This window comes from Cervus canadensis, chromosome 25 (genome assembly GCF_019320065.1).
Source record: "Cervus canadensis isolate Bull #8, Minnesota chromosome 25, ASM1932006v1, whole genome shotgun sequence".
Taxonomy (NCBI): Eukaryota; Metazoa; Chordata; class Mammalia; order Artiodactyla; family Cervidae; genus Cervus; species Cervus canadensis.
In genome coordinates, this window is record NC_057410.1 from 28,805,510 (window position 1) to 28,867,201 (window position 61,692).

The 61,692-nt window shown below is 43.2% G+C and overlaps 1 protein-coding gene and 1 non-coding gene across 3 annotated transcripts; one reads left to right on the forward strand and one right to left on the reverse strand.

Annotated features, from left to right (window-relative positions):
• The first annotated feature begins 37,275 nt into the window (after positions 1-37,275).
• On the forward strand, positions 37,276-60,689 carry EIF4B (eukaryotic translation initiation factor 4B). 2 transcript variants are annotated; one of them, XM_043446490.1, is made up of 15 exons: positions 37,276-37,430; positions 44,165-44,302; positions 45,248-45,456; positions 46,836-46,952; positions 48,150-48,204; positions 48,847-48,981; positions 51,711-51,848; positions 51,935-52,108; positions 54,305-54,533; positions 55,532-55,644; positions 56,418-56,631; positions 57,152-57,207; positions 57,775-57,880; positions 58,142-58,214; positions 58,587-60,689. In XM_043446490.1, the coding sequence occupies exons 1-15, from the start codon at positions 37,418-37,420 to the stop codon at positions 58,662-58,664; spliced, it is 1,848 nt and encodes a 615-aa protein (XP_043302425.1). In that variant the 5' UTR covers positions 37,276-37,417; the 3' UTR covers positions 58,665-60,689. The 2 variants fall into 2 exon arrangements, with proteins under 2 accessions (XP_043302425.1, XP_043302426.1); XM_043446491.1 differs by having other exon boundaries at positions 55,532-55,629.
• Positions 40,724-40,830, reverse strand: LOC122427908. Its single transcript, XR_006265599.1, has one exon. It is a non-coding gene; the product is annotated as a U6 spliceosomal RNA (small nuclear RNA).
• Positions 60,690-61,692: the final 1,003 nt, after the last annotated feature.

Here is a 61,692-nt window from a genome sequence, read left to right on the forward strand (position 1 = left end):
AAATAAGTCCATAAATAAAAAGAATTTTTAAAGAAATACTTCTTTGAAAAGATGAACAAAATCGACAAATATCTAGCAAGACTGACAAATCAAAAGAGAGAAAAGAAACAAATTGCCAACACCAACAATGAAATGGGATTTTGTGTGTGTGTGTGTGTAGAGACAAGATTATTCTAAAATTTATATCCCACTCCAAATATTCTTGCCTGCGAAATTCCAGGGGCAGAGGAGCCTGGCGGGCTACAGTCCGCAGGGTCTAAAAGACTCAGATACGACTTCACAATAACAACCCACACATTTAATACTCACAACAAAAAAATTGTTAAATAGGACTTCATCAAAATTAAAAATGTTTGCTCTATGAAAGAAGCTGTTTAGAGGATGAAAAGCAACAGACTAGGAGAAATTATCTGCAAACCATACATCTCCCAGGTACTACTGTCTAGAACATATAAAGAATTCTCAAAACTCAACAGTAAAAAATAAACAATCCAATTAGAAAATGGGTTAAAACCTGAAGAGACAGTCCCCTAAAGAGGATATACAGATGGCAAATAAGCATATGAAAAGATGTTCAATATCATTACTGGGGAAATGCAAACTAAAATCACAACAAGATATCACTACACACAAATTAGGATGACTAAAAATTTTTAAATGGACAACAGCAAATGCTGGAGTGGATGTGGAAAAACTGGAACACTCATAAATCGCTGGCAGGGATGGAAAATAGCACAACTTTGAAATCCAGTTTGGCAGTTTCTTAAAAATCTCACACACAATGCAGCCTTGCACTCCTGGACACTGATCTTAGAGAAACAAAAACTTTATCTTCACAAAAGGAATCTGTACTGGAAAAGCAACTTTATCCTTTTAAAAAAAATTTTAATTAATTTATCTGTAAATATTTATTTATTAGTTGTGGCACACAGGATCTTTTAGTTGAGGCATATTGGGTTTAGTTCCCCGACCAGAGAATGAAACCAGGCCCCCTGCACTGGGAGCGCAGAGTCTTAGTCATTGGAACCACCAGGGAAGTTCTGCAACTGTATTCTTAAAATAGCTAAAAACTAGAAACAATATAGATGTCCTTCAACAAGTTAATGGTTAAATAATAGTACCACATCCTTGTGGTGGAATACTTCTCAGATATATGCAATAGCCCAGGTGAATCTCCAAGGAATTATGCTGAGAAAAGTCAGTCCCAAATGTCACATATTGTATGATTCCATGGCTATTTCATTCTCCAAATAATACAATTATAAAAATGGGGAACAACTTAGTGATTTAGTGGTTGGGGGGAGGGGCGCAGGTGTTAAGGAGGAAATGGGGCCAGAGCAAAGTGTGTAGCCATACAAAGATAACACCAGAGATCCTCCTGGTGATGGAAATGTCTTGTATCTTTACTTCATCAAGATCAAAGCCCTGTCTATGATGTATAGTACTACAGTTTCGAAAGAGGCTACCCTTGGGGAATACTGGGTAAAGAGTGCCTGGGCTTTCTCTGTTATTTCCAACTGCATGTGTCTACAATTATCTCAAATTGAAATTTTAATTTCTTAAAAATGGGTTTGTAAAGTGTTTCTCATTTATTCTCTCCAAAAATAACCTTAAGATTACTTTTTAATACTCCATCCTTACCTTAAACATAAACGCGCTCATCACACACATACCTGAGATTTTTTCCCCCTGAGTTCTATGTGTTATGATAGGAAAGTGCTCCTCCTTCTTATCTTAGGAGACTGGGGCGTTCTAGGGGCCCCGGGACTCGCCTGGGTGCTACCAGAAGTTCCAGAACAAACTGGAAACCAGGAGACCCAAGTGACGGGTTCTGCGGATACAGCGGCCTTGCACCGAGCACGCACCCAGATTTGCAGAGGCCATGGGACAGGGCCAGGCGGGACAGCCCTGAGCCCTTTGGCTGCAGACACCCAGGCGCCCCCTGCTGACTCCACTGGGGACTGGGGATAGGAGAGGCAGACCCGAGGGTGTGGGGACGCAGGGGGAAGAGGAGGGCGCGGGCCGGAATGCAGCTTCCCCAAGCGGTTTGCTCGCGAAACGAGCCGAGACAGGCAGAGCAGATCTGAGAAGCAGCTCCGCCAGCTCCAGAGAGTTCTTTAAAGAGAAGTTTTGAGATTTAGGGTCCAGCTTCCTGCCCAACGGTCCTCACCCCCGCGCTGCCCGCGGCCCCACGCTCTGGCGCCTTCTCTGCGTCCTTCTCAGCACCCCCATCCATTCCACCTTGGCTGTGGCTTTAAGGGGAATCCCACCCGGACACAAAGCTTCTTTTTGTTCTCACATTACCTCTTTGCCCCTCAGCCCCACCCACAAGGACTGCAGCCCTGGAGGAGGGCTTGGATGTGATCTGGTTTGAGTAGGGCCCGCTGGGTGCCAGGAAAGTGAATTGGCCAGGTGCCCGCTGAGGGAGCTAGGGAGGGAAGACAGCTTCCGGACCCAAGGGTGGCAGCCCCCTCACTAGACAGCCCAGCCTCAAATCCCAGGAGAACCATTCACAGACTGGGTGACCACTGGGCAGATTCCTTACCTATCAGTGCCTTAGTTTTCTTGTTCCTAAAATAGTGCTAAGGGTAGTGCCTGCTTCTTGGGGTTGTTCAGTTCAGTTCAGTCCCTCAGTGGTGTCTGACTCTTTGCAACCCCATGAACCTCAGCACGCCAGGCCTCCCTGTCCATCACCAACTCCCGGAGTCCACCCAAACTCATGTCCATTGAGTCAGTGATGCCATCCAACCATCTCATCCTCTGTCGTCCCCTTCTCCTCCTACCCTCAATCTTTCCCAGCATCAGGGTCTTTTCCAATGAGTCAGCTCTTCGAATCAGGTGGCCAAAGTATCGGAGTTACAGCTTCAACATCAGTCCTTCCAATGTTGGGGGGGGATTAAATGAATTAACACATGTAAAGCTTGTTGGACCCGCCTAACCTATGTTGTTGTTCAGTCCCTAGGTCTTGTCCAACTCTTTGCAACCCCATGAACTGCAGCACACCCGGCTTCCCTGTCCTTCACTATCTCCCAGAGTTTGCTCAGACTCATGTCCAATCAGTTGGTGGGTGATGCCATCCAACCATCTCATCTTCTCTCGCCCCCTTCTCCTCATACCCTCAGTCTTTCCCAGCATCAGGGTCTTTTCCAACAAGTCAGCTCTTTGCAGCAGGTGGCCAAAGTATTGGAGCTTCAGCTTCAGCATCAGTCCTTCCAATGAATACTCAGAGTTGATTTCCTTCAGGATTGACTGGTTTGATCTCCTTGCTGTCCAAGGGACTCTCTAGAGTCTTCTCCAGCACAGTTCGAAAGCATCAGTTCTTCAGCACTCAGCCTTCTTTATAGTCCAACTATCACATCCATACATGACAACTGGAAAAACCATAGCTTTGGCTCCATAGACTTTTGCCAGCAAAGTGATGTCTCTGCTTTTTAATATGCTGTCTAGGTTTGTCATAGCATTTCTTCCAAAGAGCAAGCTTCTTTTAATTTCGTGGCTGTGGTCACCATCCACAGTGATTTTGGAGTCCAAGAAAATAAAATCTGCCACTGTTTCCACTTTTTCCCCATCTATTTACCATGAAGTGATGGGACCAGATGCCATGATCTTAGTTTTTTGAATGTTGAATTTTAAGCCAGGTTTTTCACTCTCCTCTGTCGCGCTCATCAAGAGGCTCTTTAGTTCCTCTTCTCTTTCTGCCATTAGAGTGGTGTCATTTTTGTATCTCAGGTTGTTGATATTTCTCCCCAGCTTGTGATTCATCCAGTCCAGTATTTCGCATGATATACTCTGCATATAAGTTAAATAAGCAGGGTGACAATATACAGCCTTGTCATACTCCTTTCCCAATTTTGAGCCAGTCCATTATTCCATGTCCAGGTCTAACTGTAGCTTCTTGATCTGCATACAGGTTTCTCAGGAGGCAGGTAAGGTTGTCCGGTATTCCCATCTCTTGAAGAATTTTCCACAGTTTGCTGTGATCCACACAGTCAAAGCCTTTAGCATAGTCAGTGAAGCAGTAGATGTTTTTTGGAATTTCCTTGTTTTTTCTATGATCCAGAAGATGTTGGCAATTTGATCCCTGATTCCTCTACCTTTTCTAAATACAGCTTTGTACATCTGCAAGTTCTTGGTTCACATACTGCTAAAGCTTAGCTTGAAGGAATTTCAGCATTACTTTGCTTGCATGTGAAATGAGCACAGTTGTACAGTAGTTTGAGCATTCTTTGGCATTCCCTTTCTTTGGGGTTGGAATGAAAACTGACCTTTTCCAGTCCTGTGGCCACTGCTGTTTTCCAGATTTGCTGGCATATTGAGTGCAGCACATTAACAGCATTATCTTTTAGGACTTGAAATAGCTATGCTGGAATTCCATCACCTCCCCTAGCTTTGTTCGTAGTGATGCTTCCTAAGAGCTCATTTGAATTCACACTCCAGGATGTTGAGTGACTACACCACCATGGTTATCTGACCCCATGGACTGTAACCTTCCAGGCTCCTCAGTCCATGGGACTCTCCGGGCAAGAATACTGCAGTGGGTAGTCATTCCCTTTTCCAAGGGATCTTCCTGACCCAAGGATTGAATCCAGGTCTCCTGCATCGCTGTCACATTCTTTACCTCTGAGCCACCAGGAAAGCCCTTGTCCGGATCATTAAGACCTTTTTGTGTATATTCTTCTGTGTATTCTTGCCACATTTCTTAATCTCTTCTACTTCTGTTAGGTCCATACCATTTCTGTGCTTTATTGGGCTCATCTTTGCATGAAATGTTTCCTTGGTATCTCCAGTTTTCTTGAAGAGATCTCTGGTCTTTCCCATTCTATTGTTTTCCTCTGTTTCTTTACATTGTTGACTTGAGAAGGCTTTCTTATCCCTCCTGGCTGTTCTCTGGAACTCTGCATTCAGATGGGTGTATTTTTTCCTTTCTCCACTTTTTCACTTCTCTTCTTTTCTCAGCTGTTTGGAAGGATTCCTCAGACAACCATTTTGCCTTCTTTCATTTCTTTTTCTTTGGGATGGTTTTGGCCACTGCCTCCTGTACAACATCTAACCTACAGTAAGTGCTGTCTAAGGCTGGATATTATTATAAGCAGGTGAGCAGTAGAATTCCCCCTTCTTCCCTTCAGTTTCCATAATCGCCCTCCCCTGCCCTTTCCCTCTCTGTCACAATCTGCTTATGCCGACTGGCCACAAGGAATCAGAAGCGGGGCGCACCGACTCCTGCCATCTAGTGAGTCTCCTCACTCTGGCCCAGGTCCCTCTCCCATCTCCCCACCCTGGGGAAAGTCTCAGCTCTCCTTGGTGAAGAGGGGTAAGGAGAAAGATTTTCCAACTCCACCTGGGCTGGGTCACCCACTGGGGTGTGAAAAGCAGAGAAGTTCTGAACTCTGAATCCTTGGGACTCCCCTGGTGGTCCAGAGGTTAAGGACTTTGCACCTACTGCAGGGGCCCAGGTTCAATCCCTGAACCTAGTCAGGAATCTGAGATCCCACATGCCATTGCAAAAAAAATCCAAATCCTTGTCCCAGCCCTGTCACTACCTCTGTGACCTTGAGTCAGCCACCCTCTGGGCCTTAGTTTTTTCATGAGTGAAATAAAGATATTGCTTTCTTGAGTACACATTTATTAGGTGTAGACACTGGCCTGCCCTGCCCTAACTACTTCATGGGTGGTTGTAAGGATTACTTGAAATAATACAGGTGGAAGTGAGTCACGATGCTCCATAGAATTCCACACATTTCACAGTCCTGGAGTTTTAGGAGGCAGACCAGGTCACTCAGTGCCTGACTTCCACTCCTCCCACCTCCCGGCCATGTTGGCTCCAGGAGATTAGCGATTTTGGTCTGCTTTGTCCTCAGAAGTAACCAAGGTTCAAATTTGGTCTCTCAGGGTAGGAATCTTCCTTGTGGCCCTCCTGACATCTGTCCTCTGTGTGAAAACTTTAAGATAGCCTGTAAAGGACTTCCCCCATAGTCGAGTGGTTAAGAATCTGCCAGCGCATGGGACACGGGTTCGATCCCTGATCCGGGAAGATCCCACATTCAGTGGGGCAACTAAGCCCGTATGCCACAACTACTGAGCCGCACTCTAGAGCCAGAGAGCTGCAACTACTGAAGCCTGTGTGCCCTACAGCCCGTGCTCTGCAACAAGAGAAGTCACTGCAATGAGGGGCCCGAGGACCGCAACGAGTCAGTAGCCCCTGCTCACCACAATTACAGAAAGCCTGCATGCATCAATGAAGACAGTGAACAGCCAAAAATAAATAAATAAATGATTTTTTTAAAGATGGCCTGTAAGTATCTGAAATCACTTTGCTGTATACCTAAAACTAACATAATATTAGAAATCAACAACTATACTTCAATAAAAAAAAGAAAATGTTTTTAAAGATAGCCTGTAAGTGACTTAAGATAGTGCCCCATTAAGGGATAGTTAGCGAGTTTGGGATGGACATGCACACATCACTATATTTAAAACAGATAGCCAATAAGGATCTACTGCATAGTACAGGGAACTCTGCTCAATGTTCTGTGGCGGCCTGGATGGGAGGGGAGTCTGGGGGAGAATGGATACATGTATATGTGTGGCGGAGTCGCTTTGCTGTCCGCCTGAAACCATCACAACTTTGCTAACTGACTATACTCTAATATTTAAAAAAAAAAAAAAAAAAACTTAAAAGATAGTGCCCCCATTGGGCACTCTAGTTCCTAGAGTATTCTTGCCACTGACACTGGGCTGAAATCTGCCTTCTTGTAACCTTCAAGACACAGCTCTGCCCACTAGAATTACAAAGAACTCCCTTCTAAGTGAGATACTATCTGTGAAAGTGAAAGTGTTAGTTGCTCAGTCATATCCGACTCTTTTCGACCCCATGGACTGTATCCCACCAAGCTCCTCTGTCTATTGAATTCTCTAGGCAAAAATACTGGAATGGGTTACTATTTCCTTCTCCAGGGAATCTTCCCAACGCAGGGATCAAACCCAGTCTCCTGCATTGCAGGCAGATTCTTTACTGTCTGAGCCATCTGTGAGTGATTATTATTCTCCTAACCTGTGTAGAGGGAGCCCCAAGCACTGTGTATATATTTAGCTCCACTGTTGGCCTTGGATGCCCCCTGCTTGGGACTAAGCTGGGAAGGCACTGCTCTAAGAACATACAAAGAATTTGAATGAATGAATGGTTTTAGTGATCCTCAGCTCTTGGGAAGCTGCTTCTCCCAAAGGCCCTGACCAGAACATGAAGTGGCTGGTGCTGCAACAGGAGGAATTTAGGGTAAACTTCTAGGGATTCAATGCCCTGGGCCTAAAGCAGGCAGAGTTCCCCCCTACCCCACCCCAGACAGTAGGGTCAGCAGGTCCCTACCAAAGTAGCTGACCTTTCTCCACCAGCCAACCCCTCAGGATCTGAAGACACTCATTTACATTGTTGACTTTCCTCCAGGCCTTTCCCACACATACCTGTTTTAGAGTCCTGTTTTGTGTCTCCTGCTAGAGCTAATGATTTACACTCAAGGCCAGATGAAAGGGCTTGGGAGCCCGTGAGGGGAGGGAAGAGAGCGGGAAGAGACTTTGAAGCCACCTAGATATGGGGAATGAATTACAGTCCCTTATGGCCCAAGTCCTCCACCCCAAGTTAGTTCACTTTGCCAGACTAATATTCCTCCTTTCCTTCTTCTTCCAAAAGCCACTACAATCTCTTCCAGGAATTCTTCTTCACTCTTCCATCACTCTTCTTTCCTCTACCCCCATCACCTCACCCTACCCTCATTAATGACTAAGGCAGCATTTTTCAAACAGAGGGGTATGAGCAGAAGAGTTGTCTAACCAACATATACATATAATTTTTTAACAAAATTAATAGGATAGGGTAAAATAAACTAAATTGGAGTGCATCCCATGTGGTAAGGGTGGATCCTGTTATACTGTTTCATGAAATTCTTAATGTGAAGAGAGATCTGTTTTATAAATACATATTACTGTAGATTTTAATAAAAAAAAATTTAAAAAGTCACAGTCTAAAGCACTTGGTTCTGTCATTTTGATGATATATATCTGGATTTGGATATATGACCCATCTGCCTTACCCATCCCTCTTCCTCCTTCCGCCTCTAATAGCATCCAAAAGAACTTTACTTTCTGCAGTAAAGGAAGTATACTATATCTGTCCAGTATGGTGGTCACTAACTCCATACAGACTACTGAGCACTGGAAGTATAGCTAATGTGACTGAGGAAATTTATTCTTATTATATTTAATTTCGATTCATTTAAATTTAAACAGCCAGAGTAGTGGCTAGTGGCTAAAGGCTACTGTATTGCACCGTGAAGTTCTTTACTGAAAGCTCCCTGTGGGCAGAGACTAGGCTGTCTTGCTCATTCTTGTACCCCTGAGACTTGGCAGAGTTCCAGCACCTGCTAAGTCACTTATAAACAGTCAGGTGTTTTTCTGTTTGAGACAGAATAAAGTGTCCCTGACCTGTAGCATTTTCCAGTTTCCATGGTATAAATAGTCCCACACTGGTCAATTTCAAGCTACTAATGGTTTAATTCTGGCAAGCAAAATTCCTAAGTTTAGCAACCAACTCTCATTAGCTGTTTTTAAATTAATTTATTTGACTGCACTGGGTCTTATTTGCAACATGCGGGGTCTAGTTCCCAGACCAGGGATGGAACCCAGCTCCCTGCAGTGGGCTCTCAGAATCTTAGCCACTGAACCACCAGGAGAGTCCCCCTCATTCGCACTTGAATGAATGAGTGAATGAACGAACAAATGAATAAGTGAATAACCTATCAAGATGGGACACTATAAGCAGAACACTCAAGGGAAGGCTTAATAAGGAGAGTGAAAGTGTTAGTACCTCAGTCGTCTCTGACTCTGTGAGACCCCATGGACTGTAGCCCGCCAGGCTCCTCTGTCCATGGAATTCTCCAGGCAAGAATACTGGAGTGAGTTGCCATTCCCTTCTACAGGGGATCTTCCTGACCCAGGGATCAAGTAAGGGAGATTTTTTAAGTTGTCCACAGTCATTTTTGGGGAATTTCTTGGCAGTCCAGTGGTTAAGACTCTGTGCTCTCACTGCCCAGGGCTGGGTTGAATCCCTAGTCAGGGAACCCAGATCCCACAAGCCTTGTGGCACGGCCCCAAAAAACCCAAAAAAATCATTTTTCTCCCTCTGTAAACCCTCTTTGTACAAAGAAATAAAACCCATTGGGAGAATGGTTGAACTTCCTCAGTCTGTGGCCCTGCTTCACAGCCACAGACTGTTAGGAAACCTCAAAGACTTTTCAATAGGCCCCAACCTAAGCCATTCTAGCCAGAAGAAAACCCTGTGTATTACAAAAGCTATTGAATGAATATCAAAGCATGTGGGGTGAATACTAAGCTCATGTAATATAGTTATCATTTTTTTAAATTTCCAAGTACAGAAATTATACAGCCTCCCCCAGTCACGTAAATAGCCTTTGTAATGGGATGTGCTAAAACTATAAATCTTGCTGTCTTTTAGGAATGCTCAGTGCAAATGTTTATTGGCCCCAGGCACCATTTTCCACCTCTCCTTTGAAGGGCTCGGCAGTTCTCCCCTGGGGTCAATCCTGCATTCCACACATGTTCAAGAAAGGAGGGGCAGGTTCCTACTTTTCAGATAGCCTGAACTCTCGGTGGAGACCTTAGACCTAACTGATTCAAAACAACAGAGTGCTCAAATAAAAATTCAATCAATAAAGTATGAGACAAGGATATGAGAAAGGTCATGAGCTGAATTCAAAGCCAAGGAATGGCAGGGCAGTAAAACGCTACAGGCATTTGGAGCAAAGATGGTGATTGTGATTCATGCGGAAGTGGGATCTGAGGGATGCCAGGGCTTGTGCATTCCAGGTGAGAGAATGATGAGAACACAGTCCGCAAGGTCAACCATGAAAGTGACATTAACACTAGCGCATAGTGTCCTCTGGCTCCGCTGTCCATGGAATTCTCCCCCAACCCAGGGATCGAGCCCAGGTCTCCTACATTGCAGGCAGATTCTTTACCATCTAAGCCATCAGGGAAGGTGTCCTCATAGTAGGTATTCAATAAACACTTGTTCCTAGTGTCCCAGAGAACCTGCATCTGCTCTTGGCTATGGCAATGGCAAGAGAGCATGGGTGGGCAAATGCCAGGTGTCAGGCAGTCAGTCCATCTCCAGGGAGATAACCTGAGGCTGGCAGGGGCATACCTCAGGGCTGAGCTGAGCAGAAAGCACAGACAAAAAGGTCTCGTCCCCACAGCTGCTCTCTAGGATGCCAGCCCCCCAGCTGCCTCAAAACCTCATGTCTAAATAACGAGGCGACATCCTGCCTGCTGAACATGGCTCTGCTCAGCCAGGATCTCAAAGCCCTGCTGTCCACCTTAGTGCTCCCTTGAGCCTGCCTGGCACCAGGCCCAGCTTCTCAGAGCTCTCAGATCCCTCCATTGGCAGGGCTAAGGGTGGCTGGACCGTGACAGCCCTGGTCAAAGCAAAGTCTTTTTGGGGTCCCCTGGAGCTATCTCTCATTTGCCACCCACTCCCAGGCCTCTATCACCTCTCCTTAGCCTTTCCTAGCAACTTCTTTGGCTCGTTCAAGCTCCCACCAAGTAACAAAAAATCATCCTTAAAAGGCAGTATCATAATGTTCAAGCCCTTAACCAACAGTTTCAAATTCCAGAAAACTCTGAAGACCAGAATTTTGTTTTGTTTTGCTTGGCTGCGTGGCATGTGGGATCTTAGTTCCTTGACCTGGGATCAAACCCACACTCCTTGCAGTGGAAGTGTGAAGTCTTAACCACTGAACTGCCAGGAAGTCCCTAGAAGTTTTTTGTAATTTACTTACCTGAAACCCTGACATGAGGCTGTGTCTAGGTTTTATATATCTCACCTTGGAGGAAGGTTCCTACATCTCCCTGCTGAAATAGTAAAGTATCTGATTTCACGATTCCAGGGGCCATCTCAACCCCCACTGCGATTTTCCTTAAACATTACATGAACTACGTTTCCTTTCTAAAATCTAAAAGATTCTGAATTCCAGGAATCATCTGGACCTCAGGGTTGGGTTCAGTGGTTGTGGACTTGTCGTATCAGCCCAGGCTTAAATTTAGAGCGAACAGATTCCAAGCCTGAACACCTACTCCTTAGAGTTGATGATGGGCAGGGACCCCAGGAAGACAAGACAGAGTGGGGGAGACAGGGACCGCTCAGGCGGTGACTATTTCCCAACTGAGACACAAGTGCAGTGTTTTCATACTTTAACAACTACGAGGCAGCCCGGGGACATACCTGCTGCCCAGCAGCCGTGGCCTCACCCTTTCCAGCAGTCTGGCCTTGAGCAACACCCTCAGCTCCTCACCTGGGTTTCTTCATCGTTTAAGTGAACCCACCTTGGAGGAGCCCCAGGTGGACACAAGGAACTAAAACTGAAGGAACTCAGAGGGTAAGGACTACTTGAAATGTTCCTTCACCCAGTGAAGTCTTCCTGGACCACCCTGTACTGTTAGGCCCCTGTGGGCAAGACAATGTGTAAGTTACAGGGTGAACACAAGGAGAGATAGGATGTGCACACACAATTAAAAGTGAAGATCAAAGTAAGATCTCTAGGGAGAGGAGAGTTTGGCGTGGAGAAAAGAAAGCTTGGGAGGTAAGAAAAGCGCCCTGGGCGGTGTCAGGAGACGTGGGCTGACTCACCAGGCAACTCTAAAGTGGCTCTTTCCCCTCTGGGTCATTTTCCTCACTGACGAAATGGAGGTTAGCCTTCAGTGTCCTCTGAGTTCCCTTCTGCTTTCTATGATCTGAGGACCTGTCATTTAGGAGAAGAGAAATTAGACCTGGTCTTTGTAACTCCCTGTGAGCGGTCTTCCTTTGTGGCTCAGCTGGTAAAGAATCCACCTGCGATACGGGAGGCCTGGGTTCGATCCCTGGGTTGGGAAGATCCCATGGAAAAGAGAAAGGCTATCCATTGCAGTATTCTGGCCTAGAAAATTCCATGGACTGTATAGTCCATGGGGTCGCAAAGAGGAGTCGGACATGACTGAGCTACTTTCACTTCACTTGTAACTTCCAGGGGAGCAAAGAATGCGTATCGCGAGGGGCAGATCTCGGCTCACATGAAGGACTGGGTGAGGTGCTCTCCTACATGAGGGCTGTCCACCTCCTTCTCACCCAAGTGAGGCAGCCTGGGGATTGGGCACTGGGCAGAGAGTCAGAGAAGGGGATCGTGACACCAAAAAAGGCAAGTGAGCCACCTTGGGGCAAGTAGAGGGAGGAATGAAAATTCAAGGATCTGGGCTCCCAGCACGATTGCTAAATGCTCTCTGCCTTCCTGTAATAGCAGCTGCAAAGGGCCCAGGCCCAGATTCCCAGAGAAACAGCAGTCCAAGAGGCCAGCCAGTGGCCCCACAAGAAGAATCCTGGAGAGACCACTGCTTCCATCCCATCTCGGGGATAGGGTCTCCCAGACCCAGTATCTGCATTCCAGTGAACAGTTCTCTTCACTGACAGTTGACCCCCAGAAGTCAACAAGGCATGGGTCTGGGGGTCACAAGAGAGAAAGGAGATATTCTGGGGAGCCTCTGTGATTAGACTGAGCCTCTGGGATGTACCCCTGAACCCAATGAGCTAGCCCCAAACCATCTACCACCTTACTCTTGAATTTCTGCCCTCCGTTTCCCCATTCCCCAACCCCCTTTCCTGCCTCCCTCCCTGTGGACTGAGATCAGAGTGTGCCATGCAGAAGTCAGGTGGTACCAAGGAACTGAACCCTTCCCTGTAAGGTGCCAGGCCCTCTGGTCCAGAATAGTTCACCCTGTCCTATGCTACCCGGGAGGCAGGGAAGCCCCACTGTGGACAGAAGCATTCGCACAGTATAGACCCAAGGTCTGAAGAATCCCTGGATTAAGAGATGGGGGTACGTATCTCTCCTGGCTTCCTCAGCCCCACGCCTCCTGGACCTTTACTCCAAACACTCCTGGGCCTGCTGGGACAATAGCAATGGCAGAGGCTGAGGAGTGGGGGAGATAAGAGTGCATGGGACCCTTACCTCTCTACTCTGGAACACAGTCCACACTTCGCTCCCAGAATTATCTGTAAATCCACACCTGTCCCCTATCACCACGCCCTCCCCTAACAGATACCCTCAATAGTCCCATTGTTGAAAGTATACAATCCAACCTCCTTATCCTTACATTCCAATCTCTCCCACCACCCTGTGTTTATCTCCCTGCTTAACTCACCTGTCTCCTTCAAACTCTTTGCCTTCTCACAATGTTTCCTCAGCTGCCTCCTGCCTGCTTCTCTGTGCCGCCTACTCTTCTGTTTCCTAGTCCACACGTCCATCAAGGCTCAGCACTAAGGACACCTCCTCCCTGAAGCCTTGCCCATAGCTCTGGTACCAGATAACTGGTGCCCTCTCATTAAGACCACTCATTGAGATTGTTCTTTTATTATTTGGGGTGCCTGGTCCGATATGTTGGCTGGAACTGATTCTTTGAATGAATGTTTTTTGGCTCTATGATGGCATCTGCTCTACTCTCCAAGGAGAGAGAGGATAGAAAAGCCCATAGCAGGGGTCAATGATCCCCAGGCCAAACCCAGGAGATGTTCATATGATGATGAAAGTGAGATGTCCCCCTCCAGGTTCAGAAGCACAGGCCCCACATAAGACAAGGAAGCCATAGAGATGCAAAGAAACCCAAAGTTGGAGGCAAGGCCTGAAGCTGAGAGCAAGGAAAGAACTTGAGAAACAAAGATTCACTCTCCCCAGGAAAGAGGATAAACTGCAGGGACTAAAGGAGGCAGAAACTAGTTCCTGGGAAAGAATGTGTTATTCATCCTAGAAGAAAGAAAATGGGAGCTTCCTGGAGGGGAGGGGGTACTGATCTTATCTGACGTTTACATTCCAGAGGGCCCTTGCTGCTGCTTCTCATCTTAATTAGAAAATACCTGAGGATCCCCGCTAAGTGCTCTGAGAAAGGAATTCAGGCACCTCTCCTGACCCCCACCCCAGGCTGGCCCCCCTCACCTCTGACCTCCAGGCTTGCTGTCTGGATAGACTGGTGGGAGCCGGGCATTATCTGCATTTCTGTGTCTTCATCCACATTGGGTGGGTCCTTTAAGCTCCTTGAGAGATAATATGAGGGGGTCTGGGAACTGTCAGGACTCCACTCCTGCAGGAAAAAAAAAAAAACAAAACAGTACCAACCCCCACGTCGCCCTTCCTTCACCACCATGGTATAGGGTGCTGACACTTCACCCATTCATCCATCTGGCTGTCCATTCAGTCATTTATTAAGTCCTGTTACATATGTGCCAGACACAGTGCTGGGGTACAGACGCTTCTGTGGCAGCCTCTGTTTTCAATAATATATGACAAAAGCTATAATCCAGCTATATACACGCTATGAGTGCATGGAGACAAAACGTTGTCTTGCAGATGTCCCAGAAGCACTGACATCTGAGCTGGTCCTTGAAGGATCCGTCCAGGATGGCAAGGCGGTGGGAAGATAGGACACTGCATGTTTAGGGAAGAGCATGAGCCAAGGTCTGGACTCCATCCCTTCTTAAACAGCATCAACTGACCTTCCTTCCTCTCCCCCATCAGATTTCTTTCTCACTCTCAAACATGTCCTAGTGGTGCCCATCTTAAGACAGGGCCCCTGGACCACTGTCCCAGCATCCCCTTTCCGAGTTCTCTGCTCCTTTCCACGGGCTCTCCCCTCCCTTGCCCCCGCCCACTCCTCGGCCCACTCCAGGCTGGCCAGGGCCCCCATGAGGGCTGCACCAGTCAAGGTTCCAAGAAATTCCACGTTGTCAGAATCAGTGGATGCTACACACTCCTTCTATTCCTTGACCTCTTAGCTTTCAGCTGCCGAACATAAACACTCTCTCCTTTTTGGAACACTCTCTCCCTCTTTTCCTTGAACCTCACTCCAGGTTCTCCTCCAGATGTAGCTCCTCAGCCTCTTTTTTCAGCTCATCCCTTTAATCTGTTCTATATGTATTGGCATGCCTCTGCATTTATTCCTGCGCATTTATTATTCCCTTGAGTAATCTCACCCATTGCCATGGCTTTAACTCCATCCTCTATGGACCAAAGGCTTCCAGTCTTAGATGTCCAGTTCAGACTTCCTTGTGAGCTCCTGACTAGTCAATGGAACTTTCTACTTGATGCCTCCTATTGAATGTCTCTTAGACATCTTGGATTTAACCTGTTCAAAACCAAATACTGAACTATTGATCTTAACTCCTCACTAGCTCCTTGTTAATTATTGCTCAGCTTAATAAGTGACACACATCCAACTGCTCACTCCCAAAACCTGTGAATCATACTTGACCTCTTCTCTCTTACCCCATCCCTCTGCACCTAATGAATTACTAAGTCTACTTCCAAAATAAATCCAAACTTATTCCCTTCTCTTCTTCTACACTTGGTATCCAGGCTGCAGCCATCTCTTCTCTGTATTACACTGTCTCCCTAAGTAAAGGCCTTCTTGGAGCCACCTATGACCCATTAGCCTTCTTTGACATGCCAGCCAGCACGGTCTTCTTTGACAATAAATCTTATGGAACTTCCCCAGCAGTACAGTGGTTAAGATTTCAGGTTTCCACTGCAGGGGGCAGGGTTCCATCTCTGGTCAAGGAACTAAGATCCCACATGCTGCTCTATGCAGTCAAAAAAACTAAAAATAAATAAATCTCATCATGTCTCTCACCTACCTGGAATCCTTCAGTGGTCTTAGAAATGTGCAAACTACGTGGTCTCTCCAGGGGCTTCCCTGGTGGCTCAGATGGTAAAGAATCCACTTGCAATGCGGGAGACCTGGGTTTGATCCCTAGGTCGGGAAGATCCCCTGGAGAAGGAAATGACAACCCACTCCAGTATCCTTGCCTGGAAAATCCCATGGACAGAGGAGCCTGGCAGGCTGCAGTCCATGGAGTTGCAAAGAGTTGGACACTACTGAGTGACTAGCACGGTTTCTCCAGCCTTCAGGGACACTGAGCTTCACCCAGTTCTTCTAACCAGGCACACTTTTCCAGCCCAAGGACCTGAGAGTGACAGTCACACTTCACACACCCACGCTACTCACATGCATTGCCCCTCACTCAGCTCTCTCCTACCTCATCCTCAAGGGATCCATCAGGCTCTGGCTTCCTCTCCAGGCTCTGGTCTAGTGCTCTGGTACCATATGGTGGGAGGGAGAACGAGAGGGGAAAGGAAGAGGCATGGTGACCCAGGGGGCTCACAGCCAGGAGTGTGTGTGGGAGAAGGGGAGGGCTGAGGGCAGTGGCGGGACAGGTCCTCTGAGCTCCCTCTGAGCATTTAGCATCAAGATCTGCACCCGTTTGAATGATTCTGTTTTGTCCCTGGCACTTCATTGTTATAACGATCCGTTTTATTGAATGGTATTGTACACCAGTGGCTCCCGCGGGCCCTCGGGAAGCAGCACCCGCTTAACCTTCGACTGCCCCCTGGTGGCTTTTCAGAAGCAGATGGCAGTTCCAGCCTAACCCGGGACTACTGCGCTGTGCTCTGATTCCCTGCCTTATAGCACCACCATCTGGTCAAAGCTGTTAATAGCCGGCTTCTCCACCCGAATTCTTTTAATTCAATTAAAAGACGCTTACTCCTTGGAAGAAAAGCTATGACAAACCTAGACAGCATGTTAAAAAGCAGAGACATCACTTTGTCAATAGAGTCCAATTGGAAAAGCCCCTGATGCTGGGGAAGATAAAGCATAGGAGGAGAAGGGGGCAACAAGAAATGAGATGCTTGGATGGCATCACCAACTCAATGGACATGAGTTTGAGCAAATTCCGGGAGATAGTGAAGGACAGGGAAGCCAGATGTGCTGCAGTCCATGGGGTAGCAAAGAGTCCGACACAACTGAGCGACTGAACAACAACCATCACCCACATTCACTTCCAATTTCTTTTTGAACTTCTCATTGGGCAGAGTTCATAGAATCACAGCCTTCTGGAATGCAAATGACCTCAGTGGACAAAGTCACATCCAGAGTTCATCTATGCTTGAAGTTCATTCCTGCAGGACCATGCAAGAAGTATGGACAGAGCGGCAAAGACCATGGTCCAGCAGTCAAGGAACTGGTAATATGCATGGCAGGTGCAGAGCCCCAATCCCTGACAGCTTCTTTGCACCCAAGCTATCCCAGCTTTCCCGGTCCTGCCCTCCATCTCCTCCCCACCCCACCTTGGCCCCTCCTCACACACAAACACCTATCACTCTCCTTCATCCTGGGTGGAAAGTCATTGGCCTTTTACTGGGTTCTCTTCCAGATTAGCTGAGTTGCTTCCCTGGTGGCTCAGACAGGAAAGAATCCGCCTGCAAGGAGGGAAACCTGGGTTTGATCCCTGGGTTGGGAAGATCTCCTGGAGGAAGAAATGGCAACCCACTCCAGTATTCCTGTCTGGAGAATTCCCATGGACAGAGGAGCCTGGGGGGCTAAGTCCATGGGGTAGCAAAGACTCAGACACGACTGAGCGACTTTCGTTTTCACTTTCATTAACCTATTAACACAATCTTTGATCCCTATCCAGTGACTCTCACCATGGTTTAAAAAATAAATGTTGTTTTTCCTTATTGTACCTAAGTAAGATGTGTTCACTGTTGAGAATTAGAAAACACAGATGAGCAGAAATAAAAATTTTAAACCTTCAGAATACTGCCACCTAGAGATAACTATTGTTAATACCTTGATGTTTAACTTTCAAGGTCTTTTATTAATAGGGCTTGTGGCTATTAGGGCTTGAGCCTTGTGGCTCAGCTGGTAAAGAATCCACCTGCAACGTGGGAGACCTGGGTTCGATCCCTCGGTTGAGAAAATCCCCTGGAGAAGGGAAAGGCTACCCACTCCAGTACTCTGGCCTGGAGAATTCCATGGACTATGTATACAGTCTATGGGGTCTCAAAAAGTCAGACACCACTGAGCAACTTTCACATACTTGTTTTAATTTCACAAAAGTGAGATTGGATTGTGCCCAATGTTTTATAATCTCCTCTTCACATATCACATATATAATGGGAATTTCTTTCCCTGTCAAACATTCTTCTTCTAATGATATTTTTGAGGATTGAAGAGTATCCCCTCATTGAATGGATATAGAGCAATTTATTTAACCATTCCCCTACTTTGGGATATTTACATTGACTTTAGTTTTCTGCTGTCATAAACTGAATTGCAACAAACATCTCTCTGATCATTTAAAAAATAACTTTGCATTGTAAATGTTCCCATAGGTGGGCTGCTTACTCTGTTCCACTGTGAGGACCCCGCAAATAGAACAACCCTGCACCTTTTTCCCTCATACAGAGCCACACTTGCAGTCCCTGTGGTCCATCCCCTTCTCTCCTTCTGTATCACAGGGGCCAGTAGGCACTTCTCATCTAAATCCCACCTGTTTCAGCTCTCCACTTCTCCAGGACTCCCTTGTTTATTTTTCTGACTTGGGACATAAGTCAGTATCCACCTATGAATTAAGAGTAAGGTGATATTTTCACTATGGTATAGTGGAAAGAGCTTTGAAGTCAGCCCAGACCTAAGTCTGAATTGTTTATTAGTTGTGGGTGTCATAGGCTGTCAGCCCACCCCATGGACAGACGGACCTGCCTCAGAAAAGGAAACTGAGGGCTTCCCTGGTGGTCCAGGGGTAAAGAATTTGCCTGCCAATTCAGGAGACACAAGTTCGATCTCTAGTCCCGGAAGATCCCACATGCTGGGAAGCAACTAAACCTGTGCACTACAACTATTGAGCCTGTGCTCTAGAGCCCAGAAACCACAAGGAAAGCCACTGCAATGAGAAGCCTGGGAACCGCAACTAGAGAAAAGCCCACCCAGCAGCGAAGACCCAGCACAGCCAAAATAAATAAATAAATAAAATTTTTTAAAAGGTGCTTCCTGCCTAGCTCACAGGATTGACATGAGTTAAAAAAAGAAAGAAGAGAAATGCAAATCAAAACCACAATGAGGTACCATTACACGCCAGTCAGGATGGCTGCTATCCAAAAGTCTACAAGCAATAAATGCTGGAGAGGGTGTGGAGAAAAGGGAACCCTCTTACACTGTTGGTGGGAATGCAAACTAGTACAGCCACTATGGAAAACAGTGTGGAGATTTCTTAAAAAACTGGAAATAGAACTGCCATATGACCCAGCAATCCCACTTCTGGGCATACACACTGAGGAAACCAGATCTGAAAGAGACACGTGCACCCCAATGTTCATTGCAGCACTGTTTATAATAGCCAGGACATGGAAGCAACCTAGATGCCCATCAGCAGATGAATGGATAAGGAAGCTGTGGTACATATACACCATGGAATATTACTCAGCGTTAAAAAGAATTCATTTGAATCAGTTCTAATGAGATGGATGAAACTGGAGCCCATTATACAGAGTGAAGTAAGCCAGAAAGATCAAGAACATTACAGCATACTAACACATATATATGGAATTTAGAAAGATGGTAACGATAACCCTATATGCAAAACAGAAAAAGAGACACAGAAGTACAGAACAGACTTTTGAACTCTGTGGCAGAAGGTGAGGGTGGGATGTTTCGAAAGAACAGCATGTATATTATCTATGGTGAAACAGATCACCAGCCCAGGTGGGATGCATGAGACAAGTGCTCGGGCCTGGTGCACTGGGAAGACCCAGAGGAATCGTGTGGAGAGGGAGGTGGGAGGGGGGATCGGGATGGGGAATACGTGTAACTCTATGGCTGATTCATATCAATGTATGACAAAACCCACTGAAATGTTGTGAAGTGATTAGCCTCCAACTAATAAAAACAAAAAAACAAAAAAAAAGAAACAAAGAAAGAAGACTGATAGTGAACACCTCTAGTCAGGGCACGCCCTCCTGGTCTTCCACGGACTGCACAGCGCTCTGTGACTTACACCCCTTTACAGACATGCCTCTCTGAACTCTGCAGCATTTGAATTTGAGACCCAAGAGGATATTATCCCATTTGGTCTTTAACAAGGACCGTGTAAGGAGAGCAGGGCTGTGGGAACTGTCCACCCTGAATTAGGCATCAAGGGGGCTTGTTGTCAGTGGAGAATTTTTAAAAAATAAAACTGACTAAAAGCCTGTATTTTCTTATTTTCATGTGTAGACAATTCTAAACAAGGTCAGTAAGGAAATTCTCAGGTGGTATGGTGGTTAGGACTCCTTGCTCTTACTGCCAGGGGCCCCCGGTTTCATCCCTGCTCGGGGAACTATTAATAAGAATCTGCAAGTCATGCCGCCTGGACCAAAAGTAAAAAATAAGGTCAATGATCAAATATTTCATAAGAAAATCTTTTGTTGGTTCAAGTGCTAAATGATTGCCATGATGACTGTTGAGTTTTGATAATAAATGTGTAAACTTCAAATGAACACTTTCATTACATATCTATCAGTAAACATAATATTCTTTACCCAGCGAATACCCTGTTCATTTTGAGAGAAGTTTGTAACAGTTCAGAATTCTCCAAGCCTTTGGATGAAGCACAAGCTGGAATCAAGATTTCCGGGAGAAATATCAATAACCTCAAATATGCAGATAACACCAAACTTATGGCAGAAAGCAAAGAGCCTCTTGATGAAAGTGAAAGAGGAGAGTGAAAAAATAGGCTTAAAACTCAACATTCAATAAACGAAGATCATGGCATCCAGTCCCATCACTTCATGGGAAATAGATGGGGAAACAATGGAAACAGTAAGAGACTTTATTTTGGGGGCTCCAAAATCACTGCAGATGGTGACTGCAGCTATGAAATTAAGACGCTTACTCCTTGGAAGAAAAGTTATGACCAACCTAGACATCATATTAAAAAGCAGACACATTACTTTGCCAACAAAGGTCCGTCTAGTCAAGGCTATGGTTTTTCCAGTAGTTATGTATGGATGTGAGAGTTGGACATAAAGAAAGCTGAGCCCCGAAGAATGGATGCTTTTGACCTGTGGTGTTGGAGAAGACTCTTGAGAGTCCCTTGGACAGGAAGGAGATCCAACCAGTCCATCCGAAAGGAGATCAGTCCTGAATATTCATTGGAAGGACTGATGCTGAAGCTGAAACTCCAATACTTTGGCCACCTGACGTGAAGAACCGACTCATTGGAAAAGACCCTGATTCTGGGAAAGATTGAAGGCAGGAGGAGAAGGGGACGACAGAGGATAAGATGGTTGGATGGCATCACCAACTCGAAGAACATGAGTTTGAGCAAGCTAGGGGAGTTGGTGATGGACAGGGAAACCTGGCATGCTGCAGTGCATGGGGTCACAAAGAGTTGGGCACGACTGAGCGACTGAACTAACTTGCCCAGCCTTTGTGATAATACATCTTCTGGGTTTATTTAGACGGTAGATGAGAAATAGACAATAACCACACACAGTAATTATTAAGAAAGATTGGGGCAGGAGGAGAAGGGGACGACAGAGGATGAGATGGTTGGATGGCATCACCTACTCGATGGACATGGGTTTGAGTGGACTCCGGGAGTTGGTGATGGACAGGAAGGCCTGGTGTGCTGCGGTTCATGGGGTCACAAAGAGTCGGACACGACTGAGTGACTGAACTGAACTGAACTGACTGAATATATATATATATAAAATTGTCTCTACCAATTTTACATGCTTCCTATAGTGGAAGCATGAGTCTTAACCACTAGACTGCCAGGGAAATCCCTTAAATAATATTTTTAAATTTCTAATTGTTCTGAAGCTAAAAAGTGAATCAAGAAAAAAAATGATTCTTTCTAAAAATAATTTTGTCCCGTAGAGGAAGGAGGGTTCAAGTATACCACTGGAGAAAGACACAGTTTTTTTGCTTTTTTTTTTTTTAGATATATTTATTTACTGGCCTGAGGCTTCCCAGGCAGGCTAGTGGTAAAGAGCCCACCTGCCAATGAAGAAGACACAAGGCATTTGGGTTCGATCCCCAGGTCAGGAAGATCCCCTGGAGGAGGTCATGACAACCCACTGCAGTATTCTTGCCTGGAGAATCCCATGGACAGAGGAGCCTGGCAGGCTACAGTTCACAGGGTCAAAAAGAGGTGGACATGACTGAAGTTACTTAGCACTCATTCACATTTATTGGCTAATTAGAATTATTATGAGCTAATAATTTACTTCTTGGTAAATTAGCATTGTTATTGAATTAATAACATTTGCCCTTCAATTACTGTATCAGTCAGAGTTCTCCAGAGAAACAGAACCAATAGGAAATATAGAGAGACACGTAAGACAAGATTTATTTATTTATATCTGGCCATTCCTCGCAGCCTGTGGGATCTTAGTTCCTTGACCAGGGATTAAACCTGGGCCCTACGCAGTGAAAGCATGGATTCTCAACCACTGGACCACCAGGGAATTCCCAAGACAAGAACAATGGAAATTAGCTCACATGGTTATGGAGGCCAAGAAGTCTCACAGGCAAGTTGGAGACCCAGGAAAGTCAGTGGTATTATTCAGTCTGAGTCCAAAGGCCTAAGAATTGCAGCCCAGTGGTCTGATGGGGCCCATCAGTCCTGGTCTGATGCAAGGACCCATTGAAGCACCAGTGTCTGAGGACAGAAGGTGGACGTCTCAGCTCAAGTAGAGAGAGCAAATTCACCCTTCCTACACCCTTTTGTTCTATTCAGGCCCTCAGCAGACTGGATGATTCTCACACAAATTGGCGAGGAGGATCGTCACTCAAACTACTGATTCAAATACTAATCCCTTCCAAAGATACCCTCACAGACATACTCAGAAATAATTTTATTGCCAATCTGGGCATGTGTTAGGCCAGTCAAGTTCACATAAACTCAATCATCACAACCACAAATTTGAATGATAGAAAAGATATACAATGAAAAGTATGTCTTAACATGGGTACATGCTAAGTTCCTTCAGCTGTATCTGACTCTTTGCAACCCTATGGACTGTAGCCTCCCAGGCTCCTCTGTCCATGGGATTCTCCACTCAAGAATACTGGGGTTGCCATCAAGAAGTGGGTTGCCATTTCCTCCTCCAGGAATGTCTTAATATATGATCCATGAATTCCACCCCTGGGTATATATCCAAAGAAAACAAAAATACTAATTAAAAGATGCATGCACCCCAATGTTCATAACAGCATTATTTGTAATAGCCAAGATGCCCATCAACAGAAAAATGGATAGGGAACTCCCTGGTGGTCCAGTGGTTTGGTCTCAGTGCTTTCACTATCGAGGGACCAGGTTCCATCCCTGGTCAGGGAACTAAGATCCCACAAGCTATGTGGCATGGCTAAAAATAAATAAATAAAACAGAAAAATGGATAAAGAAGATATGATGTGCACACACACAAAATGGAATACTCAGTTTAGTTCAGTTCAGTCGCTCAGTCGTGTCCAACTCTTTGCAACCCCATGAATCGCAGCACACCAGGCCTCCCTGTCCATCACCAACTCCCAGAGTTTACTCAAACTAATGCGCATTGAGTCAGTGATGCCATCCAGCCATCTCATCCTCTGTCGTCCCCTTCTCCTCCTGCCCCCAATCCCTCCCAGCATCAGGGTCTTTTCCAATGAGTCAACTCTTCGCATGAGGTGGCCAAAGTATTGGAGTTTGAGCTTCAGCATCAGTCCTTCCAATGAACACCCAGGACTGATCTCCTTTAGGATGGACTGGTTGGATCTCCTTGAAGTCCAAGGGACTCTCAAGAGTCTTCTTCAACACCACAGTTCAAAAGCATCAATTCTTCAGCGCTCAGCTTTCTTCACAGTCCAACTCTCACATCCACACATGACCACTGGAAAAACCATAGCCTTGACCAGATGGACCTTTGTTGGCAAAGTAATGTCTCTGCTTTTTAATATGCTATCTAGGTTGGTCATAACTTTTCTTCCAAGGAGTAAGCGTCTTTTAATTTCATGGTTGCAGTCACCATCCGCAGTGATTTTGGAGCCCAAAAAAATAAAGTCTGACACTGTTTCCACTGTTTCCCCATCTATTTCCCATGAGGTGATGGGACCAGATGCCATGATCTTAGTTTTCTGAATGTTAAGCTTTAAGCCAACTTTTTCACTCTCCTCTTTCACTTTCACCAAGAGGCTTTTCAGTTCCTCTTCACTCTGCCAGGGTGGTGTCATCTGCATATCTGAGGTTATTGATATTTCTTTCAGCAATCTTGATTCCAGCTTGTGCTTCTTCCAGCCCAGCGTTTCTCATGATGTACTCTTAGTCATAAAAAGGAATGAAATGTTGCCATTTGCAGCAACATAGATGGACTTGGAGGGCACTATGCTAAGTGAAATAAGTCAGACAGAAAAGCACAAATACTGTATGTTACCATTTATGTATGTATGTGTTAGTCACTCAGTTGTGTCTGACTCTTTGTGACCCCATGGACTCTAGCCCTCCAGGCTCCTCTGTGGAATTCTCCAGACAAGAATACTGGAGTGGGTAACTATTCCCTTCCCCAGGGGGATCTTTCCAACCCAGGGATCAAACCCAGGTCTCCCGCATTGCAGTCAGATTCTTTACTGTCTGAGCCACCACTTATATGTGGAATCTGAAAAATAAAGCAACTTCCCTGACAGTCCAACGGACTGTCACTGTAAGACTCCAAGCTGCCACTGTAGAGGGCATAGGTTCGATCCCTGGTCAGAGAATTAAGATCCCGAATGCCACAAGACATAGCCAAAAAATAAATAAATAAATTTTAAAAATAAGATAAAACAAACCAGAGAATAAAACAGCAAAAAAGAGTAAGTCTTCATCCTATCCCAGATGCCCAGTCTCATACCTTATTCCAGATGTAACCACTGTTTACAGGTTTTTTAAGTTTCTGTAATTTTATAGTATAATTTAAATCTCATTTTGCAAGTAAGGAAACTGAGACTGACATGGTTGAATGACTGCCTGGGATCACACAGCTAAAGGGGCTAATAAAACGGAATAGAGGTCTTCCTGGCACCATACTGCCACCAACGTCATCTCAGGAGTTCGCACGTGTGTCCTGGATGTTCAGCCTGGATTGAGGGCCATCAGAGAGACGGGGCTGCCCAGGGAACCGGCCCTAGGTAGTTTCCAGCACTGCGTCAGCAGACAGTACAGCAGGAGGCCTGCGATCTGGTCTGCAATTAAGCTGCTGTGGAGATTTCTCTTGATTTCCTCACCTGTTCTTCTCACTCACTGGGCTGTGTTGGGACGGAAACATGCTTAGTAGAAAGATGTTTGGAAAGTAAAAGTGTCACATGACACATTTGAGGAAGGGAGGAGGCCGATATTGACAACAGGTTTAACTTTATTCCTTAATTTGGACACACATGTCCTCGTTAGATGTAAAGTTCCTAGAAGAAAGTTGTTTGCTCACTGCCTCTCTTCTTTTGAAGAGGGTGGACTCTTGCTGCTCGAATGAGTCACCAGCCCCCCCAGTGCAGACAGTGTTCCTGTCAGAGCAGCTCTGAAAAACAGGAGGTTTGGGGCCAAACAGCATACTTAGGTAGTGATATTTCTGTCAAGGAGCAGCACAGGGGTACCAGTCAGCTGGGCGCAAGATAGTTGAGCCAGGAAATTCAAGCACAGGCAATAGCCTATATCTGCTACTTGTCCCCTGTCCCCGGCTGACATTCTATGACTGCAGAGACACCTCCCCATCAGTTTAGCCATCCCTACATAGCAAAAGATGGTGAAGGACAGGGAAGCCTGGCGTGCTGCAGTCCATGGGGTCGCAGAGAATCGAACATGACTGAGCGACTGAACAGCAACACAAATCAAAACACCCAAGACTAGAGGCTTAAAACAACAATCATCTGTTAGCTCACAATTTTAGCTGGGTTCAGCTTGGCAGTTCTGCTGACCTCACCTGAAGTTGCTCAAGTGGCTACAGTCACCAGGACCAGGATGGTCCAAGTTGGCCTCACTCACATACACGAGGGTTGGCTGGGACTCTCAGTCAAGGCTCCTTGATTCTCCTCCACGTGGCTCTCCAGAAGGAGAGCCTGGGTTTCTTACTAGGTAATAGCAGGTCCCAAGACACTGAAAGTGGAAGCTGTGGGGTCTCTGGAAGTTTAGGCTCCAGAAGCCACTCATTGTCACTTCTAATTTTTTGCTGGCCAAAGCAAGCCACAAGGCAATTCCAGATTCAAGGAGCAGGACATTAGACTCTACATCTTGATGAAAGAGATGCAAAATATTTTGGTCATGGTGTTCAATCTACCACAAGCTTTATAATCATTTAATAATTCTCATCAGGACTTCCCTGGTGGCACAGTGGATAAGAATCCACCTGCCAATGCAGGGGACACAAGTTCCATCCCTGGTCCAGGAAGATCCCACATGCCATGGAGCAACTAAGCCCATTTGCCACTACTAAAGCCCACACACCTAGAGCCTGTGCTCTGCAATAAAAGAAGCCACTGCAATGAGAAGCCCATGCACTGCAACCAGGAGCAGCCCCTGCTCTCCATAACTAGAGCAAGCCACATGCAGCAACAAAGACCCAACCCAACCAAAAATAATAAATAAATAATTTTAAAAGTAATTCTCATCTGTCGACCAATCTTCACTCATGAAAAACCTAACATGCACTAGGTGTTGTGCTCGATACCTAAGTATGAAAGAACTCTAAGCCCAGTCAACGTAGGAAAAATCGTAGACCAAAATGAGCAAGAGATTACTGGGTGCCTTTCAGAGGACTGCTGGGCTTTGTTTAGGGACCTTTCAGCATTACTTGATTCAGTTCATGTCTATGCCTTTGATTTCTTAAGTTTGTAAAACTATTTTAAAGACTCTCCATAGGACTTCATATCTTATTTTCAGATATGCCAAGAAGATAATGTGTTCAGTACCACCTTTGATAGCTCTTGTTTTATAATTTTTTAATTTATTTGTTTTATTTTTGTCTGTACTAAGTCTCCATTGCTAGGCTCGGGCTTTCTCTAGATGGGCTGCTCTTCATTGTGGTGCACGGGCTTCTAGGTGGACTCTTATTGCAGAGCACAGGCTGTAGGGCCTGCAGGTTTCAGTAGTTGTGGCTCGCAGGCTTCATTGCTACGAGGCATGTGGAATCTTCCGAAACCAGGAATCGAACCCGTGTCTGCTGCACTGGCAAGCAGCTTCCCATCCACTGTGCCACCAAGGAAGTTCTTTTGATTATTTTTATTAAATTCATTTATAGCTCTGCAAGTTGGAAAAACTGACAGTAACGCAGATAATGTGGGGCCCTAGAAATGCAAATGAACGTTGAGATAAACAGTGAGATAAAATTGCTTTCTGAATTAAAGAAGACACATTTGTTAAAGGCTTTTAAGTAGCTCACGTATTTCTAAGAAGGACAGTGAGATAGGCTCTATGGCTAAATATCCAGGGGTAAGGTAGCCAAAGAGTCATACATGACTTAGCTTATTTGCTGATTGGTAACACGCTGCTCTCCTCAAAGAGGAAACAGCAACCCATTCCAGTATTCTTGCCTGGAAAATCCCATGGGCAGAGGAGCCTGGTGGGTTATAGTCCATAGGGTCGCAAAGAGTCCGACACGACTGAAGCGAGTTAGCACTCACCCACACACACAACATGCTGCTGGTGCATGCTCGGTCATCTCCGACTCTCTGCCACCCCATGGACTGTAGCCTGCTAGGCTCCTCTGTCCATGGAATTTTCCAGGCAAGAATACTGGAGTGGGTTTCCTCCTCCTGGGGATCTTTCCAGTGCAGTGCAGTGCAACTTGCTCAGTCGTGTCCGACTCTTTGCGACCCCATGGACTATACAGTCCATGGAATTCTCCAGGCCAGAATATTGGAGTGGGTAGCCTTTCCCTTCTCCAGGGCATCTTCCCAACCCAGGGATTGAACCCATTGCAGTTTCTTTACCAGCCAAGCCACAAGGGAAGACTGGGGATCTTTCCAACCCAGGATCAAACTTGGGTCTCTGATGTCTCCTGCATTGGCATGCAGATTATTTACCACTGTGCTACCTGGTCCCAGCTGGGGCAGTTGTAGAGAAAACACCATCGCTGCTTCTGTTCAGCACTGATGGAGCTCCAGGCCAAATGATGGCAGTTTTGCTACTCAAGTCCTTTAATAGCCAGACTCTTCTACTGCCTTGCGTGCCAGAAGACCAGTTCTTTCCAGTGTCAGCGTCTCCTCCCTCTGCTAAATAAATAGAATATTAATTTCAAAAAATTAATAATAAAATATATTTTAAAATATATTTCTGGGCTTCCTTGGTGACTCAGTGGTAAAGATCCCACATGAGGCAGAGCAAAACTTTTTTTAATTAAAAAAATAATAAAATTGGTTTCTGTCCAGCAGAAAAGATAATTCCAAATTTTAGTACATACAGGACACGGCAACTGCATTTCAGTATTCTTGATTGCCCATAAATTAGTCTTCTCTTGAGTCTCCTTTCAGTTGGTTTTTAACAAATTGCAGGTTTTCTCCTTAATTAGGGGAGTTAAATAATATCTTTGATGTGTATTCACTTCATGTTTGTATGAGAGTCATTATGTTACCTTTTTGAAAATTTATACCATAACACAGCTTCCTCAATTGTAAAATGGCAATAATAGTAGAACTTCCTCATAGAGTTGTTGGACAGATGAAATTACCTTAAATCCATAGGTATATTAGCAAAGTACTAAGCTCATAATAAATGCTTAATAAATATTAACTGCTTTATTGTTGTTATTCTTACTATTATTCAAAGGAGTAATCATTTAGTTGGGAACTCACACAAAACAGCAGCAAAGAATTTAAGGATATCTCCAAGCTCTAAACTTGTGTGGCAAAGGTTATTAACCCTAGTGTTCAAAACAGCTTAATGGATTCCGGAGTCACCCAGCAGGCTTCCTGAAGGATGGGCAAAATTCAGAGAAGGAAAGAGAGGCGGAGGAGATGGTCCCAGGCCAGGCAAGGTCAAGGTGGGAAGAAGTATAATATGACCAGGATCTGTGACAAATTCATCCTCAGCTACTTCTTCTGTTGTATTTACCTTTGATTTGTCTAGTAGAGAACATTTCACTATTCATTTCTCCACAGAAATATAATAAAAACATTAATCAGTTGAATTATATTCTTACCAATATCTGTCAAGAGCACACAATTAACTACAGCTTTGTAAACTCCTCAGGAGCAAGCATTGGGCCTTTAGCTGTTTCTCAAACATTCTTCAGCATTAAAAAGCTTTAACTGATAAGTGAGAAGGAAGAGAAGGGGAATTTGAGCCTGCTGCCATCAAACAAGCCTGTCCTAGTGAGCAACCTAAGTGCTTTCTTGCCAAAGTCCAGAGTGAGTTTCGGGTTTGACACACTACATAGCAAATCTCTAGCCAAAGCCCTCCCCTGCTCCTCCACTGACTAACAACTTCTAACCCAGGAAGTGAAACTATGGCGTCTTTGGTATCAGAGGTTGGATTTGGGCAAGAAAATGCCCACCCACACTCATCAAGCAGAAATTCTCATGTTAAAAAAAAATTAAAAAAAAAAAACAAGGCCTTGGAGGAGAGGGAAAAGAGATTGTAAAATAGCTCCTGGAGTTTATCATAATGAGGAGGATAAAATCAACCAAGTGTTAGTCGCTCAGTCATGTCTGACGCTTTGCAACTCCACGGACTACAGCTCACCAGGCTCCTCTGTCCCTGGAATTCACCAGCAAGAATACTGGAGTGGGTTGCCATCCTCTTCTCCAGGGGATCTTCCCAACCCAGGGATTGAACCCAGGTCTTTTTTACTGCAGGCGGATTTTTTACCACCTGAGGCACCAGGGAGTGCGAAATCAACCACGTACACAACTAAATAGGAGCCAGGCTGAGAAGTCTTAGGACAATGTCTTGGAGTGGGTAGGGCTTCTCCTGCAAGACTGAGAAGGTACAGGCTATTCTAGGTGAAGAGAATTGTGAGCAACAGCAGAAAAGCCTAGCAACTGCTCTGAAAAAGACAGAAGTTGGGGGCAACATAAAGTTGGAGAAACCAGTTGAAGACAGATTATGAAGTGCTTTCAGTGCTAGGGAGGAGTGCCTTGGAAGGAAATGGAATGTGTATTAGTCAGAGTTCTCCAGAGAAAATGAAAACAGGACACACAGAGGTAAATATAAGAGGAGGTTTATTATAGGAATTGGCTCACATTATTATGGACGTCGAGAAGTCCCATGATTTGCTCTTTGCAAGCTGGAGAGCCAGGAAAGCTGGTGGTGTAATTCACTCAGAGTCCAAAAGCCTGAGAACCAGAAGCACAGATGTCTGAGGTGGGAGAAAATGGATGTCTCAGCACAAGCAGAGAGAGCAAATTTGTCCTTCCTCTGCCTTTTTCTTCCGCTCAGGCCCTCAGTGGATTAAATGACACCCACCAGAATCATTGGTGGAGGTTATCTCTACTTAGTCTAGCGATTCAAACTCTCATCATTTCCAGATACACCCTCACAGAAATACCAAGAAATGATGTTTTACCAGCTATCTGGGCATCCCTTAGTTCAATCATGTTGACACACAACATTAATCATCACTGGGGCTTCCTGAGCGGCTCAGTGTTAAGGAGTCCACTTACCAATGCAGGAGACACAGGTTCGATCCTTGGTTCAAGAAAATCCCACACGTCTCGGAGCAACTAAGCCCTTGTGCCACAATTATTGAGCCTGTGCTCCAGAGCCCAGGAGCCACAACTACTGAGCCCATGTGCTGTAACTACTGAAGCCCACGTGCTCTAGAAGAGCCTGTGCTCCACAACAAGAGAAGCCACAGCAATGTGAAGCCCTTGCACTGCAACTAGAGAGTAGCCTCAGCTCTCCGCAGCTAGAGAAAATCAGAAAAAAAGACCAAGCAGCGACAAAGACCCACCACAGCCAAAAATTTAAGAAAAAAAATATATATATCAACCATCATAGAACCCAGGTTTAAGAAGATTCATCCAGGCAGCTTGTGCTGGGTAGACTGGGAAAACTGGGACAATTCCTGAGCCAGTCCAGAGGGGAAAGGACAGTCACAGCTGGAACAGAGGTGGTGGGAATGGAGCAGAAGGCAAAGATGAGAGAGGTGGGTGACCACCCCTATCACCCTCTCCCCTGCCAACTGGTGACTGCTTCCATAGACCCCCAGAGCAAAGAATCCGCCTGCAATGCAGGAGTCACAGGAGATGTGGGCTCAGTCCCTGGGTTGGGAAGATCCCCTGGAGGAGGGCATGGCAACTCACTACAGTATTCTTGCCTGGAGAATCCCATGGACAGAAGAGCCTGGTGGGCTATACAGTTCAAAGGGTCGCACAGAGTCGGACACAACTGAAGTGACTTTACAGGCATGCACATATGAAATTAATTAAAAATCCAGAACTATTCCAGAGCAAACCCACAGGGAACTGGAAGGCAGAATCCAAATCTACAAACAGTTAAAAAAAAAAAAAAACCTGAGAGGAAAAAGATTGAAAGGAAGAGCTGAACTGAGAGTTAGTTACAAAGGTCACAACCACTAAGTGGGCAAAGCCATATATGGGAAAGTAAATCACTAGGTCAGAAAGCATAAAGAAACATTCAGGTTGAGCATGAAATATGTCAGGCAAAGGTGACCGAGGTCAGGGCCACAAGAAAGAACCATTTAGGACTCTTACAGGATGCATTTATCGGTGCTGGCTATAGGGAGCCAGGTCAGACTTGTGACTTAGCAATCAATAGCTGCCCCCCACAGTTTAGACCAGGGCGAGAAACCCAGAGTTGGAGGCATCATTGAGCTCACCAGGTTCTGTGAATCAAAGACCTGGTCTCTGCCCTATTTGAACAGGAGTGACAAAAGAAGCTTTGAGTCACTGATGAGAAAAGATGAGTCATCAAATGCAGAGCTCAAGTTGCAACTGAGTGGCCTCGGGTTAAGCTGACCCCCAGGAAAGTCTTCTTTGGGATATACAAGGTTTTACTTTCGTAATTAACATCTATTTTCAAATGTTGACATTTTCACGAAAAAAAAAAACCATATTTCTGGTTTATCTTGCAGAAACTGGAAGATCTGGCGACCCTAGGCTTACATTTCACTTGATAGTAAGAGGCTGAACTGAGCGGTGACTGCTGCCTTTAAAGAAAGTGTGTGGGGTACACCAGGCTACAAAATAGAGGAAGGGGCTTAGAATGAAGATTTGTTTCTTGTTCACTCCAAGTCCAGGGTCAGTCGGGCAACTCTCTGGAGCAGCTCTCCACTGGCAACTTCGTAGGGATCCAGGTTGCTTACACATTTTCGCTCTACTTCAACTTATATTCTCCATGATCAGCAAGGAGCAGCAGCTGTTCAGATCAAGCTGCTCCATAGCTTTGAACATTCTTCCAATTTGATGGGACACAGCTCCTCCTCTGCCAATCTGTCCCCCTCCCCACCCCTCAGCAGGGAGATGAGAAATGGGGAGTTTATGGATTGGGGTGAGCAGGAAACATCTCCGCCACACGGAGCAAGTGCTCTGCATGAAGTCTGCCACAATGCCTACAAGGCTGCTTAAATCATCCCATTAGCTGCCCAGCTCCTGGAGCTATCTGCATCCTTAGCCTTTGGGCAAAAAAAGAAAGAAGGGCTGGGAGACAGCCTCCTCAAATGCTAGCTCACAACAGAACCCTAAAGTGGCAAGTGTCTTTCAGCTTTTCCTCTCCTCCCCAAGGTAGCTGGCTGCCAAGAGAACCCACACCCACACCTAGGCATCTCTTTCCCACTCTTCTCAGTAAACCACTGAGGGATGCCTGCTTCTTCTCCAGAGATGATTAAAAATGTGCCTGAGCCATTGTATATTTCAAAATCCTCATAGTCAAGAATACTCTACTATATTCTCTCCATTTGACTCCCCCTTGCATTGTGTTTTTTTTGTTTACCTTTGTTCTGCAGAGATGAGTAGCAACAGAGTTGCAACAAGAATCTGCACTCCTAGGTTCTAGAAAGTACAAATCCCCATGTAAACTGTTATTCAGGAAGACAATCCATGTGTCAGACCTTTAAAGTGCTTGCTTTACATATCTTATTTTTCCCCCAGCTAGTTTTTAAAATTATCATCTATTCCTCTTTTTTTGCCTTCTTTTTGATTAAATGTCTTTTTAAATCCCATTTTAATTAATTTTAACTATATTTCTTTGCATTATTGTTAAAATTCCTGTTCTAGGCTTAGAATATCTATCCTTAACCTTTCACAGCCTAGAGTTAATATCGTATTTCTTTAGGCAGAAGAACCATCATCCTCTACGCTATAGTTGTAAATAATACACACATTACACCTAAATACATTACAAATCCCACAAGACAATATTCTAAAATTTGCTTTTGCTTTTAATAATCAGATGAATTTCAAAGAAATTAAAAGGGAAAAAAGTCTTCTTTATGCATCAATTTACTATTTCTGAAACTCTCCATTCTTTCCTGAAGATCTGAATTTTCTCTGGTGTCACTTCTTCTCAGCTTTCTTCTTCTGGCATGCTAAGAACCTTGTTTCTCTGTTTTTAGACCTCTGTAGTTCATGGAAAGCCCATGGCCATTCAAATCACTGTTCCCCTGTACACAATGTCACTTTTTTTTCTGAATGATTTCAAGATTTTTCTGTCATCATTGGTGTGTGTTCAGCATTTTGACTATGATATGCCAGTGCAGTTTTCTTTATATTTACACTATTTAGGGTTTGCTGAGCTTCCTGAATCTTAACCAAATGTGGAAAGTTTAGGGGTACTATTTCTTCAAATATTTTCTACCCCAACTCTCTCCTCTCCTTTTGAGACTTCAATAACACGCTCTATTTTTTTATATTCTCCACAGGTCCCAGAGAGTCTGTTCACTGTTTTCTCCAATCTTTTTTCCCTATCTTCAGATTTGATAATTTCCATTGATCTACCTTCAAGTATAGAGACTCTTTCCTATCATCTCTATTCTGCTTGTAATGTCATCCATGAAATTTATTTCAGACGTACTTTTTATTGTAAAATGTCCACTTGGAAAAAGAAAAAAATAAAATGTCCACTTGGTTCTTTTCATATTTTCTATGTCTCTGCTGAAATTTCCTACCTTTTCACTCATTACGAGCATATTTTATTTTAATTCATTGAGCACTGTTATAATAGCTGCATTAAAGTCTTTGTCTGATCATTTCAACATCTGGTTCATCTCAGGGTTGGTCTCTGTTGTCATGTCGTCCCATTTTCCATCTTCTTCACATGTTGAACAACTTTGATTCACGTACATCATGTATATTATGTTTTGAAGACTCTAGATTCTGTTATGTCCTTCTGAGGCATGCCACAACTAAGAGTTCCCAAAACTAAAAGATCCCTCCAGCTGCAACTAAAACCCAGTGCAGTCAAAGAAATAGATGTCCACATCCAAACCTCTGGAACCTGTGAATATGTTATATTACCTGGCAAAAGGGAGTTATGGCTGCAGATGGAATTATGGCGCACACTGGAAGACCTAAAATAAGAAGGCTATACTGGATTGTCCAGGTGGACCCAACTGTATCACAGGGGTCCTTAAAAGTGAAAGAGGGTGGCAGAAAGAAAAGTCAGAATCAAACTGATCAATACAAGAAGGATTCAACCCAACGTTTCTGGCTTTGAAAACAGAGTAAGTGGACCATGAGCCAAGGAACACGGCCAGTTATATAGAAGGTAGAAAAAAGGCAAGGAAACAGAATCTCCCATAGAACCTCCAGAAGGAATGCAGTCTTGCCAACACTTTCATTTTAGCTCAGTGAAACCTATTTCAGGCTTCTGACCCAGAGTTGTACAAGAATAAATTTATCTTTTTTAAGCCACTAAATTTGTGGAAATTTCCTACAGGAGGAACAGGGGACAAATGTATCCTCCAAAAATGTTTATGTTTTCATTTTAGCAAGCATTTAAACTGGTTGGACCCAAACTACCAACTCTCTTTCTCACATGAGGCAGACATCAGCTCAGATCTCAGTTCAATTTTTTTGCTTTCCTCAGCTGAACTGTTCATGCATTCATGCTTCAATGACCAGTCAGCGGTTTGGGTAAAGTCAACAGCAGAATTCAGGCTCTCTTCTTTACAGAATTCCCTAACAACTTTCTGAGAAAAGAGACTAAAGGCATGGCATCACCTAAGTGTTCATGCCAAAAACTTGGGAGAGTTCCTTCTCCGGTGCCCTTTTACATCTAGTCCACTTCCAAAATCTGCATCCATCTCTTTCCATTTCTACACTCATGTCTAAAGCACCAGCTTCTCTCACCAGGATGACAGCAGTCAGGGTTGGCTTATTCAGCAAGCACAGTAGACACACTGCCTGGACGCCACCATGCTTTAAGGGCCCCACAAAAACATTTTAGCTTATTTTTAAATTGTAAGAAAAAATAAACGTTTAGGTCAAAGAAAATATATTTTATCAATATGTTGGTTTTTATACCAGGACAATCATAAAATACTAATTTTAATATTAGGACTTCCCTGGTGGTCCAGTGGCTAAGAATCCTCCTTCCAATGTAGGCGGCACAGGTTCAATCCCTGGTTGGGGAACTAAGATCCCACATGCCATGGGGCAATTCAGCCCATGCTCTGCAACTAGAGAAAGCCTACATGCCGCAAGGAAGACCCAGTGCAGCCAATAATGTTAATACTGTTTTAAAGGAGAAAAGGGGGAAAAAAAGAAAGGAGAAAAGGGCCTATGAAGGCAAAAGTGCCTAGGGTCCATGAAGACATTATGAGGTCCTGGCACCAAGAACCTTTTAACTGATCCTTCTCTTCCATTAGCAGGTGTATAACCCACTCTCCATTCAGTAAACTGAGTAATCCTGTTGTTGTCATCACTGTTGTTTAAAGTATGATGTCTATACACTAAGTGCACAATTCTTGAGTGTACAATCTGATGTATATAAATATACACTTATGTAACCATCACCCACATCAAGATACTAAGTAACCCTTCACAAACTATTTCAAGTCCTCACACTCCCCTGCATAAAATCTTTCCATGCTTTCCCAATCCACTTGGAATAAAATCCAAACTCCTAAACCTGATTCACAGAGTCTCACATGATCCAACCGCAACATATTTCTCAAACCTCATCTTTTACCACTCCCCCTCCCCCCCCCCCAACAAACTCAGACTCCAACTTGCCAACATGTTCCTGTCCTGGAGCATTTGATCTAGTTCTTTAGGGGGTTGGCTCTCTGTAACTGAGATCTCAGTTTACATGTCACTTCCTCAGAGGCCTTCCCTGACCATGCAATTTAAGTTGCACAAAATCAGTTTTATCAAATTACCTTAATTACCTGTAGAGTGCTTAACATTTCTAATATTTCACTTAATTACTGCTTATTGTCTGTCTTTCCCTCACTGAACTATATAACATCCTTTGGGGCAGTTTTGTTCCCCAGTTGTACCCAATATGCCAGTAAAAGCGCCTGACACGTGGTAGGAGCACAAAGCGAGTTTTCCTTAAATGAACTACTACCTATGGGGTTTCCCTGGTGGCTCATTGGTAAAAGATCGTTCTTCCCATGCAGGAGACGTGGATTCCATCCCTGGATGGGGAAGACCCCTTGGAGAAGGAAATGCCAACCTACTCCAATATTCTTGCCTGGGAAATTCCATGGACAGAGGAGACTGGCGGGCTACAGTCCACCGGGTCCCAAAGAGTCTGACAAGACTTGACAACAAGAGGAAGCGCAGATAGCATTAGAATGTTAAATCCTAAGGGCCTGAGTGTTAAATCCTAAGGGCCTGAGTTTGACTGAATTTAGTTTAGAAGACGAAGGATTAAAAGACTTTTAGTAAAAGATCATGGCAAGTAAGTGATGAATGTTACTTTCTTTCCCTTCTGCTGCTGCTGCTGCTAAGTCGCGTCAGTCGTGTCCGACTCTGTGCGACCCCATGGACTGTAGCCTACCAGGGTCCTCTGTCCCTGGGATTCTCCAGGCAAGAACACTGGAGTGAGTTGCCATTGCCTTCTCCGTCTTTTCCTTCTAAACATCCCCAATTAAAACCATCCTTAAGCAGAATGGTGGGTTTATTTTGCTTTAACAAAAAGCAATTTACAAAGAAACTCAGAATCTCCCCAGGAAACCAATTGTGGCACGCCCATTCTGGATTCCAGCCGGCCTCCAATCTGTGCCTGAGAGGTGGAACTTGACAGCGCGGCGCCACCCCTTCCGTTTACCGCACTGGCAGGAAGCCTGGGGATCAGGAGACCCCGCCCCAGGCTCAGAGACCTGCCCCTCGTCCGCCCGTCGCCCTACGTAAAGCGTGAGGGGTTTCGCGACAGTGCAGGCTCCACCCCTTTGGCCACATGTCGCGCAGGTCTTCCAGTCGGATGCCGCGTCACCTCCTCGCGCTGCTTTACGAACCTAGAGGAGCGCCGCCCCGCCTCCTGTGTCCCTCCTCAATTCCCCGCCCCCTCTCAGTTTCGCGTCTCCTAGCCCGACGCGCTCGCTATAATCACGTGACCGCCTCATCCGGGTCCTTTGCGTTCTCTCTCCCTCTCCCAACATGGCGGCCTCAGGTGAGTGAGCGGCCGAGCGCGGCCAAGGACCAGGCTCCGAAGCGACTCTCCGAGCCTGATCCACTGATTCTTTGGAGTCGGGGGGTGGGCGGCACCTCTTCCCTTTGGATTTTGGGGCTGCGGCAGGCTGGCGGCTGGGCCATGTTAGGTTATTGCCTCGGGATGTTTGGGGGGAGGGGAAGGACACCTTCCCCTCCCCCCTCACACCCTTTTCACCCCATCTGCGCGAGGTTGGATTGGGGAGTAATGGTAGACTCTGGCTTGAGTTGGAGTGAGGAGGAGCCGCAGAAAGATCAGCGGGAGATGTAGGCCATCTCATAGACGTGAAGCACTGTGCCCGCGTGAAAGCGTGGAGGAAGGAAGGAGGCGGTTGGCGCGCGGACGGGTGCACTCTGAACTAGGTCTCCAAGGCGCGAGGCCGTTGCGGACGGGAGTGGGGGCAGGGAATAAAAGGGGAGCAGTTAGAACCCGAGCGCGAGTCGCTGGTGGGGCGGAGGAAGGCGGCGGTGCGCGTGCGCGGTCGGAAAGCCTAGGGTACTGGAGACTGGCGCGCCTGAAAAGCACGCGCGAGAGCCCAGATGGGAAGGTTTTACGCGCCTGTGTTACTTTCTCTTTAGGTCCTTCCACTTTTTGCTCTTCCCCTTCTAGAGTGTGATCCGGCCCGTATGTTCTTCCAAGGGTAAATGGGTTAGGTTTGGAGGTTGGCGCTACTAGAATTAGACGGGAGTGGGGAACCCGGTGTGGTGCGCCCACGTGTTGCAGGAGAGGAAGCAGGGTGGAGACCTAGATTTCTTCTAGACTTTTTCTTACTCAGTCAACACAGTTTTACTTGAGCGTGAACTGTGTATTTGTCAGGCATGGGTTCTAGATGTTGGAGATCCAGTGGTGACCAAGATCAGAGCCCTTGACAGCTTCCGTTTTGGTTGAGCTTTGATAGCCCCAGTAGTGGGGTAGGGCCTTTTTTTTTTTTTTTTTTTTTTTTAAGGTAACTGCACAACTGCTAGGAGTTGCTTTTAGAAGAATACTAGTGGCTGGAGTTGATTTCTTGTTTAGAATTTGAGAGGAAATATCACTTTCATGTAAGTCTGCTTGCACTTCTGATGGACTTAGTAGAGAGTTGTGCCAGCATTTTGTTAACAGTGATTTTAGAATGGGGGATATGATCTCTCCTCCCTGGCATGAGCCTGCATTTTACAAAACATTTGTTGAACAATTTATCTCTGAACACTCATTTCTCACCAAGAATTTCTCTTCTCTGTTACATAGAGATGTATGTCTTTGGAAAATGTTGAGGGAATTGAGGTGCAGTTGAGCATATCTTTTACTAGTGTAGTACTTGACAATTGACCTGGCACTTTTCTGTGTGTTGTCTAATTTGATGTTCTTTGAGATAATGCAGATGTTGGTTATGTTCTGTCTGAGGAAGATGAAAATTACTTGTTTGAGGTCACTGTATGCAGATGGCAGAATAAGGTCAAAATCTTTGAAATTTATCATTCTTCTCCATTATCAACCTGGGACTAACAAGGTTGGTTTCTGTGTCGTCATATAAGTTTTGGATGCTGCCCAGGAGCTTCATCTGAAGTACTTTGGCCTGAATTTGTCATCTTGATGTCTTAGTGTCATAGTTAGTGAAAAGCCTGTATTCCCTTTCTGTATAACTTGTGTGGAATTTTTTTAGAGGTAGAAGACACTGATAGCATTGTGTTCATTTTGCAAAGTTAAGTCAAGTCCAGACTGGTAAAACAGATGTGCTTAGTGAGGTCTCTTCTTTCACTCTACCTGAGTGGAAGCCCTCATCTCCTTTAATTCAGTTACATGAATCTTTCAGCTTGTGTACTATGTGTAAGGGCCCACTTTTGGACCTTTTCCATCGTATTGATTTGGTGTATAATGGGTATACACCCATTCTATTAATACAGAGCCACTGTATTAATGGGTCTGTAAAATTAATGTATTTTCAGTATACTTCTTGATGGCCCCTGAAAAAACATCTTATATTTTCTTTGTGAAAATACATGATAAAACTTAACAGGCCTCTTTTACTTTTCTTTTAATTAGAGGAAAAGTGCTTTATGATGTGTTGGTTTCTGCTGTACACAGGTGAAACAGCTATAACTGTACATATATCCCCTCCCTTTTACTTTTAAATGAAACTAAAAAATTCTTTGCAATAATACAGTATCCATTGTGACCCATTATTGACCTTCAAGAACTGAAGTTGTCCCAAAGCTAACTATTGGATCTGTGTCCTTACCTATAGGGGATCAAATGTATTTGACACGGGTTAACAGTTTGTGAGATGACTGCTTTGGGATTGTGTACCTGTGTGCACACAAGACCTTTCATTTGCATAACACTTCAGAATGCCATTGTATGTGGCATCTTGTTTGATTGTTTTTTTATCGTAAGATAGTGTCCAATGGTGGTTTTCATAGTGCTGACCCCTATAGTTAAAAATGGTTTCACTGGTTGCTATTATATGCGGTTCATGTATTACCTATCTTCATATGCCTTCCTGTACCATATGTATGTTATTCTGGTAGTAAGGTACCTAGATTCAGAGAAGGTCAAGGTTAAAATGTCTTATGAAAATTCAAGTACAAATATAAAGAGAAGTATCAAGGTAAAACATTGTATTTCTAAGTAATGTCACTTTTAAAGAAAGTATACTTTTCAGAGAATCTTAAGGTGTAAGTCACATACCATGTATGTATCCTTGAGATAGAATAACCTACTACATTGTATTCGTCGCAAAACATCCTAAAACTTGTTTTCCAGATCATGGGGAAAGGGATTAACTTTGGAATTTGGGGTATTCTTGTTTTAACTGGTTGGTTGTAGTTAAATATGTGTATGTACATTTATAAGTGCACTCAACCAAAGTCAGTTTCTTAGATTTGTATCGGATATTGCTGTGGTCCATGTGTGATCAAAATTGAGTATGTGTGGAGAGGTAAGGAGAAAACATTGTGGCATTTTCCTCAAACTGTGTCAAGATGAAGTTGAACAAAGAGATCCCATAACAATAGGGGTCAAGGTGGTTCCCAGGTGGCTCAGTGGTTTAAAAAAAAAAAAAAAATCAGCCTGCTAATGCTGGAGATGCAGGTTCAATCCCGGGTTCAGGAAGATCCCTTGGAGAGGGAAATGGCAACCCACTCCAGTATTCTTGCGTGGAAAATCCCATGGACAGAGGAACCTGGCAGGCTACAGCCCATGACGTTGCAAAGAGTTGGACATGACTTAGCATGAGCAAGATGGTGAAGCTTGTTGATCCTGACTCAGTCTTCTTTTTAAATATGGAACGCTTCACGAATTTGCGTGTCATCCTTGTGCAGGGGCCATGCTAATCTTCTCTGTATCATTCCAGTTTTAGTATATGTGCTGCCGAAGCGAGCACCCTGACTCGGTCTTTATTCTCTGCTCTGCTAAACAGTAGCACAGTAAAGGTCGAGGACTCTTAATGTTATGATACTGTGCCACACTCTATGAAACCTCTTTTCGTGCTGTGCTCTAAACAGCAGTAAATAAGTCTAGTTCTAGGCACTCTGGTATTTGGGCAGATTGCTTTTTTTGTCGTTGTTGTTGGCTGCATTGGGTCTTCATTGCTGTGAGGGCTTTCTCTAGTTGCGGTTCACAGGTCTCATTGCAGAGCACAGGCTCTAGGTGTGTGGGCTTAAGTAGTTGCAGCTCACTGGCTCTAGAGCGCAGGCTCAGTAGTTGTGACACACAGGCTCAGTTGCTCAGTGGCAGTGTGGGATCTTCCTGAACCAGGGATTGAACCCATGTCCCCTGCATTGGCAGACAGATTCTTTTCCAATGTACCACCAAGGAAGTCCAAGAACTTAATTTTTCCAAGAAACAATGCCTCATTTAATTATTAAAAACTATGTAAATTCTTCTTCCTGAATAAGAGATACTAGTTTAAGAGGGAGAAGTAGGGCTGCATTGTACAACAAATAAGCTTTTATTGCTTAAAGTACTTTAAGGTGTCTGCTGTTTTATTTAAAGAACTAACAGTTTGTCCATAGATTTTACCACTCCAGTATATGTCAGTTGGAGCTTTTATTACTAATACAGTGGAGTTAGAACAGGAAAACATTCCAAGAAAAAACTAAAGAAAGCAATTTTACTTTCGATCAGCCTGATAATCCTGAAGATTTGGCTTACTGTAGTCACTTTTCTGCTAATGTGCTTTGTATAGGGCTAGCATGTCCTTTTGTTTGTCTACTTATTTATTGATGTGAAAATACCACTTAGAACACTGGTTCTCAACCATGGGCAATTTTGTCTCTCCCACCCAGGACACTAAGTCTAGGTTTGGAGATTGCTGTTGAGTATACAATACATGGTACAGTGTCTCCCTGCCCTCCCCCCAAACAAAGGATTACCCAACCTAAAATGTCAGCCAGCAGGGCAGAAATTGAGAAAGAGTTAAGCTGATCAGTTGTAGTATTTATTTTTATACCTATCATAACAAAGCTTAACTAGATGAGTATATAAAGAGCTTCACAAGTACCTAGTATTTAGTTAGTAAATTACAATTGTGATGAGGCAAGCAGGCAGTTAGAGGGTTTAATAAAACTTCTGGGACTTGTGTTTTTTTTCTTGTCCAAGTGGATTTGGTCTTAAATAATTGGGATGTGTTTTATTATATGGTTGAACTTTCACCAATTCACAAAAAACTTAAAGACATTTAAGAGTTGGATCGGCTCAGTCACTGTGTCAAGGGTTTGATACTGCTGGAGCATTAAAGGATGCTTTACTTAATAAAAAAGAGAACATCGTTGAAGTCCTAAACATGGAATGGACATAGATATTGCAGGAGCAAGAGGTGCATGAAGGATTTAAATAACATTGTTTCTCAATTATTAGAATAAAACAGAGTGGAGAGAGCATCTAGGTTTGTTAATTTCACTTTTTTAAAGGCTTGTTCTGTTAATCTGCTGCTTATATTATGATTGAGTCAGTGCTGCTGCTAGATTTAAAGAATTTAGAGGTCTTGAGGAAGAGTTTTAGTTTGTCTTTATATGAAGGCTATCATCATCCAACAGTGATTTCTCAGCCAGAAGTTTTTGGAGGGGCCAGTCACAGAATCAGAGGGGAAAGGGATATGTATCGTTTGAAAAGACATTCTAAAATGGTGTTTTAATTTTCTTTTTTGGACACACTATTTTGAAATTTTAAATGACGTTAAAGGAGAATGTGAGATTAGTTTGTCAAGAGTCAAGGGGTGATAATTGAGAAAACCTGATATAGAAAATTGATTTACGCCAAAATCAAACAAAAGACAGATTGGTTTTCCAGCTTGTGCTGTTTTGGCATTAGATTTGTATGTAAAGCAAAGGGGGAAAAGCGATACCTCTATCAAACTATTATTCTCATGTTGGGCTTTACCTCATTGAATGGACTGACTACCAGTTCTATTTTTATTTTCTCAATGACCAGACAGATCGTGAAGCCCCATGAAGGGTAAAGCTCTCTAGCTAGCATCATACAAGTCCCACTTACTTTTTAATTGAACAACTAAAATAAGCCTATACACTATCATTCTACCACAAAGGTATGTTTTATGTCTTATTCAAATTAAGATTTCCCCCAGGACTTTACATATGAGCTAGGAGCAGTATCAGTATTATCAAACTGCATAGCTACTTTCTTTCAAAGCATAGGATAGAGCCACAGTATAACCTGATGATCATAAATGAGTTTTGGAATAGGGTTACTATTAAGTCACTTTAGAGACACATGAAAACTTCACATTCAAGACCATATTTTCCCTATATAATTGTAGCCAAGTTTGTCTGTTTTGTGCATTGAGACCATAATTCTTGAGGTTCATTTTGTGTCCAGAAGGTTCATAACATTCATAGCAAACAGGTCTTTAGTTCCTGAGAGTTGTATTTTAAAGGAAAGGTAAGTACCAGGTGAGAGAACGGCCTTCGTTCAGTTAAGCAAATGGTGCATCGAGTTACAGACTCTTCATCATTTTGGATTGAAAATTGAAAGTTTGTTGAGAATTGGAACATGGAGAAGGGACTCATCATTATAAAAGGCATGAAACTGATCTTTGTTACAACAGAGCTGCTTGTCATGGTTTTTTGGGGATTTTGCTTTTGTTTTCCTTAGCCATGTCACAGCTGCTCTGAAGGGCCAATTCTAGAACTTCAGTTAGTCCTTTCAGCTCTTCTGCATTAGCTGCTGACTGGTGCCATCTGAGAAGAAGTTCTAAGGATTGGAGAGTTAGAGCACCATGGTCAGGGTTCCTAAAGATTTCATAACTGGGGAAAACAGTAAATTGCTGGTTCTCAGGGATTTCTTATGTTTTTCCTTTAGTATAATATCTCATTTTCATATGTGGTGTTAAGGTAGGGAAGGAGTGTCAGAATATTAGAGCAGAGATTTTGTTTTGTTTCTTTGTGTCCCGGGAGCAATGAATGTAGTAACCTTTCTTAAACACAAATAGTTAAATTAAAAATCTCAAATGATACACAAGAGAATGTAGTAGGAAATAAAAGTTTGCCCCCCCCCCCCCCCATTTTACTTTTCACTTCTCATTGGGTTTTCTCCTTTATATCTGCATGGAATTCTTTCGTATAAATGTACCACAATCTAAACCTTTGATGGGCCTTTTTTGTTGTTTTCTTATAAGTACATTTAACAATAGTGCAGTGTACAATTCTGTAAAGACCCAAGTATTGATGAATAATCTTTCTCTTTTTTTTTTGAAACAGCGAAAAAGAAGAATAAGAAGGGGAAGACTATCTCCCTAACAGACTTTCTGGCTGAGGATGGAGGGACTGGTGGAGGCAGCACCTATGTCCCCAAACCAGTCAGCTGGGCTGATGAAACAGACGATCTGGAAGGGGATGGTGCGTTTCCTTCTGTTATCCATCATGCCTGGAGTTTCTGAACAAGATATATCCCATAATAATGCTTCACACTTGCAATTTGGAAGAAGCGTACTAATTTTGTAGAACCTGAAATCTTATGTTTATGTATTTGTACATAACAAAATAGGTTAAGGCTGTGAGTTTGAAATAGGGACTAAAGTGGTGATTCAAGAGGGCTTAGTGCCAATTCTGGCTGTTACAGTAATAGAGTTTTGTCAGGATACTGTCCTTTTAAGCCTTGTTTTCTTCATTTGGAAAGTAAGGACTAGATGATTTCATTTTAGGTCTAAAATTCTGTGATGTCCTCATAAAGTAAGATGGCAATATAATCTATAAGCTGTTTATACTTAACAGTCAAGGAATAATTTGTTTAGTATGAAGGCATGGTGTTCCTGAGTAAACAAAAATGGTCTGAGGGAAAGGAATAGGAATAGTAATTATGGTGGGAAAATATTTGAAGAAGTTCTGTGCCTTCGCAGAATAGCTGGCAACAGGCAGGAGCTATAAAGTCATTGGGCCTGACAAGTCTGATCACCCATCATTTTTGTCTAAAAGCCTTCATTGCAAACTGAAAAATACTTTTTCTTTTGTGACCTATTTTTGTATTAAGAAATTTCATCTAGATTGTACCTTCTATAAGTGTTGATACCTGAGGTACAAACTCATGGGCAGTACCGTAGGGACAGTATCTCCTAGCTCCATTAGGATTACCATCCTGCTGGGCTATCATCTGTGACCTTGGTAGGCAAGTTACAAAACCTTCCCAAAATCTTAGTTTCCTTTTGTGTAAAATGGGGAACGAGCTCACAAGATGACTACAAAGCTAAGGTGGAATAAAATTGGCACTTCGTGTAGGTCCTCTTATTCTACAGTGGTACTAAGGGAAGTTTCTTCTGTTGTTTAATGTCTACTTTTCTACCGTAGTTTCAACCACTTGGCATAGTAATGATGATGATGTGTATCGGGCACCTCCAATTGACCGTTCCATCCTGCCCACTGCTCCACGGGCTGCTCGGGAACCCAATATCGACCGGAGCCGTCTTCCCAAATCTCCACCCTACACTGCTTTTCTAGGGAACCTGCCCTATGATGTGACAGAAGACTCCATTAAGGAATTCTTTAGAGGATTAAATGTAAGTGTGAAGGATTTAGGTAATGAACTAGATAGGGAGGGTAGAATAGTGACTGTCTCTTGAATTCCTATGTTGAGAAAAGTTCTGAGGTTATATATAGACTTAGAAAAAAAAATCAGTATATAATTAAGTGGCATTTAGGCCCTCTGGCTGAGAATTTTCTCGTTTGGACAGTCTTATCGACAATTTAATGCCATATTGATACAGGGAGAATCTGTCAAGAACATATACCCTTCTTATTAAGAAACTTAAAGGTGACATACCCAGTTGAATGTTGAAAAGTGGGAAGACAGTTTCTCTGAACTCAGCTATTCTGTTAATGACATACAGGCTTATAGCAAAACTACATTTAAGACTACGTTTAATATTTTATATGAATACATTTAACTGAGCAGATATGTAGTTTATATTAACAGAATCTGTTCACATATAATGGAATTCACAGGCTTGCTTAAAAAGCTTAAGGCAAGATGTTTGAAAACACTGATCTGAAAGTTTCCAAGACAAAATATGAGGTACCTAGAAGTCCTTTTTCCAAACTTTGATGAAAAAATACTTAAGATTTCAAAAGTGGAAGGAGTAATAATTTCCAATTCTATTGGGTTTTTCTCCAGAGTCTTTGCCAATAAGAAGACATCTGTATTCCCTTTTATTTCGTTCCTTTTCCTGCTCTACTCATGAGTGGAGTCAAAATAGAATTTGAAAGCAACTAACAAAATCCATATCTCAGAAGCCCAGAATAAAGTATCAAATCAGTGATGCAAAAGATAACTTGAATATATGCACAGTGTTAGAGAAGTGAAGAAATAATAAGGGTTAGAAAACAGACACAAAAGGTGACAAGAAAGTAGTTAGAAGTATGATCTGGTGCTTTATCATCTCAGAATTTGGCAGAGAGGGTAAGGATGGTGAGAGTTCACAATCCAGTGTTTGATTCAGTCAAGCTATAAATATGTGAAAACAGTAAATAATGTTTCTCAGATAAGTCAGCTTGTCATATACTGCCCAGAAAAGCTTTTGGCAAAAACTGAGTCTAATTTCTGAGAGAAAAATTGAAAATCAATTAATTGTGAAATAGGCAATTCCTCTTAATTGAAAAACAACTTAGAAATACAAAATGAGGCAGAAGTCAGGAGTACAAGGAATACACTGAACTTGTTCAAGTTTTTTAAAGGTTAAATTCATACTGTTCAAGTTGAAAAGATTTTAACAAGGTATATAGTGAAGTCTCTCTTGTATCCCTCTGTACCAGTTTTCCTCCTGGAGACATCTAGGTTCTTGTATATTCAGAGAAATCCATTGCATACACAGTGTCAAAAAAAAGAAGGCAAGTGAACAAGGACATTGAATTTGGGAACTATTTCTTATTTCTTCTTTAGATCAGTGCGGTGCGTTTACCGCGTGAACCCAGCAATCCTGAGAGGTTAAAAGGTTTTGGTTATGCTGAGTTTGAGGACCTGGATTCCTTGCTCAGTGCCCTGAGCCTCAACGAAGAGGTAAATAAAATAAGGGTGGGGTTAAGGGCTGGGAGCTAACAACTCTTAAGTTTCTCAAACTGATTATTTTTCAGTCTGGGTCTTTAGCTATTTCAGAGATTCCCACAATATCTACAAAGAAAAGCCTGGATTATTTATCAGTATTCCAGTTAACTTTCAATATCTAGCAAGTTACACTTCCCTTCAGCAAGTTCAGCAGGGCCTAGTAATAATTTTAAGAGAGCTCAGAAACATTTCTAAAATGTCATTTGTATCAATACTTGCTCCTAGGAATGACAGTAAACATTCAGTCCTGCTTTTTTACTATTGCCTGTAGATGTTTTCCTACCTAGACACACCAGAGGTTCAGTAGGGAGAGAAAATTCAGTTGTTAATACATGAAGGGGAATGGAGATTAAATCTAATTGTGCTCAGTTATTTAAGGCCATGTATGGATTAGTTGGGCTTGCCCAAGCAGGAATATTAAATCAGTTAGTTGCTTATTAGTGATAAAAAGTTTCTAATCTAGGAACTGCTTTTTTACCTCTAGTAACTTTAGAAATCAAACTGATTATATCTGGGAAGGAAAAAAAGGCTCTTTTTTAAATTCCAGAAACGTCTCTTTATTGAGAAGGCAATTTCCAATGACATTTGTGGCATTATTCTGTGGTCCAAATCTGACATTGGACGTGATTGAAAGCAACTCCTCCTAAAATATTTTATTTGTGTATTTAGTTAAATATTAATATATGAAAAACAAAAGTTGTTGGAAGTTTTTCTTTTCATGTCACTTTTAGGTTTCATTAACATTGCTAATTTTTAACTTCTCAGTCTGGATAAGAAAAGGATACCATACAACTGTTATTGTCTGAAGTTTGCTGAATTGACTATAATGTAAAAGGATTATACTTAATAAATTGCCTGTGATAGTTAAAAAGTTAAATCTATTCTGTGAGATTTGACTTTATAAAAATAGTAAGATAATTGAGCTGACATTTATTTAAGCCCAACTTAAATGTTAATTCTACGAGGTTATTTTATATTCGAGTCTTTATAGAGGATTCTTTAGCCAACAGATTGTAGTGTTGGCTAGATTACAGTGTTTTTCCTTTATCTTCCTTCCCCCAGTGCTTCTGCTATGCCCAGACGTTCAAGGTCACTCATGGGATTTGTGCATAATGGGGCAAAAGGTTGGTTAATATGGTCCTATGCTCTCAGTCTCTAGGTAACAGGAGAATTCGAGTGGACGTTGCTGATCAAGCACAGGATAAAGGTGAGAAAGCTGACTGAACGTGTTCAAGTGTTGTTTCGTCTGGTCCTAGGATGACAAACCAGAGGTGCCCTTCCCCAGAAATTTTTAGTGGAGGCCTACCTTAATCTCAATCAGTAATTGTTGGCTGAGGGTGGTTTTGCTTCACAGGGGACATTTGTCAGTATTGGGAGACATTTGGGTAGCCACAAGTGTGGGGAGGGCTGACATCTAAAAGAATCCCGGGACTGTTCTATAGTGTGTATGATGGCCCCCACAACAAAGAATTGTCCAACCCAGAATGTTAGTTGTGTTGAGACTGAGAAACCCTGATTGGCTTACATGAACATTAAATATATACTAAATAAATTACATACCTAGCACTCTGGACACCAAGGGAGCCCGATTCACGTGTATTTTAGAGGCTCCTGGCCTATATAGACAATGAGACAGGTAAGCATTAAACCAGTAGGAATGAATGTGAGGAAGGAAGTCATTTGGTTGAGTTGAAGAGTACACTAACAGGGGTGGGATGACTTCATGACAACGCTGTGGTATAAGCAGGTGTCGTGTGTGAGGCAGTAGGGGTTGTCTACACGTGCGAAAAATACTTGGCAACAGTTTTTGTGAGCTAACCTGTGGTTTTTTTATTTGATATATCCGTAGACAGGGATGATCGTTCTTTTGGCCGAGATAGAAATCGTGATTCTGACAAAACAGATACCGACTGGAGGGCCCGTCCTGCTGCAGATAGCTTTGATGACTACCCGCCTAGAAGGGGTGATGATAGCTTTGGAGACAGTAAGTTCATTTTCATCCAGTTAGTTTCTTCTGTGTTCTGAGGGTGTTTTGTAATTAGACAAATAACAGAAAATTCATTACCTTCAAAAAAAATCCTAGATGTCTACCCATACACCACGTACTTTTGTGGGCTCAGGATATAGCAGTGAACAAAACATAAAATACTGCTCTCTGGACATTTTTTTTTTTTTTTTTCTGGACATTATTTTAACAGGGGAGAGATGCAAATAAAATGTGTAATTTAGAGATGACTAAGTAGTGGTTTGTTGATATAATGGACTGCTTGATAGCATAACATACATGTGATGACAGGGATAAAATTCAAAACTTGTTTAGTGTGGCCGAGCTTCATGGCTTATGGGATCCTAATCCTCCTGACTAGTAATTGAACCCAGGATCCCGGCAGTGAAAGTGCTGAGTCCTCACCAATAGACCACCAGGGCGTTTCCGAAACCTGTTACAGTGAGGAAGAAAAGCAAAAATGTGGAGGAATTTTAGAGCAGTATCATGTAGTGTAAACACGTAAGTTTGTAAAGATAAGTGCATGGTAACGTAACCACCCTCATGATTATGGATAGAGGGTGGAGGGAATTCTTTCACTACATTTGTAACATGCTACTTTTTAAATTTTGAAACTGAAATAAACATGTAAAATATTGACAGAGTCCTCCTTGACATAGTTAAGATGTAGAAAGACAGAGTCATGTTTGTATCTGATTTTTAGATCAAGTCTGTGACTCAACAGAGCCTTGGGAGAACTACTTAGGCACTTTTACTTCAGTATCTATGCAAGAGGTTCTATTATTAACAAGGGGAAATGGCTCTTGAAAGGAAAAGTAGACAATCAGCCCAAGGGGTCCCAGGAACATGACAATTTTCTCACCTCAGATATTAAATTTAGAGAAAGTAAGATGGATAATAACAAGGAAAGACTAGGCCAGGGCCCCAAAGTTAGCCCTGCCAATGTGGTAGAGGTAGGTCCCGCACTGTGCCACAAAGGGTAGACACCCCTGTCCCAAGCCAGTAGCCCATAAAAGACACCTTGGGAGTGGGGCAAAGTATTATGCTAAATGTTTTGTATATTTCCAGAATATGCTGTCTTATAATAGCATAACTCCTGTGCTACTTTTCGTCACTGTGGATCCCTGCTCTCTCAGTGCAAGTTTATAATTTATAAAGTTTGTTTATTTACTTTATTTTGCCCATGCCACAAGGTATGTGGGATCTTAGTTCCCCATCTAAGGATTGAACATGTGCCCCCCCTGCGTTGGAAGCGCAGTCTTAGCCACTGGACTGTCAGGGAAGCCCCTTCGTTTATAAAATCTAAACTACCTGTGGATGAATGTTCATGTAGACAAAATGATGACCTTTGCAAAATGAAACCATTGTTTAAAATGAAGCTGTCAAAAAATAAATAAAATGAAGCTGTCATAAAAATAATATCTATCTTTGATCTACTCAAGTAAACTCAAAACGTCTTTTAAGTTGGCTGTTTCATTTTTTAATTAATTGGTTCATATTGAGATGTTGAAGTGTTTTAATTAACCGATTGTCATATGTTGCATATATTTTTCTCATTTTGATTTGTGGTATATGTCATTATTTTTCCATGCCAAATTTTTGTTTTCCCCACCACCACACCACATGGCTTTTGGCATCTTGTTTCCCTAACCAGGGATCAAACCCATGCCTCTTACTGTGAAAGCTTGGAGCCCTAACCACTGGACCAGCTGAGAGTTCCCTCCATGCTAAACTTTTAAGTAGTCTTTGATTCTTTGATATCAAGTGGGAAAGATTGCAGTTATATTTTCTTCTGGTGTTTTGTGCTTACGTTATTTAATATTTAAATCGTTGATCCTGGAAGTTTATTATGGACTATACAGCCGTCCATGTCTCCTCCCCCCCATATCTGTGGGGATATATTTCAAGATACCACCACCCCCACATGGATGCCTGAAACCTTGGATATTACTGAATCCCATGTGTTACTCTGTGTTGTTCCTATACATACATAGCTATGAAGTTTAATTTATAAATTAGGTATACTAGAGATTAACAATAATAATAATAAAATAGAACAATTGTAACAGTATACTGTAATAAAAGTTACATGAATGTGTTGTCTCTCAAAGTATATCTTACTGTACTATACTGTGTGGGTACGCTGGACAAAAGGGATGATTTGTATCCTGGACAGGTTGGAGGAAGAGAGCATAAGATTTCATCCATGCTATTCAGAACAGCGCACATTGCTGTTACATTTTAAAACTTAAGAATTGTGTATTTCTGGAATTTTCCATTAAAAAATTTTGGCTGTAGTTGACCACAGGTAACTGAAACTTCAAAAAGCTAAACCACAGATAAGGCGGGACCACTGTATATTTATCTCTCCCCTAACTTCCTCCTAAATTGTTACCCCAAGACTTCTCTGGTAGCTCTGTCGGTAAAGCGTTCCACCTACAGTGCGGGAGATCTGGGTTCGATCCCTAAATTGTTACCCCAGGAACATTTATTGAATCACTAGAGAACTTTTTAAAAATAACTATCGAGAAAACTTAATTTAATACAAATTATTCTGCCTTGGATATAATATTTTTGTTGTTAATAAAAACAGACACCTCAGCGAATATGAGCTCGAAACCAAACTGACCTAATGGGCTGTCATGTTTCTTTCTATTAGTAGTGTCAAAGAAAAAGGAATGATGTTACCTGTCTCTCTTCTTCTCTAGAGTATCGAGATCGTTACGATTCAGACCGATATCGTGATGGGTATCGGGACAGTTACCGTGATGGCCCACGCCGGGACATGGATCGATACGGGGGCCGAGATCGCTATGATGACCGAGGTGGCAGAGACTATGACAGAGGTCATTATAAAATACAAATGAAATGGTCTTCAAGAGCTTCCTTCTTCCCTCCAGTGTGATGATTACAATTTGGGATCTGTTTACAGGCTACGATTCCAGGATAGGCAGTGGCAGAAGAGCGTTCGGTAGCGGGTACCGTAGGGATGATGACTACAGAGGAGGCGGGGACCGCTACGAAGACAGATACGACAGACGAGATGACCGGTCCTGGAGCTCCAGAGATGATTACTCTCGGGATGATTATAGGCGGGATGATAGAGGTAATCATCTTGTCTGCTTGCTTGATGGAGCGTTACAAGTAGAGGAGTAACTGGTTGAAAATTTCCAGTTAATGGGCACAAACAGAATCTGCACATAGTTAAAAGAGAAAAATGCATCAGAACAGGATAGAAAGAGCATTAGATTAAAATGAACATGATGAAAATAAAGTCTAGTTCTAACCTCTCTTAGCATATAGATTAAAATTTAATTGAATAGACAAAAAAGGAAAAAACCATTTGCTAGACTCTTATAGTAAGGTCTCACTTAAAATAGGCTGTTTTAGCCCCACTTTTCAAGTGAAGAAATGAAACTCAGTCACAGTCTTACAGCCAGTAATTGGTAGGCAGTATGGGTTAAAAACCAGGTGTTGCTTATTTCAATGCCAATATACCAAATGGTTGGTATTCATTCATTAATGTTAAGATGTCAGTGTACCTATTGTAAAATTAATGCCCCTAATTTCATGATCACTTATATAAAATGTGTTGTTACAACTCTACCTCCCAAAAAGTATTGTAAATGGCCACCATTTGTCGTTCTGACTTCAGTGATGTCATTTTAAAAATACTATATCCGGGAGCTCGCTAATGGCCTAGTGGTTAGGATTCTGGGCTTTCATTGTCCTGGCTTGGGTTCAGTCCCTGGTTGGGGAACTGAGATTCCGAATGTGGTACAGCCAAAATTAAAATTTAAGTAATGTATCTGGTCCAGAATTCTTCTCTGTAATTCTATTTAGCACACCTAGAGTTGATGATTAGTAAGTATTCAATGTGGTAGAGGTACAAGTAATGTCTCCACTTTGAAAAGTAGAGGCTCAGATGCAACCTTCGTTAACTACTGACCTTTGCTTTTCATGTTGTCTCCTCTCCCAGTAGTTGATTTCCACCCGCCCATCACCCCCAACTCCTAGGATCTGCCCCCTTTCCTCCAGGGTCACTGCCACTGTCACTGTTCAGACATGGTTGCTGTGCCCATGTTATTAACATTTCCCTCTATTTTCACATTGGTTTGGGTTGTCTTTCTGGAACAATATCTAATTAGGTTATTATTATTATTCTAAAACCCTTTTTTGTCTCTTGATGGCCTGAAACATACCCTTTTGTACCTCTGACATAGACAAAGGCCTTCACTGCTCTGCCTCTTCATACTCCTGCTGTTGATACAGTATCTGAAATATAAGTGTTCAGGTTATTTGTTGAGTAGGTAAATGAAATTATCAAAGGAGGAAGAAGGGGACACTGTGTACCACAGTGGGAGGAGTAGTGGAGTTGCTTCAATAATGTGGGTTTCATTTTTTGGTCCACCCTCTATTAGGTGTGTGACTTCAATGAGTTCTTATTTCTGACCCGTTGTATCCTATTCACATTGGTTATGGCCCCTTGAGTTATACAGATGAAAAATGTTACCTTAAAAGTTACATAAACTACTAATGTAAAACCTTTATAGAAAATTTAAATTTTGCTACACAGTACTCTCTTTGTTTGCAAATACATAAATATGTACAAAAATAATAAAGACATGCATGAGAAGGATAAATAGCAAATTGAGCATAGTAGTTTGGAGAAGACAACATGGCTAAGCATGTTACCAGGGAAGGCTGTGGAAATTTTTGCAATGTTTTAAGTCGGGTGGTTGATGTACACGAGCTTTCTTTATATCTTTTATGTCTTTTGTATGTTTGAAATGTTTAGGATAAACACTGATTTTTGAGAAACACAATCTCCTTGAAGCACTCAGGTTTATCTTGAATTATTCTGACAGCTTGGATCCAGGAAGAAACCAGACCCCTTTAGAGTTGACATTGTGGTGTTCACTGTTGCATGCTTTTCCCTATGAATCCCTGTCAAATTTATATATTATACACAGATAAAGAATACAAGAGCTGGAGTCTTCCCCAGCATAGTGTTACAAGTTCTTCTTAACCTACTAAAATGATTCATCTTCCACACCACATATTTTAATAAGATACTTTCATCCAATATCTTATCATAGTTCAAAATCCCCCCAGATGATAGTAATCATGGTAAATGATCAGTTTAATGATCTGCCTCCTTACCTTTGTTGGATTGGCTAGCCACTCTTTAATCTGAATACTAAATAGCATTTCATAAGAGATATGTCTGGCAATCTGACTTTTAGCCATCAGCTTCTAGCGATTTCCAAAAACTATTACTTAAGAGTTTTATTTAACTTAGGTCCCCCCCAAAGACCCAAACTGAACCTAAAGCCTCGGAGTACTCCTAAGGAAGATGATTCCTCCGCTAGCACCTCCCAGTCCAGTCGGGCAGCCTCTATCTTTGGAGGGGCAAAGCCTGTAGACACAGCTGCTAGAGAACGAGAAGTAGAAGAGCGGCTACAGAAGGAACAAGAGAAACTGCAGCGTCAGCTGGATGAGCCAAAACTAGAGCGACGGCCTCGGGAGAGGTGAGGTGATCTTCAGTGACGGGTTTCCCATCCATGAAGCCCATGATTCTTAATGGGGGCATTGTATCTCTAGGACTCTTGGGAAATTTGTGTGAGTGTTCCTGGTTGTCACTTACTAGCATTTAGTGCTCATGGGTGGAAGTTGCCAAGTGGCAGTGAGTGAGACAGTTTCTTTAGTTAGGGAAGAGTTGTGGCCTGTCCCTCATGATTTTCAAAAGGCCTCCTGGGCCAAGCGCCTGCAAATTTTGGCTGACCTTTAAGAAAAAAAATTGCCAAACCCTGCCTTAGTGTATAGAGTAAAATCCAACCAAAGTGAGGTGAATGGATTTACTTCTTTTCAAGTTATTGGAGATGGAGTAGAAAGAATGTTTTCACTCGTACTAAGTATAGGCTGTAAATTATTTTCTAGTTATAATAGTCTGATAAAACTAGACCTGGTTTTTTGATTGATTGGCAGAATTGTGTTGTCAGTAAGGGAGCACAGAGTTACAGATTCTGTAGAAGAATGTTCTTAACCCTAACCAACACTTGGTGAAGTACAGGTTTTCCCCGATGTCCAAAAGTAGAGCATTCCTACAAAACTTTTTATAAGCCAAAATGGTGTAAATCAAAGAAGCAATTATTTTAGGACACGTTTTGCTAACAGATAAAAAGCTTGCTGCAAAACCAACACTGAACTGTTTTCACTTTTCATGTTTTTTATAAAAGCAGAATCCTCAGGATTTCTTTCCAGTAGCAGCAGCATATATGGGTCTTTTTGTAAAAGTAAAGTGGCATAAAGGTAACTTTGAAGCAAGTGATACTTGTATTTAGAACCCAAGTGTGTTAAATGTCTGCCACTTTGAAATGGTTTGAGCAAGAAAGACAGGTTATACACCCACAGATAAAGCCAACACGATAAAACTTATAAAGTGATAGTTCTTGAGGGGTCAGCATGGGTCCAAGGTAGCCATCACTGAGCCGGACGTGATGTATTTTGTTAAATCTCTTTTATACAGACACCCAAGCTGGCGAAGTGAAGAAACTCAGGAACGGGAACGATCGAGGACAGGAAGTGAGTCATCACAGACTGGGACCTCAGCCACATCTGGCAGAAGTAAGTCAGACCAGGGTGGGTATTTCATTATTGCCCTTTTCCATAACCTAACATATCCATAGCCAAATTATGCACAGACTTTGGAATATGAAATTTAGTCATGGACTCTTTATTTGAGTTATCATGGATTGGTCTGACTTTCATATCTGCTCTGAAAAAATCTGGGAAATGGGTACCAGAAGTGACTTAGTTGATCAGTTTAATAGCCTCCCACTGAAAAGTACACTTGACTGTTGGGTTTGTCCCCTCATCTTAGGTTCTTGTGTCACTTTGTTGTTGTTGTGCTGGGTCTTCATTGCTGCAGGTGGGCTTTCTCTAGTTGTGGAGAGAGGGGGCTGCTCTCCAGTTATGATGCATAAAGACTTCTCGTTGCGGAGCCCAGGCTTTAGATGATGGGCTTTGGTAGTTGTGGCACACAGGCTGTTTCTCCACGGAATGTGGACTCTTCCAAGACCAGAAATCAGATCCGTGTCCCCTGCAATGACAGACATTTTCATCCAGTGTACTAGGGGTGGAGTCCAAAGTCTTGTATCACTTTTTGTTGTGAGTGTTTCTACATGTGTATCAAGTACTAACATTTTAACACTGAGAACAAAAAAGTTTATAATCTAAGGAAAAAACAATACTATTTTTATCTGTGGGGAGCCAAATTCAGCTCTGTGTTTAAGAAGAATGATGGAAAGCAGTATACTTGGATGTGGACCATTTTCCACTCTTCAGGTTCTAATAGATTATTATCAATAAGCCCTTTTTTCTGATGCTTTGAATTTCCTATTCTGACCTCACAGATGCACGAAGAAGAGAGAGTGAGAAGTCTCTAGAAAATGAAACCCCCAATAAAGAGGAAGACTGTCAGTCTCCAACTTCTAAGCCTCCCAAACCTGAACAGCCTCTAAAGGTAATGCCAGCCCCTCCACCAAAGGAGAATGCTTGGGTGAAGCGAAGTTCTAACCCTCCTGCTCGATCTCAGAGCTCAGACACAGAGCAGCAGTCCCCTACAAGGTGAGTCAGCTTGGAAACATGGCAGTTGGTTGGCTATAGACTCTTCAGTGCTGTTTTCTCATGGTGGAAGGTGCCCTCTGGGGTGCTGGCCTTATGGCATCTGATAAGTTCTGCCATCTTGGCTCTCATAGTGCAAATTCTGTGGTGTGCCGGTGGTTCAGTTTTCTGGAGGTTTGCTAGCTGGTTGACATCACTTTGGTGACTCAGTCTGCACACACTATAAATCAGAACCCTCAAGTGCCTCATTATGGCCTTGGGGGTCACGTCACTTCCCTTAGTCTTAGGATTCTTATTTGTAAAGTAGAGGGATAAGATTAACCTAACATGACTATGATGATTCTAAGGATGTGACACTTGGTCAAGTTCACATAATTGCTCTAATTGTTGTCTTTTCCCATAATGTTTAAAAACATTAAGTTTGTGTTTTTATTTTTCTGTAAGACTTACTGCACTTGACATAGACATTTCTGTTCCTTTCCTAAGATAAGCTGATGAATGTGATTACATGTTTTCTTTCTAGTGGTGGAGGGAAAGTAGTTCCAGCTCAACCATCTGAGGAGGGATCATCAAGGAAAGGTAAGGCCAAGAGGGAAGTAGGCCATTTGCCAAGATAGAGACCTAAATTTAAAAAAAAAAAAAAATAGAGGAACTGGAAAATACTGAACTTGATTGTATTTTGCACCTTTTTTGTTGTTGTTAAAAGTTGGTTGTCTGCCTTTTCTTGCCAGTAGAGGGCAGGAGTGGCTTGTTTGGAGAAAACGTTGAGCCCTGCCCTTTCCTGATAGAACATTTCTTTGAAAAGGGAAAGAAAAGGGGGTGGAGAGGAAATTGACATGCTTGGTCCAGATTAGAAATGTCGCCATCTGCAAGGCCAAGGTCACTACACGGCGTCATAGTCCTTATTTCCACTTTGCTTTTCATGATGGCGTTAACCACACAGCGGAAATTTTTAGTGGATCTTATTTAGGGTGTGTGACTGATACAGAGGACATGGAAGAAGGGCTTAGGAACGAAGTCTAGATCAGAGGTAGTTTTCATTTCCCTCAGTACCTTTGGGCACACTTCTCTTCAGCTTAAGGGAAACCTGAGAGTGGGAGTGTTTATTTTCCTTGACTTCCATTTATTTTTGTGCCCCTCAAACAGATGAAAATAAAATAGATGGGGTAAGTGCCCCAAAAGGCCAAAGTGGGAACTCCAGCCGTGGTCCGGGAGATGGAGGGAACAAAGACCACTGGAAGGAGTCAGACAGGTATGCATGTCCTTTCTTCATTTCTAATCTCTGACCTGATGCTAGATAGCTGTCTCTTTGTAATTAAGTTCTTCAAGCATTGCCAGTTCCCACTGTGAACCTGTTAAAGTCAGCCAGTATAGTCAGTTACAATTCTGAGAATCTAGAAATTCCAAAAAGTCCAGATAGCCAAAATTGTTGACTGGATGTGCCTATCAGTATCTGAAAACTGTTTGTGGGTGTTGGGAGAGTCCTCTCCTAAAGGTATTTCTGTCTCTGCAGGAAAGATGGCAAAAAGGATCACGACTCCAGATCTGCACCTGAGCCAAAGAAAGCTGAAGAAAATCCAGCCTCGGTGAGTGTCAAAGACTTCCTCAACTTCCTGTGACCCACTTTCACCACTGAAATTCTGTACATGCTGCAAATAGAGTGGTTGATAGTGGGTATTGCTGCTTGTTTGAAATAGTGAAAAAAGCTTAGGCTAGCTTTTTTCCTTCATTCTACCTTTCACTACTCTGATCCCCTCTTCAAGATAAAAGGTGATGTATGCCTTCCATAAGAACACACCTGCCTCCAATCAACTCTCCCCAGCTACAGCTCCATCAGAAAAGCCCGATAAGCAAATGAGTGGGTGTGGTCTGGACATCCACCTCCCATCTGCCGCAGTATCCTGGTCCTTGGGTTTTGCTGTGAGAGTTCAAGGCCTTATCTATCTTGTCTGTTACAGAAGTTCAGTTCTGCAAGCAAATATGCTGCTCTCGCCATTGATGGTGAAGATGAAAATGAGGGAGATTACACCGAATAGACCTCTGCATTCTGTGCTTTCTCCTAGTCTCTCTCCACCCTGGAACATTCGAGAGCAAATCAAACCTCTATCCAGACAAGACAAAATAAAACTCACCATCTCCTGGAGACCTTTCTTAACTTTTTTTTAAAAAAACACAAAATGAAATTCTTTTGCATGCTGCTGCAGCCTTTAAAGTATTGAACTAACAGGAGAATCACCAGTGTAGCCAGAGAAAGAGACGTACAGCTTTTAATGGAAAAGTTGTGGTGTGTTTTTATGACACATGCAATTGCCTGTGTGATTAGTGCCTAGGGGCCTCCGTTTAGCAAAATGCAGTGACAGTGATGCAGTGTCTGGAATCTAGTTGGGCAGTAGACAGGTATAAGGAAGAGTGAGGTTCCTACCTTTAATTCTTACTATCCTGTTGTGGCATACATGAATTCTCAAATATTATCTGAATAAATTCTCCATCCTCGGCAAGGTAGGTTTAGTCTCCAGGAGGCTGCCAGCCCCTCCTCTCATTTAGTTCTGAGTTACTGGGGCCAGCCTATGGGGAGTTCCTTCATTTGTACCCCCCAGGGGGGTAGGTGGAAGTGAGTCTACAGGCCACTGAAGAATAGGACTGTTTGGTGACCAAAATAAATGGGGAAATCGTGGTTTGAAAAGAAGGTTGGGGGCTTGGTGAATTATCTTGCACCAGTAATAGAGAAAATGGTATATGACCTCCAGTAAACACATGAATGGTTTACTTCCTGGAGCAGGAAGCACTTAGGGTTCGTGGGAATTCCCAAATCTTTTTGTGTCCTGGTTTCACCCTTTCTTAAACACTATCCCTTCTGAAAGTTCAAATAAATCCACATTCTGTTGAAATCTTGAAGTTTTAAAAATTCAGACTTTGTCATCATCTTAGGTTCCTTGTGCTAGTCTTTCCTGTTCCCTTCCCACAGACTTGGACTTCGGTCACACTCTTGATCTCCTAGGCATCCTCTAGAGCCCCCTGGGAGCTGTCTAATGAGGAATCACTACTGCCTTTCTTAAGCAATTCTTGGCTCCTTCATGTCTTGAGTCTCACTCCTTCCCTTCAGCTATTCCTGCTCCTGCTGCTTTGACCCCTTTTGCACCTCAGAAAACTTCAGAATTACCAGTCTTAGGTGGTGAGTGTGGCCACTCATCCACATTGGGGTGAATGGAAATTAAATTGGAAACCTTTCTTACAACCTTGATTGGTGTTGGGGGGTGTGCTTTTTGAAAAAGTTTCCATCTCTGCACTGAAATCCCACACAAATGTTTGGGTTTATAATGTGGCCTAGACCAATGTGGGGGGGTGGGTTGGTTCTTTTTATTTTTTTAGCATTCCTTGCCAGAATGAATGATAATGGAGAACAATTTAACAAGGTTCTTCTCTTGCAACACAACAGCTTTACTTGCCTGCTTTTATGTGCACCTTGGTACTATCAGCTCAATAGATGGGGTCCTTATGGGCAGTATTGGTACCTACAGAGAAAAGACACCTTGGTCTCTTTTATTTGCAAGCTTTTTTTCCCATCAGTCCTAGGTTAGACCCTGTCCAACCTTGCAGGGTGTTGGTTTATGAGTGCTGCAGCAGTGAGTGTAATGCATCATTTACCCAGTGGACATAAAGGACATACCAAGTGAAGTAACTTTAAATAATTGGCTTGGAGTGGCTAGTAGCTAGGAAGTGGCTTTTAGAGATACCCAAGGTTGAGAGGGTATTTTTTTAAACCATTTGCTATAGATGTTGAAAAGGTAGGGTTTGCCCTCTTCATGTCTACTCCTTCCAAATAGATGTATACAAAAAAGCTGTTTTTTCCCCCGTTCCTCTACTCTGCCACCCTGTTAAAACAGACAGGGATTTATGACCCGCTCCTCATCACATGTAAAATTTGTACAAAAATATCTTCTATGAAAATGATTTGTAATCTGTAGACTTAATACCTGGGAGATGTCTTGAGATGTAAAATCCCATCCTTTGGGTTTTGGGGTTTATTGTTTTCTCCAAATAAATCTGATCTTTAAAGTTCACTTTAATGCTTAAATTTCTTGATATGCATACCACATTCTGTCCACTGACAGTCTGCTCTCCACACACACACCTTGCTGAAGTTCTCTCTCGGTACTCGATACCACTTTATGCAGCTGAAGTGTGGGACTGCAAGCAGCATCTGTTGATTAAGGCCTCAGAACTGGAAATATGTATCAACTTCCCCTCCATCATTTTTGCCTGGTGTTAACTTTTTAGTACCTGAGAGTATCTGCATCCCATTTCCTGTACTGTTTATTTTAATCGTAAGATAAGCAGGAACTCTAGGGCTACATCTGCAGGTCCTTGAGGTGTTGTCTCCGCAAACCTGCACTCCAGTCTGGATGGGTGCTGTGTCTGCTCTCCTAGCTGTACTATGCAGGCGGAGGGGAGTTGACAGGGTGGTCCAGGTTACAACTGAGGCCACTTTTAAAGCACCAACGGTGGGAATTTTCCAAACAGCTAGGGACAGACTGTTCATTGTTTCAGGGCAGGAAAGAGGTTAGAACAGTGGCAGAGAATCCTTAAGGTCACAAGGGGGTGGAGCATAAAAGCCACAGAAACCACAGTGGACAATTCTGGGGACTTGGAGCCAAGAGGAAATGGGGGGGAGATGTGGGAGATGGGAGCACAGTTAAACAGGTGGCTTTCCTGGGCCAATTCCAGCAGCAGCGGCTTGTGTAGTTGACCTCCAAGTTGAGGGATAAGGGGCGTGTGCTGTGCTGTGATCCCTGTAGGCAGGGAGGAAAAGCTCCCGCCCAGGCTGCCTGTATAGCCTGCCTCAGTCACATCCTCCAAAGCCTTCATTTCAAGCCACCCTCTTCACTGTAATACTGAGGTCTGAATAAACTGATGGAAAGAAGGATGAAGATGGGAAAAGGGCTGACTGGAAAGAGGTTCACGTTGGTTGTGCACAGAAAAGGCAGGGAGGAAGGAACTCCCCATTCTATGTCCCAACAGGGTAAGTTCACCGGTCTGCCCCCCACCCTCAGTCATAAGAATGTA

Coding starts and splice junctions, on each gene's coding strand:
- EIF4B (XM_043446490.1), top strand. Junction 51,849..51,934: donor TGGCAGAGACTATGACAGAG/GTCATTATAAAA, acceptor ATCTGTTTACAG/GCTACGATTCCAGGATAGGC. Junction 57,208..57,774: donor GGAGGGATCATCAAGGAAAG/GTAAGGCCAAGA, acceptor CCCCTCAAACAG/ATGAAAATAAAATAGATGGG.